The 71,417-nt window shown below is 47.3% G+C and overlaps 2 protein-coding genes across 10 annotated transcripts in view; one reads left to right on the forward strand and one right to left on the reverse strand.

Moving 5' to 3' along the window:
* Positions 1–7,309: 7,309 nt before the first annotated feature.
* Ttf1 (transcription termination factor 1) lies at positions 7,310–36,857 on the reverse strand. Of its 8 annotated transcripts, XM_036184619.1 has the most exons (13): positions 36,805–36,857; positions 30,443–30,675; positions 29,204–29,998; positions 27,806–28,032; positions 25,658–25,843; positions 24,311–24,389; positions 21,875–22,005; positions 20,750–20,984; positions 16,625–16,714; positions 15,555–15,620; positions 13,153–13,238; positions 10,975–11,152; positions 8,614–8,727 (listed from the first exon to the last, which is right to left on the reverse strand). In XM_036184619.1, the coding sequence occupies exons 2-13, from the start codon at positions 30,667–30,669 to the stop codon at positions 8,697–8,699; spliced, it is 2,331 nt and encodes a 776-aa protein (XP_036040512.1). In that variant the 5' UTR covers positions 30,670–30,675; positions 36,805–36,857; the 3' UTR covers positions 8,614–8,696. The 8 variants fall into 8 exon arrangements, with proteins under 8 accessions (XP_036040507.1, XP_036040512.1, XP_036040506.1 ...); XM_036184614.1 differs by lacking the exon at positions 8,614–8,727 and adding an exon at positions 7,310–8,606 and having other exon boundaries at positions 29,204–30,675; XM_036184613.1 differs by having other exon boundaries at positions 29,204–30,670.
* A 5,828-nt stretch (positions 36,858–42,685) lies between these two features.
* The window catches only part of Cfap77 (cilia and flagella associated protein 77), a 129,685-nt gene continuing 100,953 nt past the window's right edge, over positions 42,686–71,417 (forward strand). For both annotated transcript variants that reach the window (XM_036185281.1, XM_036185280.1), the window contains exon 1: positions 42,686–43,012. In XM_036185281.1, the coding sequence (XP_036041174.1) occupies positions 42,818–43,012 (195 nt within the window). In that variant the 5' untranslated portion in view covers positions 42,686–42,817. The remainder of the gene's footprint in view (positions 43,013–71,417) is intronic.

Raw genomic sequence — 71,417 nt, forward strand, 5'->3', positions numbered from 1 at the left:
CTGAAATCAATGAAATAGAAACCAAGGGAACAATACAAAAAATCAATGAAACAAAGAGTTGGTTCTTTGAAAAAAATCAACAAGATAGACAAACCCCTAGCCAAATTAACCAAAAGGCAAAGAGAGAGCACCCAAATTAACAAAATCAGAAATGAAAAGGGAGACATAACAAGAGACAAAGAGGAAATCCAGAGAGTCATCAGGTCATACTTCAAAAACCTGTACTCTACAAAATTGGAAAATCTGGAGGAAATGGACAATTCTCTGGATAGTTACCACATACCAAAGTTAAATCAAGACCAGAGAAACCATTTAAATAGACCAATAACCCCTAAAGAAATAGAAACAGTCATCAAAAGTCTCCCAACCAAAAAAAAGCCCAGGACCAGATGGTTTTAGTGCAGAATTCTACTATACTTTCAAAGAAGAACTAATATCAATACTCTTCTAATTATTCCACACAATGGAAACAGAAGGAACACGACCAAACTCTTTCTATGAAGCTACAATTACCCTGATACCCAAACCAAACAAAGATGCAACAAAGAAAGAGAATTATAGACCAATCTCCCTCATGAACATTGATGCAAAATACTCAACAAAATATTGGCAAACCGAATCCATGAATACATAAAAAAAAAAAAAACAGAAAAAAAAAAACCAAAAACTCCATCATGACCAAGTAGGTTTCATCCCAGGGATGCAAGGATGGTTCAACATATGAAAATCTGTCAATGTAATACACCATATAAACAAACTGAAAGAAAAAAAACCACATGATCATCTTATTAGATGCTGGAAAAGCCTTTGACAAAATCCAACACCCCTTTATGATAAAGGTCTTAGAGAGATCAGGAATACAAGGAACATTCCTAAACATAATAAAGGCAATTTACAGCAAGCCAACAGCCACTATCAAATTAAATGGAGAAACTCAAACCGATACCACTAAAATCAGGAACAAGACAAGGCTGTCCACTCTCCCATATTTATTCAATATAGTACTGAAGTTCTAGCTAGAGCAATAAGACAACAAAAAGAGATCAAAGGGATACAAATTGGAAAGGAAGAAGTCAAACTTTCACTATTTGCAGATGATATGATAGTATACATAAGTGACCCCAAAAATTCTACCAGGGAATTCCTACAGCTGATAAACTCCTTCAGTAAAGTGGCAGGATACAAGATCAACTCAAAAAATCAGTAGCCCTCCTATACACAAATGATAAAAGGGCTGAGAAAGAAGTCAGAGAAACATCACCCTTTACAATAGCCACAAATGTTATAAAATACCTTGGGATAACACTAACCAAACAAGTGAAGGACCTTTTTTGATGAGAACTTTAAATCTCTAAAGAAAGAAATTAAAGAGGATATCAGGAAATGGAAGGATATCCCATGCTCATGGATAGGTAGGATTAACATAGTAAAAATGGCAATCTTACCAAAAGCAATCTACAGATTCAATGCAATTCCCATCAAAATCCCAACACAATTCTTCACAGACTTGGAAAGAAAAATACTTAACTTCATATGGAAAAACAAAAGACCTAGGATAGCTAAAAGAATCCTGTATGATAAAGCAACCTCTGGAGGCATCACCATCCCTGACCTCAAGCTCTACTATAGAGCTATAGTAATAAAAACAGCTTGGTACTGGTGTAAAAACCAAAATATGGACCAATGGAATCGAATTGAAGACCCTGACATTAATCCACACACATATGAACACTTGATTTTTGACAAAGAAGCCAAAACTATACAATGGAAAAAAGAAAGTATCTTCAACAAATGGTGCTGGCATAACTGGATGTCAATATGTAAAAGATTACAAATAGATCCATATCTGTCAACATGCACAAAACTCAAGTCCACGTGGATCAAAGACCTCAAACATAATTCCTGTTACACTAAACTTAATAGAAGAGAAAGTAGGAAGTACTCTTGAATGCATTGGCACTGGAGATCACTTCCTAAATATAACACCAACAGCACAGACACTGAGCACAACAATTAATAAATGGGACCTCTTGAAATTGAGAAGCTTTTGTAGGGCAAAAGATACGGTCAATAAGACAAAAAGACAGCCCATAGAATGGGAAAAGACTTTCACCAACCCCACATCTGACAGAGGACTGATCTCCACAGTATATAAAGAATTCAAGAAATTAGACGTCAAAATACCGAACAATCCAATTAAAAAATGGGCTACAGAGCTAAATAGAGAATTCACAAAAGAAGAATCAAAAATGGCTGAAAGACATTTAAAGAAATGCTCAACATCCTTAATCATCAGAGAAATGCAAATCAAAATGACTCTGAGATACCACCTTACACCTGTCAGAATGGCTATGATCCAAAACACTAATGACAGTCAATGTTGGAGAGAATGTGGAGCAAAGGGAACACTCCTCCACTGTTGGTGGGAATGCAAACTTGTACAACCACTGTGGAAATCAGTATGGTGGTTTCTCAGAAAATTGGGAATCGAACTACCTCAAGACCCAGCCATACCACTCTTGGGCATATACCCAAGGAATGCTCAATCATACCACAAAGATACATGCTCAACTATGTTCATAGCAGCACTATTTGTAATAGCCAGAATCTGGAAACAACCTAGATACCCATCAACCGAAGAATGGATTAAGAAAATGTGGTACATATACACAATGGAGTACTACTCAGCAGAGAAAAACAATGACAGCATGAAATTCACAGGCAAATGGATGGAACTAGAAAAAAAAATCATCCTGAGTGACGTAACCCAAACCTGAAAGACAAACATGGTATGTACTCACTCACAAGTGGATTCTAGGTAGAAAGCAAAGAACAATCAGACTGCAACCCACAGAACCATAAGGCTATATATATGGCATGGAGGACCCTAGGATGACTGTTGCTTATAGTAAGATTTGGTTTTACTCAATTACTGAGCAACCCTCAATGAAACATTACACTATTAAGGAGACAATTTATACTGTATCAAGCTGATAATAGAAAAATAAATTAATTAATTAATCTAAAAAAAAGAAAAATTTGAACTATTTAAAACAAACAAACAAACATATTTTGCTACAGCAAAAAGGGGAAACTAGGGGCTCATCATTCCTCTCCACATTCTATTCTTTCCCTTGTATTATATATTTAAAATTTTTTATCAGTGGATTCTGCTGGAGTATCCACTACAGATAAGCACTGGAGGGCTCCTGTTGCAAATCACCCTCTGGAGCGATGGAAGGATCTTTCTACTGACACTTGGAGGGGAACCAATCTGGTGTTGGTGTGGGCCCGGAGTTCTGCTTATGTCTTTCCTCAGGACAACGAAATTCCTCATTGGGTTTCTGAGCACTGAGGGCACACTGTGGCTGCAGCTGAAGCCCAACATGGCAGACACCTATTGGGCCTTTGTGAAAAACTCTCCCATTCCAGTACCAACGGGGACTGAAAACCCAATATGACCAGCTTTGGCAAGTATTGACATAAACCTAGGAACTGCAGCCATGTGGTTGGATTCTCCAGAAGGTAATGTATGATAACTGCTTTTTCAAGTATGTTTGAGAACGTGTCACCCAGACACCTAGGAGATTAAGGATAACACTGAAGATCACTGACCTCCATTTATTATCAGTGGCATGCCAGCTAAGCATTTTGATTCTCACAATCCTATTCAAGCTGGAGCAGTACTTACTTCTCAGGAGTGGTTCTGTTGAACATTTTTTGGCCTCCTGAAATTCATTTAGCTCCCTTTGAAGATACCTTAAAATTTGTGAGTCTGAATGTAGCCATTTATGGAGACCATTAGTTCTGCTCCTTGTGAGCTGCCTGTTTTTCCTTTATGGTTCTTAGTTGTTCTTTTGTAGAGCTGCCAGCTTAAGACATGCTGGGATCAAGAATAATGGGCCTCGGCAGTTTGTGTTCTTGAAGTTGTGTCCATGCCAATGGATACCCACATGCTCCAGAAGAGAATTTGACATTGCTGCTGCTGTTGTTGCTGTTATAACAGTGACGACCACTGCTACTACTGTTTCTGGGATTGCCATTTCATAATTGGTTACTACAGCTAGCACAGTGGAGACCCTGGCAGCAAAAGTAGCTACCACAGTTAACTAATTTTTCATTCTTTTGGGCATGACAAATTTAAATCAATTGTTATATACATTTTGATTGGCTTTGAAAGTGATAAATTTACAAACTCAAGTTCCATTTGCTCTCAGGATACCATCTTACAAGGACTCCAAACGCCCCCAAGTGGATGCTATTGTTGGCCTGAACTAGAAAAACCACCTCACTGTCTAGAGTACAGCCCTGGTTGATTGAGGACCTTGTTAAGGGCACTCTAGATGCTGTGTGGGAAGCTTGGCTCCTTTTGGGGATGTGACCTGTCTTTCTCTGGCCATTCCCTTGATTGCCCACTTCATTACTAACTCCCCCAGTCCTGGCTAATCAGAAAGCTAGCTGAGCACTGGCTTGTGAGTGATGTAGCAAGCAGCATTGCTCCACAATTTCTGCTTTGAGTTCCTTCCCTGCATTCCTTCAATGAGAGACTGTAACCTGGAAGTGAAATCCAAAGAGACCCTTCCCTCCCCTGAGTTGCTTTTTTCCTCTTTGAGACAAGGTCTCATTATGTAGCCCTTGCTGGCCTGGACTTCTCAGATCCACCTGCCTCTGCCTTCTGAGTATGAGATCAAAGATGTGCACCGTGGTGGCTGGCTCCAAGTTGCTTTTGGTCAGAGTGTTTTATCATCACCACAGAAAAAGGGCAGCCACAAGGACAGCTGGAAGAAAAGGGGTAGGCTCCAGGGATGTGCTCACTGATGGCCTGAGGTAGGACTCGGGGACAATGAAACAGAGATGACTTCCAGGCTTTTGACCCAGACAGGAACCGGATCACTGGCAAAAATGAGGAAGCTTGGGGATGGGACATGAAGGGGATGTATGCATCAGGTCTGCAATGTTAGGCTCGAGAATCCAAAATGGCTGGGCGGTGGTGGCGCATGCCTGTAATCCCAGCACTTGGGAGGCAGAGGCAGGCAGATCTCTGTGAGTTGGAGGCCAGCCTGGCTACAGAGCTAGTCCAGGCCAGGCTCCAAAGCGACAGAGAAACCCTGTCTCGAAAAACCAAAAAAAAAAAAGAATCCAAAGTGGAGGAGGGCTCATGAGACGGCAGTGGGTAGAGGGGCCTGCCACCAATCCTGATGACCTGAATTGGATTTCTGGGATCCAGCCCCTTCAAGTTTTTTTTGACCTCCACCTGTGAGCTGCATACTCACATACACAATAGATGGGAAGCACTGGGTGGGGGTTGGGAGAGACTCTTGAATGGAGACAGCAAGCAGATGAACTGAGGTTGAGAGGCAAATCCAACCATGAGGATACAGTGCTATTCAGAGGTGTGGGGAGACCCAAGGGAGACCCGAAGAACATCACAGTTCATAACTGAATGTAGCCAGAGAGGGGTAGTAGACACTGCCAGCTGATTCCATGCAGAGTTGACTCTGTGTGTGTGTGTGTGTGTGTGTGTGTGTGTGTGTGTGTGTGTGTATGCATGCATGCACATTAACTGATAATAGAGCTTGTTTACAGTGTGACCATGGTCAGTTTTCTGAGAATTTAGGAGATATGTCAGCATAGGGTCAAAATCTGAGACTGTGAGGCTGCAGGACTTGGGTATAGAGATCCGCCTAGGCTTAGGTGGAGATCATCTTGGTCCCTGGAGGAAAGTGGGAGTCAGTGGCTGATGGCTTCACTCAGCACAACAGATGATGTGGAAGGGCTAGGTCTATGAAGTGACGCTAACTGTGAAAGCAGAGGCAGGCTCCCCAGAGTCATAGCAAGAGCCTTTAGGAATGTCTCTATCTGGTGGAGACTTGCTGGTACCACTGCAGTGAAACCAGCAGCTGCAGTACGGATCCTTCCAGAATACCCAGCTCTTGGGGTATAGGAAGGAGGAAGACAGAAGGGCTCTCAACAGTGAAGAACACTGGGAGAGGATGTAGGACATGTACAGGAAGGGGAGACCAGCCACAGGTTACCCACAGCTGTTTAGGCTGGGAGCAGGCAAAGGGACTTGAAGGGTTGAATGAAGAGAGGCTGGGAAGTATTTCAGGAATAAACAATGTGGCGTACATGTCTCCCTCCACGTTAAGTGGGCACCACACATACCCAAGTCCTTCGACTTCTGCTGGTGTCCGTGTGGTGTGGCATCCAGGTGTCCCGGGCTCACTGGCCTGGTTCTGCAGTCTGTAGGTTCATGGAAGCTATGTGGACAAAAGCTGAGAGGCAGAGTGAGGAAGATGACCCAGCAGGCTTTGAGCCTGTGCTACTCGGGCTTCTGGGGGTGGTCCTTGATCTGCACCACGGCTCACTTCAGCTTACTCTTCACTTCTGAACTTGACATCTCCTCCTCTGCACTTTGACACTGGGGCTGTCAAAAAATCTTCATGGACCGAGCAACTAAACCAGCTCTTGGGGTGAGACTCCCTTCCTTTCTGTCCTCTCTATCAGACAAGGGTCTGCTCAAACCTGCCCCTGTCCTAACGCACACACTCTGGCCGATTTTTTCCCAAACCCCTTGACTGGTGGGTGGATAGGGCAGGGGCAGGGGCAGGGTGGTGGTAACGGTAAGATCTATGTAGCTTCCTTTGCGGGGGGGGGGGGGGGGGGGGGGGGGGGGGGGTTGGTAGTATTGGAGAAAGGCAAAGAAAAGGTTATAAAAAGCAAACATTTACAGAGCACACAAGCTTCCTGGGCAATACCACTGTTCCAGCCATTACCCATTCTGTGAATCACTTCTTCAGAGCCCATCAGCCCATTCTGCTCCTGATGCCCGACTCTACTGGGGCACTGCCTTCTCAGCTACACCCAGCTTCAGAGCTGAGCCAATCTTATCTTGTTGGCCATGCTGACAGCTCTGTCCAACATGAACCCTCATTTGGACCTGAGGAACAGCAGCCAGGGCCACTGCAGGAGCAGAAGAGACCACTGCTGCTTCCTCAGAGGCAGAGCTATGGAAGTGAGGCCATCCTGTTGGGCAAAAAGGCCCCCAAAGAAAGCCAGAAAGCCAGGCCAGAAGCCCACCCTTGGAGACCGAGGAGCAGGGATAACCTTCATGCAAAGAGCTGCAGACCCCAGGTGGGAGCTGTGGTCCTGGGCCGAGTCCTACAGCTAGTTTTGGGAGCGCCCTGAGGCTTTCAGAGTGCCAGGAGTCTCTGGGCTTTAGTGTGTGAGCTGTGCAGTGTGCCATAGTCTTCAGGTCATTCCACACACAACTGTATAAACAACCAATTTTATTTTTACGTTTACATAATGAAGAAAATATATATTCCTTTGAAATATTTCACAAAAATAAACTTTCATGTCAATTAAATCTATTGTTATCATTTTAATTTACCATATGATATTCCATTCTAGGATCATACCATAACTTAACATAGTTCTTAAAGAATAATCTTTTTCTCTTCTCTATTACAAACAGCATTGGTTTATACATTAATACTATTATTTCTATAGGAATAAGTTAGTCCTGTCAGCTCTGAGATTCGAAGGTCTGAGGGATAGAGGAGACTAGGTAGAGAAGCATGTACTAAGACAGCATCATGTTTGTGTGTTTGTTCGAGACAGGGTCTTCTGTAGCCCAGGCTGGCCTAGAACCTGCTATTGAACTCCCAATCCTCTCCCCGCACCTGAGTGCTGGATACATGCATGCGCACCACCAGACTACTCAATGTTATCTGCATGTCTATGCAGTGCTGGGCTACCGTGGCAAGCAGAAGCCTGTGGCTGCTCTAGCCCACCTTCTAATGGTGCCATAGAAATGACATCTGAGAGCTGTGGAGGGCAGTAGATAGCTGAGAGGCACCATTGGGAGCAGAGTATAGGGTATAATTGGCCACACTTTCCTTCCTCTGCGCTCCCCAGCATAGACAGGACAGAAGTCTGAACACTTGGTGTCCTAGACTCCCTTGCAGCAGAGTTCTGCTAAGGTCACACATAGACACATGTCTCTGCAGAGAGATGTGCTGTTGAAGGGACACAGGCCACTGCAGGAAAGCAGCAGCAGACAGCCTGAGGTATGGGAGCAGCTGGTGGGAACACAGGGAAACTGGGGTGGTCTGCGGGGCTACACACGTCTCTGCAGTGCCTGCCTGCTCTCTGGGCAATGCATGCCCCCTGTTGGCATTGGCATCCCATTTAACATCCTGTGTGTATATGCTTGAGACCAGGTCTCACTATGTGACCCAGGGCAGCCTCAATCTTGTGACCCCCCTGCCTGTCTCCACAGCGCAGTGTGCACCACCATGCACAGATCTTGAACACTTTTTGTTACCTAAACCCCTGTAGAAAGTTCTCTCTGAAATGCCTATGCTGGTTTTGCTTTCCTGATTGATAGAAGAGCCCCCTTTCACCTTGTCCTGAGAGGGAGAGTGGAGTTGTGCCCAGCTGGACAGACTCTTCTAAGACTGACAGCTGAGCTTCTACAGAGAACACAGGTGTGCCAGCAGATAGGGCCACCAGCAGTCCAGAAGAGGGATGCACAGCAAGAGGTCCAAGGGGACAGCGACCAGTCTGCGAAGAGGAGATCCAGTCACTGCACACCAGGGGCACTGGAAGACAGCAGAGTGACACCATCAGCAAAGGACAGCTTGCTCATTTTTCTGGGCACAGAGCATTCTCTGCAACTGCAGGGCCAGGGGCTACTCTGGTTCAATGGGAGCAGCGGTGGACCTGTTCCAAGACAACGGTACAGAGGGATTCAATTAGTCACACTTCTCACAGTCACACAGGAGCGGGTCCCTGCAGGTGGCACATGGGGAAGTGAAACCCAGAGCAGACTGACTTCGTCAACCTTAACCAGACTTCGGGGAGTCTAATGCCAGGCAGTTCAATGTCAGTATATTTAAAACACAGTACAATTTGGGAAAAGGTTTCCAGGCAACAGTCAGTTCAATTCCATGTGCACAACAAAGCTTAAGGTGTGACAACACAGAGACTCTTCTACAGAGTACATGTGACCATGAGGGTGGGTTCCATGTCTGAAAGTCCTAGAATCTAGTATTGTCTCTGACCCATAGCATTGAGGTCAGCAGGCCACAGAGAACATGTGACATCTCCCTAAGGATGGGTAAGGGTCTAGGGAGGGAAGAGTCTGGGAGAATGAGGTCTGCCTCCACAGACAGCAAAAAGGTCACCAGGTCATTAACAAAATCCACTCTTTTTTTTTTTTTTTTTTTTTGTGGAGCTGAGGATCAAACCCAGGGCTGAGTGCTTGAGCGCTCTACCACTGAGCTAAATCCCTAACCCCCAAAATCCATTCTTAGGCTAGAGAGATGGCTCAGAGGTTAAGAGCACTGACTGCTCTTCCAGAGGTCCTGAGTTCAATTCCCAGCAGCCACATGGTGACTCACAACCATCTGTAATGGGATCTGAAGCTCTCTTCAGGCATACCTGCAGGCAGAACACTGTACACATAATAAATACATTTTTAAAAATCCACTCTCAGCTTTCTGGATGGAATGTGGGTATGTGGTTTTATCTCCTCCACTGAGGAGACAGCCCCGTGTGATTAACATTCCCAGATCTCTTAGCGCTTGCTTCTCTGTGAGTACAAGGACCTCTGTGCAGCCCCCACTTTAATGTGAATACCAGCACTTCTTTTTTTCCTCCCTCTTCCCCAAGCTGAGGATCGAACCCAGGACCTTGTACTTACTAGACAAGCACTCTACCACTGAGCAAAATCCCTAACCCCGAATACCAGCACCTTTAAAGATGTGCATGTGTGCATGGGTGTTCGTTCACACATGTATGTCATATGGAGGTCAGAGAGCGATCCCTGGTGTTAGTCCTCAGCTGTGCTGTCCACCTCATTTCTTCAGGTATGCTCGCTCTCTCACTGGGCCCCGTGACTTGCTGACTAGACTAAGCTGGCCACCTACTCCCTGAGGTCCTCCTGTTCCCATAGTCCAAGTGTAGGTGACAGGCATATGCCACCATTGCCTGGGCTCAGCTTTTTATGTGAGTGCTGGGGATCCAACACAGGTTCTCATACTTGTGAACTTGTGAGTAAGCACTCCACTGGCCAAGTCTTCTTCCCAATGTGTTCTTTTGTTTTTTTTTTCTTTCTGAGACAGAGTTTCTCTATGTAGCTTTGGAGGCTGTCCTAGATCTCACTCTGTAGACCAGGCTAGCCTCGAACTCACAGAGATCCACCTGGCTCTGCCTCCTGAGTGCTGGGATTAAAGGCATGCGCCACCACCGCCCAGCATGTTTTTAAAGTGATTTATTTATTTTTTTATTTTATGTACATTGGTGTTTTTTTCTACATGAATGTCTGCTTGTATGTGAGGGTGTCGGATCCCCTGGAACAGGAGTTACAGACAGTTGTGAGCTGCCACGTGGGTGCCGGGAATTGAACACCAGTTCTCTGGAAGAGCAGCCAGTACTTTTAACTGCTAAGCCATCTCTTCTCTCCAGCCCCTCCCCAATGTGTTTTAATGCGCATCTATCCATCATACCATTTTTGCCCCCATGCCCAGGATTTCTCTGTGTACCCTTGGCTGTCCTCAAACTCAGAGATCCATCTGTCTTTGCCTCCTGAATGCTGGAATTAAAGGTGTGCGCCACCACACCTGGCTCACACCATTTTTAACAGACATCAGGACTGAAGATCTTCCTGCCTGGTCAGATCTGGACCCCACCCTAACCCCAAGGCTTACATATTAAAGGCAAGGTCCCTAGGGCAGTGTCAGTGAGAGACGGCGGTTCCTCCTGGGAGTTCTTTAGGGAATGGGGTGATCCTTGAAAGTGACTGTGGGATCCCCTTTGTTCTCTTTTGCTTCCTGGCTATGAGGCAAATGACTTTTCTGTCACGTTAGCCACAATGCGCAGCCTCCACAGGCGCAGAGTAACAGCACCAATGGGGCACGGACTGCATACATCAGCAGACTAAAGGAACGGGACGAGAGCTGCGCTTACCCGGGCTCCTCTGGGCCCTCCCCGTCGCTGTTATCCTCACAATAGAAGATGTCTTTGAATAGGAAGTCTTGTTTGGGAGCTGAGGGCGTCTGGGTCTGGCTGCTGTTCTTCGCCATCTTCTTGTCTAACTTTTCCTTCAGCAAAGGCAAACTGGTCTCATATAAGTAGTCAATGATCTCTGCAGAAGAAGGCATTTTGGAATTATTTGTACAAGGCTCCAGTTAAGGTTAAAGGACATAGGACCTTAACAATACCCATTACCACATGTAAGATCCAATTTATTATTATTAGTTTTTTACTTTTTGGTTTTTCGAGACAGGGTTTCTCTGTGTAGCTTTGGAGCCTGTCCTGGAACTCACTCTGTAGCCCAGGCTGGCCTCGAACTCACAGAGATCCGCCTGTCTCTGCCTCCTGAGTGCTGGGATTAAAGGCGTGCACCACCACCACCTGGCTTAAGATCCAATTTAGACACAGTCTCTTATGAAGCTTTGAAATAATCCTATGAGGCAGACATTATTCTATCCTTATTGATTTTTTTGGCACAGGGCACTTCTCTCTGGTGTACACATGTGTACGTGTCACTGTGAGTACATGTATACAGATATACACACAAGGACACATATGTGTAGTGGCCAGAGGTTGATGTCAAGCGCTTCCTCAATTCTCTCTACCTCATTTCTTTTTTTTATTTTTATTTTTTTTCATAGCGCTCTACCACTGGGCTGAATCCCCAAGCCCTCTACCTCATTTCTTGATACAGGGTCTCACTGAACCTGTAGCTTTGGCTAGAGTGGCTGGCCAGGGAGCTCTAGGGATCCTCCTGTCTCTGGGTCTCCAGAACTGGGACTCTAGGTGTGCACTGCCACTGCCCAGCTTCATCTGTGCTTGCTGGTGTCCAAACCCAGGTGCACAAACGGCTGCACAGCAGACATCTTACTGAGACAATCCCCCAACTCCCTCTCATCGTCTTTCTGATGAGGAAACAGACTGAAGGCATTAAGAAAGTGGCTGAAGTCACGGACTCAACAAGGAGGTGCGCTGGGCAGTCATGTCTGCAGAATGCAGGGCAGTGTTTTAATCCATTCTTCAGTTGATGGGCATCTAGATTGTTTCCAGGTTCTGGCTATTACAAATAATGCTGCTATGAACTTGGTTGAGCATGTATCTTTGTGGTATGGTTGAGCATTCCTTGGGTATATGCCCAAGAGTGGTATGGCTGGGTCTTGAGGTAGTTCGATTCCCAATTTTCTGAGAAACCGCCATACTGACTTCCACAGTGGTTGTACAAGTTTGCATTCCCACCAACAGTGGAGGAGTGTTCCCTTTGCTCCGCATCCTTTCCAGCATTGACTGTCATTAGTGTTTCTGATCATAGCCATTCTGACAGGTGTAAGGTGGTATCTCAGAGTCATTTTGATTTGCATTTCTCTGATGATTAGGATGTTGAGCATTTCTTTAAATGTCTTTCAGCCATTTATGATTCTTCTTTTGTGAATTTGCTGTTTAGCTCTGTAGCCCTTTTTTTACTTGGATTGTTCAGTATTTTGATGTCTAGTTTCTTGAGTTCTTTATATACTGTGGAGATCAGTCCTCTGTCAGATGTGGGGTTGGTGAAGATCTTTTCCCATTCTATGGGCTGTCTTTTTGTCTTATTGACTGTGTCTTTGCCCTGCAAACGCTTCTCAGTTTCAAGAGGTCCCATTTATTAATTGTGCTCAGTGTCTGTGCTGCTGGTGTTATATTTAGGAAGTGATCTCTGGTGCCAATGCGTTCAAGAGTACTTCCTACTTTCTCTTCTATTAAGTTTAGTGTAACTGGATTTATGTTGAGGTCTTTGATCCACTTGGACTTGAGTTTAGGGCAGTGTTTTAGAATACTCTTCAGGACAGTGTCCCTGCCCTGCGGCTCCAGGCACAATACTACTGAGAGGTGGCAGAGCACACACCGCCCTGTGAGCTGGTCAGAGCTCCTCAACTCAGCCTGAAGGGAAGGGAGGAGACTCAGGAACCTACCTTTTCTGTTTGAGACAGGGTCTCATGTGGCCCGTGTAACCCTGCTGTGTAGCAGAGGCTGGCCTCTAACTCACAGGGATTCCCTTGCCTCTGCTTCCCGAGTGCTAGGATCACCACTCCCGGATACCACCATACTCTCAACTAGACAAGGATTTGTAATACTGACCTGGAAAAGTCTTTTTCTGCCAAAAAGGAACACAGGCAGCTTTCAGCTTATAAAACTTTGCCTGAACAAAAGGTGGAGGGACATCCCTTTAGAAAGGAAAGGTGGGAAAAAGTCAGTGCAAATGTCATCAGTTCTCTTTCTGTGACAGGGTTTCATGTATCCCACACAGGCCTGGAACGCACTAGATAGTCAAGGCCGACTCCCGAGCCTCATGTCTTCCCCGAGTGCTGGCATTACAGGTGTGCAGCACACCTGAGTTCACCAGGTGCTAAGGACAGAACCCAGGGCTTTGTGCATGTTAGGCAGCACCAGCCCAGCCCAGCTGCACCTCAGCTGCACCTCAGCCCAGCTCCTATCAGTGGGCCCACTACCCAGGGGCTTATTCTGCATATAACCAGTGCCATACACATTGAGGGTTGATTCTATAGAATATACTTCTAGAAACAGAATTACTGATTTCCAAATGGAAATACTCAAAGGGACTTTTCAAATGCTGAAGGATACCAAGGCTATATAGCAGATATAATTTACTAAAAAAAAAAAAAAAAAAAAAAAAAAAAGACAATAATCAGAGGAGGCGGACAAAGAAGTTTAGTTAAGCTGGCCACACACGGCCAGTTTCTGAAGAGAGTGGTGGGTATATAGAGGTCCATTTGTTCTGTTATCTGTCTAAACTGATAAAAGGTTAAAAACTACTAGGCGTTATTGGTAAAGCAGTGCTTAGGAAAAGAGCTTATTAGAAAAGAAGAATTCTCAAGAAGCTGAAAAACAAACTCAGAAGAACAGCAGAGGTGGAGGAAGGAAGGTCATCTCAAGGTCAAGGCCAGCCTGAGCTATAAGGTAAGACCAGGAGAGGGAGGGAGGGAGGGAGGGAGGGAGAGAGAGAGAGAGAGAGAGAGAGAGAGAGAGAGAGAGAGTTGGATGTATAGATGGATGGACGGAAGGATGGATGGGTGGACAGCAAGCAAAGGAGAGGAAGGAGGAACAACCGTAAAGGGCTGACAGTCAAGGGTGGCTCTCTGAAAGGCAGTCCTTGGTGACCCTTTAGGTGGAGAGAAAGTGCACTACCAACATGAGCTCTGATGGTAGGCCATGGTCCAGATCCTGCAGGCCTCTTGCACGAATGCTCTGGGAAGGGACCTGGATGGTTGCTTCCTGTGAGCAGGGGCCTACTCACTGCTTCTTTTCATGCCTCCCTTACTCTGGACAATGTAATCTATTTTCTATTAAAAAAATAAAACAAAGTTGCATTTCCTGGGAACCTGGGTATGGACCTGATGAGAACCCATCCACCTGGCCAGTATTTAATTAAAGCTTGCTTCAAAATTGGTTTTAAAAAATAAATAAATAAAACAAAGCCAAACAGTGCTGGCTAGTTTCTGTCAACTTGACAAGAACCAGAAACATTTAGGGAGAGACAACCCCCATTGAGAAATATCCCCTCCAGATTGGCCTGTGTGCAAGCCTGTGGAGCAGTTAGTTTCTTGAATGTGGGAGAACCTGGCCCACCGTGGGTGGCACCACCCCCGGGCTGATGGCTCTGGGTGCTACAAGAAAGCAGGCTGAGAAAGCATGGGAAGCAAGCAATGTTCCTGCACTCTGCATCAGTTCCTGTTCCGACTCCCCTCAGTGGCTCAGGTGAGAATTACCAGGGAATGTGTAAAACTGGACAACCAGGCCCCCTATTCTACTGCTTCTGGATGTGGCACTGCTAGCCCTCAAAAGCTCTCCAGTTCTTGGAATTGAAGGCAGGAAGATGGTGAGTTTGAGGCCAATCTGGCTACACAGCAGATCCTGCCCCAGAACACAGCAGAAGTAAAGCAGTGTGAAGCGCAGGCCCAGAAATGATCCAGCAGGAGCTGGTGCTGTGTGGAGGAGGCTGGAGGTCGAAGTCTCATGCATTCCTCTGTCACTGTCCATCTTAGCTTCTGAGACAGCCTGGGGCTCGGGAAGCCACCCTCCCAACACTGGGGTTACAGGTGCCAACACCGTTTCCAGCTGTGACATGCGGTGAGGCTGGCCTCAGATCCTTGTGCTGCAGTGGCAAGCACTTCATGACTGAGCTATCTGTCCACCCACCTCTCTGCACTCATACATGAGTCCACACATAACATGAATTTTAGGCCTTCAAAAATGTGACAGGCAGTCAAGTATTAAAGCCATCTCTTGGTGCCTGCCACAAAGCCTGATAATCTGAGGCTGGTCTCCACAACCCACGTGGTGAAAGGAGAGAACTATGTCTTATGAGTCTTTAGATCACCATGTGTGCACCACACACACACACACACACACACACACACACACACACACACACACTCATACACATGCACACACAATAAAGAAAAATTATTTTAAAAGCTTTCTATCATTGAATTAGCTTACTGTTCAGTAACCAGTCTTACCCTATGGCACTAGCAAGATCTTCCCAATCTATTTCATTAGCATCATTCACATTTAGTTCATACAACCTGTAAGAAAAAATAAAAATCTCAAGTAAAATCCACCTCCATAGACTCACAGACTACCAAGAGCTGAAAGGCCAAGGGCTTCCATCTTATTCCAGTCCCCCAGGCCAAGGTTATTCCAAGGTCAGAGAGTAGGCTATGGAGATGAGCTGAAAAGCATCTTTCCATTCAACACAGCCACTCAGGAACAGTACACTGTACTCAAGCCTACTACTCAAGACACTGTTAGCACCACAAGTGCACTACTCATGCAAGGTAACCCTCAGCACCACGGTACGGGTGCCACGGTACGGGTGCGGTGTCAGCCCCATTTTACAGACAAGTGAATGGAGCTTAGGGACCAGGCCACTGACTCACTGACGCAATTTGTCATGACTACCAAGTGGTGAGACCCAGAAGCCCGGTCCTGCCGGACCCGAGATGTCTCCTCAGATCTGCTAACCTGTCTCTTAGCCAGCCAGTGTAACACAGGAAACATGGCAGAGTGCTGGGGACAAAGAAGTTGGACAGGATGGTCACAACCACGGCCTCTGCTGCTCTTGCTGCTACTCCAACATAAGCCTACATCTGCCAGACTCATAGGTGTCACAGAGATCCTCAGGCCTCCACTTCCCTTGGGATACCGTGGGGAGGACTCTGCACAGACGAGGGCCTCAGGACAAAACCAATCAACAGCTGCACCAACAGTGTCACTGCGGTGTAGGGGGCTGTCTGACTTTCCCATCACCAATCCCAGTGGCCGGGAACAGCACACCCATAGGGACAGCTCTGTGACTAAACTCACGATCTTAACTGAGTACACAGTATGGCTACCACGTATTGTCCCCCACACTTCCAAGAACACTGGGAAATAGGTAACTTTTCTTTATCACCCTCATTCACAACAGAGACTCAGAAAGGCAGGCCACACAGCCACTGTACCACACATGGAAGGTGGGTCTAAGCAACAGCACTGTCTTTGGATTAACAATTAGTGGTTTATACAGCACCCATCCCTAGTTTGGTACCTTTTAATAAGGGTGATTTTGGCCTGCAGAGCTTTGACCCCACGATACACGAACCCACCATGGGTCATCCTTTTGGTGAGAATCTCTGTCCTGTTAGGAAGAGGAAGAATGGAGTTGACTTTTAGTCTAAAAAGTAGTACATATTTCCTACATTTTTAGTGTAGAGAGCAAAAAGCCTTGTGCACAGAGAAGCACTGGAGAAGCAAGGGAAGGTAAACACACAGCTCACCCCTTCAGCTGCCTTTCCTGGAATGCTAGGAATGATGTCATTTTATAACCTGGTGACCCTTTGCTGTCTGTTGAGACAGGCTCTGCCCCTATCTTCCAGAATTTATGTTTTTACTTATCCCAGACTTATGCCCTAAATCTTGAGCATTGCTTTAAGACCATAAAACCCACTCTTAGGAGTGAGGTCACTTGTGCTTTATAACAGCCTACGTGACTTCTGTGTTATCTTAGGACCAGGCCAATCCCGACACTCACCGGCACTCCCTAAACCCTAAATCTTGGGCACTATCTCTGAGTCAACAGTATCCATTCTTGTAAAAGGAGCCAGATGTACTTTGTAAGGAATCTCAATGTAAACATGTCGTGAATTTGTTGTACCCTTGGGACTGAATTAATTGTTACCTCAATACTTTTTCCAAAACTGGGCTGTACTTGGCTAAAGTAAAATGATCTGGGCCAGACTCTAGAAGTGCCGGTTACATTAAAATTGAGCTGAGCCGAGTTTCTTTTTCTTTCTTGTCTCCTTGTGGACCGTTTTTTCCCTGCCTGCTGTAAAGCCTGCAGGGGAGTCACCACATTTCAGCACATAAAGTACTCTCATTCACTGGGCAGAAATAAATAAATGGACAGGGGGTCATGACTGTTTAATGTGGATAATGGGGATGAGGGTCTATTTTGTGATATAAAATCTGTGTAGGGGAAATTTTTTTCAAATTGATAAATGACAATTTTTGGTTTTATATATACAGGTTGATGAAAAACCCTTCTATAAAAGTGGTACGTTCTAGAAACCATCTATGTAAACGTTCACCGTTCTATAAAAGTAGAAATGCTTCAATAGAGAAGCGCAGTATCTTATGAATACTGTTTTCTTGAGGCAGCAGCACGCTGGCTTAACTGTGCACAACAGAGTCCACATCAAGTGTCCGCTATACAGGCAGAGCTGGACCATGAGCCCTCATCACCTTCATGTTTCCTCTTCAGTTCCTCAGCTGACTCACTGGCTCTACTTTGTGATATCATATTAATGGAAATAAGACTGTTTTAGATTATTTAATTGACCCACAATTAATCGTGGATTAATCAGAACATTGCAGACTGCTGGTGTTGCAGGAAGTGAAGCTTTTACGGCAGGGACCTGAAGAGGGCACCTGTGCTATAAGCCTGTGCACCAGGAGGGATATTGGGAGCTCACATTAGTGCAGACAGACCTGGTCTGTGGAGTCAGCAGGCCTGCTGTGGCTGTACTGTCTGCTAGTAACAGAGCCAACATACACCCTGGAGCTTATTCTTCCCATAGAGTAGATGACTTTCTTTGTGAAGACTTAAGCCTATATTTGGAATTGCTAAGAGTATCCATTAGGTAGCAATCTAGGAGATGACCATGGTTTGATTAATCTGCTCTGGGAATTTTTTTTTTTTTTTTTTTGCCAGAGCTGAGGACCAAACCCAGGGCCTTTACCACTGAGCTAAATCCCCAACCCCCGCTCTGGGAAATTTTGTTGAGTGTGTGCCACATATGTGGAGGCCAGACGTTACCATTGGCTGTGCTCCGCTACTGCTCTTACCTTATTGTTTGACACAGGGGACCTGAACTCGGGTTCTAATGCTTTGCCCACTGGGCCATCTCCTGAGTCCCATAAAGGAAATTTTTGAAAGAAAAGGAATAAGCCTATTTACAGGTGCTGAAGTATACTATTCAAATGCCTTTTTTTTCCTTCTTCTTCTTGAGACAGGGTTTCTCTGTATAACAGTCCTGGTTGTTTGTCCTGGAACTCACTCTGTAGCCCAGACTGGCCTTGAACTCACAGAGCTCTGCCTGCCTCTGCCTCATGAATGCTGGGATTAAAGGCCTGCACCACCACTGCCCAGCTGCAAATGCTCTTTGTGGTTGTTTATAAGTAGGTGGCTATTGGGACTGGACAGTGGGGCTATAGATGGCTCAGCAGTTAAGAACACTGGCTGCTCTTCCAGACCTGGGCTCAATTTCCAGCACCCACATGGTGGCTCACAACTCTTCCGAACTTTAGTTTCAGCAGATACAACACCCTCTTCTGACCTCAGAGGGTACCAAGCATGCATGTGGTACAGACATATATGTAGGCCAAACACCCAAACATGTAAAATACAAAGACCAAACAGGCAGCTTTCTTGTTCCCATCATAGATAGCCTCTGAACACCTAATGCCAAACTTAGAGCTGATGTGCTGACTCCAGGTGCCTGCAGCTAGTGGTTGGAGGAAGGGCAGCCTGTGTACCAGTGAGAGCATTGGCAGTGAGAACACAAAACACGACTGCTCTCAAAGGGCACGATTCAGCAGCAGCAGCAGCAGCCTGACAGATCACTTCTTCCATGTGCATGCTTTCCCTCGCTTCCCTTGTTCCCCCCTCCCATCCTTTTCTTTCGGTTTTTCAAACAGTGTCCTGCTACATAGCTGGCTGGCTTTGAACTTTTAAATCCCTGCCTTCAGCCTCTGGGATGACAAGCTTGTACTGCCAAGTATAACACACACATAGCTAATCCACACTGTTCTTTCCAAGCACTAGTTATAGATGAAACACTGTTTGATTTCATTTCAAGTTACAACTTGCCCAGAGGTTGAGGCTATTTTTCTATTCACATTAAATACCTCTTATCCATATGAAGCAGCACAGCCCTCAATCACCCCCTTCCAACACTGATATAGCACACTTCAGCTGAGGCTCAAAACCTACTCTCCTCTGTACCCTAAAATGTAAGAGTAGAAAGGGTACCACCTCCTCCATACGCTATACACTCCCAACATTATCTACCTGTGCTCTGGAGTTTCTTTTCCCGAGCAGAGATATCTCTTAAACAGACACTGGGTTGGGGAACTTAGCTCAGTGGTGGAGCGCTTACGTAGCATGTGTTTGGTGCTAGGTCTAAATCCTACAACAAAACCAAAACAAAGCACCCAAATATCCCAAGTTGAATGGTATTGAAAGACCAGTGTAATTCAGGAGTCTATACTCTTTTTTTTTTTTTTACGGTTGACTCATTTGTTAAAATCTTTTTTTTTTTTTTTTTTTTTTTTAAATTTCTTTTTTCTCCTCTGGGTAGCAAGAGTCTACTTTTTTGTTTTGAGACAGGGTTTCTCTGGGAAGCAGGGGTCTACTTTTTGTAAAGCACTCCTGTGGATCTTCCTCATGTGGAAGGGGAGGGTCCCCTCGTGCCTTGGACATAGCGTGGGTCCAGCCCAGGAGGAATCACTGCTCCAGGGCTTGGGGAGGCGAGGACAGGCAGAGGACATGCAGGCCAGGGAAACAAACTGTGGTCATCAGGAACCTAAGTGAGAGCATGACAGTGACGATGGCGCTGCAGAGGAGCCCAGAGCAGCCGCTGGCCTGGAACTCAGCAAGCAAGGCCAAGCTACACTACCACAGGTGACATCCCCGGGCACTCATCTCTATCATTTGTTTCAGTGTTGCAGACACGTAACTTCCAGGGTTACACGGTACAATATGGGGTATGGAGAGTACTTCCTTAAAGCTGTTTTAATTTAAATAAAAAAAAATGTTCTTCCTGCCTAATAAAGACAGAAAGATATAGTTAAGAGTCAAAGTCCATCCTACTCAGGCTGGCCCCAAACATGAGGATCCTCCTGCCTCAACCTCCTGAGTACTGGATTCACAGGTGCACACCACCCAGAGCCTGTCTTTAAGTTCTGTGTAAGGAAGAAATAACCCTGCACAGAAGCTGCTCCACTCCTGCACGCTGTCAATCGAGACACACGCAGGTGCTGGCAGAAGCCGGGGCAGCAGGGCCGGAGCACTCATGACACTGTGTGTTAGACACAGCCAGTGTGTGAGCTCACCTCTCCCCCAGGCCAGACAAATGAGAAACCTATGGAAACACACGGGAAGCCTCACACTTACCACTTACTTTTGCACTGCATCCAGTTCCTGGTCTCCACTCTAGCCTCTACTTCCACCCAGGATATGCCTTTGTACAGTTTCTCCCGGACGATTGACAGGCGACCCTCAGGATCTTCCTGGAGTCTAGAGTCCAGTTCTCTTAACTCCTGGGGAGACATTTTCTTTAGGATCACATCCTCCACAGCCTTGATTAGTCTCTGGGTTTCCGTCTTACTCCAAGCACCATGGTTTCTATCTGTGGTCAAAAAATTAAAAAAAGGCCTCGTAGTTGCTCATCTATTTGCTTTTAAGCACACTGAAAAGCAGATGATAGCTGGGTTAGGAGGATCTCTGTGAGTTTGAGGCCAGCCTGGTCTACAGAGCTAGTTCTACAATAGCTAGGGTTGTTACACATCGAGAAACCCTGTCTCAAAAAACCACACACACACACACACACACACACACACACACACACACACACACACACACGCACACACACACGCACACGCACACACGCACGCACGCACACACACACACGCGCACACACGCACACGTGCGCGCACACGCACACACACACACACACACACGCACACGCACACACGCACACACGCACACACACACGATAGATAAGATAGATAAATAGGAGATGATGAGATGATGATAAATTAGGCCCTTTCCAGAAAACAATGGACAACAGCTCAATCAAACCAACCTAAAATAGTTGACAAGTTATTTTATTTTGTCTTTTTGAGACAGTTTCTCCATGTAGCCCCAACTGTCCTGGATCTCGCTCTGTAGACCAGGCTGGCCTCAAACTTATAGAGATCAGCCTGCCTCTGTCTCTTAAGTACTAGGATTAAAGGGATGCACCACTCTACCTGGTTTAAGCTCCAACATTCTGGAGCAAAATCTCCCTCCCAGAGGCTCCTTCCTGGACAGCCTCTGGAGTATCAGCATAAGCAAATGGATTAATGCTACTGGGCATGGAACTGAGGCACAGTCAGTAGGTCCAGGGAGTAAGAGCTATTCACTGCACACAAAGAAGTCAAATGAACTACAGAGAGCATATACTAAGAATGGGCCCACAGAGACCTCTGCACACTGGCTCAGTCATCGGCTTATTTTGTAGCGAGACAGGCCACTTACGACCACCAATCTGAGAGTACTTCAGAGCAACAGAGAGACTGCTTCGGGCCACCATTGCCCCGATCTTTTTCCAGTCGTTTCCATGGAGGGAATGGTACGCCTTCAGCTTCTTAGTATCTTCTTCATTGTACCTGACAGAAGAGAGGGTACCTCATGGCGCTACTCTGGAAAAGTGGCAGGCAGCACAGACAGGAAGCCATGCCCCTAATACCAAAGGCTGGGGCCCCTCACTGCCTGTCATAACATTCGATGGTCATGCCCTTAGTCACAGCTGGGCCAGAGGCTTGGATTAATCTCTCAGTGGCAAGAGACAACCAGCTGAACCTTTTCTTACCCCACAGTCTCTGTGCTGGCTTGGACACGGCTCTCTCCACCCACTGGCCAGCCCCATGGATGGGACCCTACAGGGAGCTGCACTGGCCAGCTGGCTGAGTCCCACTCTGAGCATCTTTTCCTGCACTCTCTAGGCCTGTTGTTAGCATCTCTAGACCCCTGGATCACACTACTTCCTCTAGACCAGTGCTGACTGCTGTCAACCAAAACATCATGGAAGCTACTCAGCCACATTTCACTCCCCCACAAAAAAGAATTAATTTCACTTAGTATTATTAAGATTGACATGAGTACAAGCTTCCTTTCAGCTGGGCATGTGACTCCCTGATTCAACACGTATGGCAAGCACAAGGCCCATGATCCACCTAAGTGCATGACACAACACTTCTAGGAGTCAGTGTCGAGGGCATTCACGACTTCTAGTCTAACCCAGCACAACATCTGCTCTCACCATATATGGCAATATGGCTAATTCCATGTGGCTGGTAGCCCTCCAGGAGATGGCACAGCTGGGAGGCAAGGCCCATGAGGAAGGGGCCTTGTCAGATTGTTCTCTCTGGGCTTAAAATAAATATGCACCTACATTCATCCCATTAAACATCTAAGCAGTATAAGCTATTATAAATTTTGAGGTTAAACACCATAAATACTTAAGCAAAGAAATAGCAATTTTTATAACCTTAGATTTTTAAATCTTTTTTGGTCTTGTTTGTTTTGTTTTGAGACAGAATTTCTTGGCTTTCACGTTGTAGACCAGGCTGGCCTTGAACTCACAGAGATCCATTCCCCTCTGTCTCCGGAGTGCTGGGGTTAAAGGTGTGTGCCATTGTGCCCAGCAGGTTTCTAAATCTTAACCCGGGTGCGGGGGGGGGGGGGGGGGGGGGGGGGGGGGTGGGGAGATCAGTGTCTGTCATTACTGTGGCCAGACAAAGGTCTGGTGGAATGGTGACAACCTTTGACCTGGAACTTCTCTAGCACAATAGTGTTCCAGTGTCTGCAGGAAATGCACCACAAACAGGGACTGTGAGGAACACAGACACAGATGTCTCCATAGTAAAAGGACAAGAACTGTGGGTAAAGGCTGGACAGATAGCTCCGTGGCTAAGAGTACTTACTATTCTTGTTTTTTGAGACAAGGTCTCTCTATGTAGCTCTGGTTGTCCTAGAACTTGCTATGTAGACCAGGATGACCTCGAACTGCTTCTCCTCTCCTGCCCCTGCCTCTGCTTCCCAAGTGCTGGGATTAAAGACATGTACCATCACGCCTGGCTACACTTACTGCTTTTGCAGAAATCCCAGGTTCAGACCCCAGCACCCACATGGTGGCTCAAGGCAGTATGAAACCCCAGTGCTAGGTAACCGGACACCTCCTCTGACCTTCGAGGATTCTGCATGTATGTGGTGTGCACACATACATACCAAATACATTTTGTAGATTAAAATCTAACTTTTAATACTAGAGTATAAGCTCCAGTGGGCAATGGGAGTGGAAGAGAGGGAGTAGGAGGGCTGACCCAGCAGGTACGATGTCTGCCACGTCAGAATGACTGCCACTCAGTTCCATTCCTCACTCACTTAAAAAGCACGCACACAAAACAAAATTAAAATGTAATTCAAAAGTAATTTAGAATGTTGGACACAATTGAAAGCTAGAAACTTTATTTGAGAAGGAGAAAAGAGAGTGTGAACCATGTCAAGCATTCTGCATGCACCACAGAACTGCACTGTGTGATCTAACCTGCATCTTCAAACATTTACAGAAAACCCAACTGAATGTGCCAAGGCAGAAGAGGACGCTGTGGTGAGCGAAAGGCTTCAGCACTTGGAGATAACTCTGCAGCAGAGAGCAGAGCAGGCAGGAGCCACAGCCAGAGGCAGGAGATGCCCAGTGCTGAATACCAGGTAAAAGAAAGAGTACACTGAGTACAGACCATTCCCCAGGGCTTACTAAAGGAGGAATGAGATGAACTATAAAGGCCTATATCTAATCAATCTCTGGCTAAGTTTCAATGCAGAGATCTTCGTGATTTTCACCTCTCACCATGGCTGTTTTGTTTCTTGATATCAGGACCAATTCTGGCCCAAGCAGTGAGACTTTCTTACCTGCCTTTGTAATTATTCACATCAAACATCTTCTTTGCTCGATAGTACACAGGCTTCCAGGGCCGCGCGATGCCTTTCCCTACAGACAATTAGAAGACAGAGTCAGAGAGGTGGCAGGTAGCAATGTGAGACATGGTCACAGATGCCAAAGTAACCCCATGGAGCCCTTTATGACACAGTTAACTTATGTGCAGCAGTATGCAGAGGCTGAGACTTCACACCCTGCACTGTCAGAGCGGATGCACAGTTAACAGTGCCTTGAGGCACGATGCACACTGGGTTTGAGGGTCCACTCAAGACCCTCATTGGATGGCCATTTCAGGGGATTTTAGGGGAGCACTATTGAGAAACAGACCTCTCCCCAGCCAAGCCTTCCCTGTCTCCCACTCTCCAGGGGCCATCACCCTGCTTCCCTGTGTAGTCTAGAAACACATGTGAAATTACTGTCTTCAATTCAAAAAGGTTATTTCATGAGGGACCTGATGTCACTTACTGATTTTTTTTTTTAAATTTATTTTTTTCACGGTGGTGCATGCCTTTACTCCTAGCACTGGGGAGGCAGAGGGTGGTGGATCTCTGAGTTCGAGGTCAGCCTGGTCTACAGAGTGAGTACTAGGACAGCCAGGGTACACAGAGAAACCTTTTCTTGAAAAAATGAAGAAGGGGCTGGAGAGATGGCTCAGTGGTTAAGAGCACTGGCTGTTCTTCCAGAAGTCCTGAGTTCAATTCCCAGTAACCACATGGTGGCTCACAACCATCTGTAATGAGATCTGGTGCCCTCTTCTGGCCTGCAGGGATGCAGGCAGAACACTGTATGCATAATAAATAAATAAAATCTTTAAAAAAAAAAAAGAAAAGATGAAGAAAAAAACCCCAAAAATATAGACAATATTCTAAATTGATTGGTTGAGAATTTCATACAGTGTATTTTGATCATATTCACCCCCAACCCCTTTCCCTACGTCCTCCAAGACTCACCTCCTCCTCTCTACTCTCCTAACTTTGTGTCTTTGTTTTTAGCAACTGTGTCCAATCTGCACCATTCACAAGCTTCTGGGGTCTTTCTCGGAGGACTTACTAACCTAACTTTCTCAGCAGTACCCAACAGCAGGGATTCAGCTCAAAGCACTTAGCAGACCATGCTGCATGGAAGGCTGATAGACCTGACAAAAAACTAAATCATAATTACTGCCAAGTAGACAAGATAGAAGATCATTTACTTTTTCACAAAATCCATAGAGGCATGACTCTTGAGAAACATGGGTACATTGTAAATCCCACAGGATTCAAAATAAGTGTTCCTCACCACAGTGGGCTGAGGGTGCTTGAGTCTACTTCTCTACTTACCAATGTGCAGTCTGAATGCATGCTTTCGTTTTAAGTTGGTAATCAGAGACTTTTCCTCTGGATATCTGTCTGTGTATAGCAGCTTGTCTGCACTCTCAATTCCAGTCAGGGACAGGAATTCTTGCACATTTTTCTCTATTTGTTCATTTTCTTTAACAGAAAATTTGCCAAATCGAATAGCAACACCTAGGGGGTGGGGGAGGGAGAGAAAGCATGTACTGTCAATAGAGAATAAAAGCAAACCCGCCACACTCATTTCTTCTCTCTGGTGGTGTGTGTGTGTGTGTGTGTGTGTGTGTGTGTGTGTGTGTGTGTGTACATGTGTGGAGACTACATATAGGTCATCCTCAGCTGTTGATCCTCAGATCTACATTTTCTTAGTGATAGGTTCTCCTGCTGACCAAGTAGGCCAAGCTGGCTGGCCAGCAAGCCCCCAGGAGCTTTCTGTCTCTGCATCCCCAGTGTTAGGGCTCCAAGCAGAGGCCACCACGGTCAGCTTTTTTTACACTGATTCTGGGAACTGAACTCAAGTCTTCATGTTTGTGCAAAAAGCACTTTATTGACTGAGCCTCTCCTGGGCCCAGAATACTAGAGGCAGCAGGACCAGCCTGCAGAAGCAGCCCACTGGGATCTTTGGCACCGAGTAGCTCCCTATCCTCAATTCTAGTCTACAACACAGCTCTCCCCAAGTCTTCCCAGACATCCTCTTCCACAGTGACTTGCTTGCTTCCTCAATCTCTTTAAAAGTTATATTAAGGGCTGGAGAGATGGCTCAGAGGTTAAGAGCACTGATTGCTCTTCCAGAGATCCTGAGTTCAATTCCCAGCAAACACATAGTGGCTCATGACCATCTGTAATGAGATCTGGCGCCCTCTTCTGTATACATAATAAATAAACAGATCTCTAAAAAAAAAAAAAAAAAAGTTATATTAAAAACAACAGACATTCATTAAAAATCCAGCCAATATTGAAGAAGAATCTAAAAGAAGCCCACTCCACCTCCATGCCACTGAACTCCCTGAAAGTGGTATTCACAAGGGCTAGCAGGAGCCTGCTGAACAAACACAAGTCACGGCCAGGGTTGATAAGACAAAGACAGTTTACACGAACTCCTGGTCCTCATCCAATCACTAAAGATCAACTGTGTGAACAGTCCGTTGTTCTTCTTTTTGCAGAGCTGGAGACTCCAAGAGTTTACTTGTCCGGTTTTAGATGTTTTGTTGTGACAGAGTCTCATGTAGCTCAGGCAAGCCTCAACCCCCTATGGATTTCTGACTCTCCTGCCTTCACCTCCTGAGTGTTGGGGTGACAGACATGCACCAGCATACTCAATTTACATGGGTGGCTGGGAATCAGACCTAGGACTGGGTGCATGCAAGGCAAGCACTCTACCAACTGAGCCATATCCTCAGACCTGGTTTTAGGTTTATTATACATATATACATACATACAACAAAATTAAATAAATAACCCAGCACTTCAGATGTGGAGCCAGGCATGGTGATTCACACTTGTTAATTGTAGCACTTGGAGAGCTGAGGCAAGAGGATTGAGTTTGAGCTCAGCCTAATCTACCTCATGATTCAACACAGAATACAGTAAAGGGGGGCCTAACATTGCTCTGCTCTGTAACCGTGTCCACATGAGGTACTTGGGACCCATTTGTTCCTGCTCTCTTCTCTTCAAATGCCTTGGCTCCCAAAGTCAAAAGCCCCTCACTCAATGTATACTGCACACCTGTATGAAAGAGTCCTGTGTCACACATTATCATGTATAATAAATACATGCAATGAAGAAACATTTTAAAAGGCGACTTTTAACATTCCTCAGTGAGCAACTGTTCAGTAACTAATGTTCAGATGTGACACACAGACTCAGGTCTATAGCATCTCTCCACCACCACATGCACGCAATAGGGTTTCTCTGTATAACAGCCCTGGCTGTCCTGGAATTCACTCTGTAAAGCAGGCTGGCCTTGAACCCACTGAGATCCACCTGCCTCTGCCTCTTGAGTGCTGGGATTAAAGACATGCATCACCACCGCCCAGCAACTTCTTAGATCTTCTTAAAGGAAGCATCTCCTGGACCCATCAATCCAAGTCACTCACAAAAGCAGCTGCCACCTGCTCTGCACATTGGAAAGCTTACCTTGAGCCTTAAATTCTTTGAAGCGCCCCAGGTCATCCCGATACATGCGTCTGATTGTGGTGGCTGCCCTTTCCTGTATATCAGGAATGAACTCTTGGAGCTGCCTCACTGCAGAGCCCAAATCCACATCCGATTCTTCAGAATCCCTCCCATCTTCAGACAGGTATCTTGTTGCAGAATTGCTGGCTGATTCCAAATTGCTTTCTTCTTCATGGGTAGATTCTAACCTAAGGGGAAACCGGGTTACCAGCAGTCATCTCTTCAGCTAAACACCTTTTCAGCTCTTCCTGAATGCTAGTCTAGAAGAGTACTGAAGTTAGACTGCCCCTTGGAGTCATTCAGTCCCTAACTTTCAAACTCTTTATGCAACCTGATTACACTAGATGGGTACATGTAGACAGAAGGTAATTCCATCCCACCAATTAGTATTTGTTTATGTGCTATTTCTCACCCTTGGTTCTAGTAAGTAAAGCCCTCTTTTCTCTCTACTGAGAACCAGATACTTCTCCCAGCCCTTCCAATGAACTGAGTTATAGAATACAGTGGCTCCTAACCAGTTAACTCAGTGTTCAGGATTACCCAGCTGTAGCTGTTCCTGATGCACAGGCTAGGGGCCTCATTTCTTCCTTAGTTTTTTATGTATCCACCCAGTTGCTTTCGCCAGTTCTTCACCAAATGCCAGACTCTGTCTGTTCTTTATGTTCAGGCGTATCAGTGTATCTGTCGGACTGGGAACTAAACCATCTTGTGTACCTGTTAGCAAGTTAGTGACTTTCACAGGGCCTGTGGTCCAAGGAAAGCTAGAGCTACAGCCCTGCATATTCCTGCCTCATGATCAGTGTTTTGACAATGTCTTAGTAAGAGAGTACACAGGACAATGTGAAGGACCCATACCTGTTATCATTACCATCCCATGTGGTGTTTAACAACACTCCCATTTAACACACATATGAAACTATTCTAAGTCAGACTACTAAACAAACATAAAGTTACTGAGTGAAATGGGAAGAGAAAATCTGTTCCAAGTCTAGGATCTGTAAGAACTCCCTATGAGTACTTTACACAGTATACCTGCATAGCATCAGATAAGTTAACAGTACCTACATTCCTTGTGTGAGATTCAATGTGAGAGATTGAAGCTTTTGCTGCTTTGCAGAATCCTCAGTATAATCTTACACTATGCATACTCCCAGGCAAGCTACATGGCTGGTAAGTCTTAAAATCGCTCAAATTTACAGCATCAGGTAGACTAGATCTCTGTGAAAATCTAATTTAACTACCTTCTTTTGCACATGAAGATAGGAGCTGTCTGCTGAGATGGTTCAATTAAATGTGCACATTATTATGATTTCTGTCATTTCGAATGCACACAGAAGACACACCCCATTCCCAGCTCACCCCTGCATCTCTTCTGCATGCTTCTCCCTGGAACAAGCCTGGGTTTCTGCCTTCCTTGGTCTGCAGTCCACATCCTCTTCCCTCAAAGCATCAGTGCCTTCTAATGAATCCATGGAGGCATTCTCAGCGTTGCTGTCAAACAGCGTGATGTTGTCCTTAGAAGCGGCGATAGCAACAGATGCATCCTTCCTTTTCTTAGACTTCTTCCTGGTACTGTGGGGTCCTCTGACCCTCTCACCTTCTTCAGTCCCAACCTCTCCTCCAGGGTGTGTGCTATCAAGACTCTCAGGCGTGGCCCCCAATTCCTGGTTCCCAAACACTTTTTCCTTAGATGTTTTTTTATGAGACACTGCTAGTTCTGTGCTTTTGCCTTCTAGATCCACAGAAGACAAGGATTCTGAGTGGGGCAGGGTGATGCTCTCAGGCTGGCTTCCGTGTACAGCATCCCAGGATGCAGCTTTCTCTGGATGCTTTCGATTCTTTTTGCTCCGAACGTCACTGTGCAGCTCTTGACAGTCATGTTTTTGGGGCTCAACAACAGGCAGCTCCTCTGCTTTGTCCACTTCTGCTAACTTCTGTTCCTGGCTCACATCTACATAAACAATATCCACATCTTTTCTAGAACTCTCTAGCAGGTTCTCGATGTTTTCTTTATTTACAAGGATGATACCTGTTTCCACATCCACCTCCCAAACACTACTCTTTTTCTTTTTATGGGTAGAAGTGGTCTTTTTGGCTTTATGGAAGACTTCTGATTTTTTCAGAAGGGAAGAAGTAAGTTGCTGGGACTCCTTCCTCCTCTTCTTCCTCTTGGCTAGGTGAGGATGCTCACTCTCCAAGCTCTCAGGGGCTGGTGTCTGGGACTCCTTCCTCTTCTTTCCTAGCTTGGACACCTGAGGATGCTCACTCTCCAAGCTCTCAGGGGCTGGTGTCTGGGACTCCTTCCTCTTCTTCCCTAGCCTGGACACCGGAGGATGTTCACTTTCCAAGCTCTCAGGGGCTGGTGTCTGGGACTCCTTCCTCTTCTTCCTCTTGGCTAGGTGAGGATGCTCACTTTCCAAGCTCTCAGGGGCTGGTGTGTGGGACTCCTTCCTCTTCTTCCCTAGCCTGGACACCGGAGGATGCTCACTTTCCAAGCTCTCAGGGGCTGGTGTCTGGGACTCCTTCCTCTTCTTCCTCTTGGCTAGGTGAGGATGCTCACTCTCCAAGCTCTCAGGGGCTGGTGTGTGGGACTCCTTCCTCCTCTTCTTCCTCTTGGCTAGGTGAGGATGCTCACTCTCCAAGCTCTCAGGGGCTGGTGTCTGGGATTCCTTCCTCTTCTTCTTCCTCTTGGCTAGGTGAGGATGCTCACTCTCCAAGCTCTTAGGGGCTGGTGTCTGGGGTCTTTCCTCAGATGCAGAAGACTGTTTCTTTTTCTTGCAAAAAGCTGCAGTGTGGATCTTAAATCTGCTTGAGTCTCCTTCCATCCTGTTCTTTTAGAGGAATGTGACAATAATGGTTTATTTTGGCATTTTAAACGTAAGTCTGGGGGCAGGGGTGACAGCATAGTCCAACAAAACTGTATAACAAAATACATACCCACACACACACCTCCTCCCAGTTCACAGGAAATAACATTGCCCTGCACACCCTAGACCACATGCCACTCACAGACTCATCTTTGGTGATGTGTACTTGCTGTGGTTCTCCCAACATGTCTGAGTCCTTCCTGACTCTTCCTGGGATCTGTGCTGCCTCCCAATTTCCTGGGTGCTGTTGCTGCTCCCTGGCCTGCCTGTGAGCTTGGCTGGAAGGCTGCTTTGCTTTGAGATAAGGTCTTGCTATGTTGCCCCCCCCCCCCGCACCCCCTCACTTGCTGCAGTTCCCCCATTTTAGTCTCTTCTGTCCCAGGACTATAGGCATACATCACAATACCCAGCTGGAAGGTGACTTCTTTAAGAAAGCCTCCTCTTGTATCAAGTTGGTACTGACCAGGAAGCTTCCTCTCTACTGGCTGGCTCTCAGAGTGCCAGCGGTGCTGTGTGGTTTCTGGGTGGAAAATCACAACCTTGCCAGCCGTGGCAGGGTGAGTTGTGCCTATGGGTGCAACAGTGGCATGAATGTTCTGAGGGTAGCCAACTGCTGTCTAAGTGGATTGAAGGCCTGCTCCAACAGGCTTGGTTCTGCAAATCTGGCCAAGAGCCCATGGTTAGGGAGCTCAAAGGCCCAGGGTGACTTACTACTATTTTTCTTTCCTTTCAGTTTTTGGAGACAGAGTTTCTCTGGGGAGTCCTGGCTGTCCTGGAACTCACAGAGATCTGCCTGCTTCTGCCTCCTGAGTGCTGAGATTAAAGGTGTGTCTCTACATTTGTATCTACCCCTCTACCCATAGATCAATGCTCTCGGAACTCATCAGAGAAGTTTTTTTGTGCTGTGGACAGCAGTTAATGCAGAAACTTACAACCAGTCAAAGTACAGATATTGAAGCCAGGCGGTGGTGGCACACGCCTTCAATCCCAGCACTCCGGAGGTAGAGGCTGTGGGTCTCTGTGAGTTCAAGGACAGCCTGATCAACAAAGTGAGTTCCAGGCCAGCCAGGGCTACACAGAGAAAGCCTCCCACGAAAAACACAAACAACAAAAAGAGTAGAGAGAGTAAGTGTTAGCGGAGTAATGGGACACCTACATCCCTTGCCCACGTTCCAAACGCCTGTAATCCCAGCACTCGGGAGGCAGAGCCAGGCGGATCTCTGTGAGTTCGAGACCTGCCTGGGCTACAGAGTGAGTTCCAGGAAAGGCGCAAAGCTGCACAGAGAAACCCTGTCTCAGAAAAAAAACGTGGGGGGGGGGGTCCTGAGAGTCTAGGATGGGAGAACTAGAGCAAAACAGTGTCTTCTGGGCAGGACCGGACCACTGCATTCCTAACTCAGGGCAGCGGCTGTATGCAGCTGCCTGCACAAGATCAAGCCAGTCAACATGCAAACGCAGAGGGGGTGGTGGTGGTTAATTAGCTCCCACTCCTACCTGAGGAGATAGATTTCTGAGGAAGGGAGAGGCGGTTTTCTCTGAGGGTGTGGTTGGTCCCTGATAAGCTGACATGACTCCAGTGGATGGCCCACACCAGAGTGTATGGCAGCAAACTTGACTGGAAGGGTTATTTTTAAAAAGAAAACAAAAGAGGGGGGTTGGGGATTTAGGTCAGTGGTAGAGCGCTTGCCTAGCAAGTGCAAGGCCCTGGGTTCGATCCTCAGCTCCACATTAAAAAAAAAAGAGAAAAAGAAAACAAAAGAGGACATGAAACTGGGGGAGGGGAGTGGGTAGATCTAAGAGCTGGGGAAGTAGTGGGGATGAAATGATCAAACTGAGTTTCTCAAAGAATTACAAAATTCTCCGAGAAGTATATTTAAGGCCAGGAGCTGGTGGTACACGCCTTTAATCCCAGCACTGGAGGCAGAGGCAGGCCTGGTCTACAGAGCAAGTGAATTCAAGACAGTCAGGGCTGTTACCCAGAGAAACCTTGCCTTGAAAACAAAACAAAACAAAAAAAGTATTATGTTAAAAAAAGGACAGTTTCCTTTTCTCATTCTTTTACAGCAATCTGTGCTTCTTTTGAAGCACTCGTAATTTTAAAGATTAGCAATTAGCCACTCAGTCACTTAACACCTATCTCCTCTGCTAGTACACTTAGATCCCACAGAAGAAGACAGCTTGTGTGGGTTGCTCCTTTTATTTCCACTACCTGGAAGCCATGACCCGGCCCTTCACTAGAGTGAAGTGAGCTTCATGTTGGCATCACTAAGATCCACAGACCTCAGGCAGGATCACTGGCCTTTGACAAAGAGAGTAGATGAGCCTTGTTAGTGACCAGCAAAACAAGGAAAGTCCACAGCATATAAGGGTAAAAATTTTGAGTCAATACTGACTTACAGGGTGTATGAATTTTGAGATAAATATACTAGCACAAACCGAGTGGTGGGTTCAATCCCTAGCATCTCAGAAATCTGCTGTAGTTGGAGGTACATGTAACCTAGCACTGAGAAGTGGAGGCAGGAGGATCCGCAGTTCAAGGTTCTTCACAGTTACACAGTAAGTTTGAGGCCAGCCTGGGATACTGAGACCCTGCTGAAGCATGATCCTAATTAGTCTTATCAATTAAAGCCCAGAGTCAGATATCGAGGGTGAAAAGCTGAAAGATCAGAGAAGCAGTCACTAGAAACTCTTTATCTCTACAAATTCTCAAAGCAAATGGGCCACTGAGATTCTGTCTCTATCTGCTTTATATTCCTGTCTCCACCTCCCAATTGTGCTGGAATTAAAGGCATGAGCCACACCACTGCCTGGCCTCTATGGTTAACTAGTGGCTAGCTCCGCCCTCTGATTTCCAGGCAAGCTTTATTTGTCAGAACACAAACAAAATGTCACACAACACCCTGCCTCAGACCCTCCCCTCTAGTGCATAAAGAATTACATGCATGGCTAGAGATGGCTCAGAGGTTAAGAGCACTGGCTGCTCTTCCAGAGGTCCCAAGTTCAATTCCCAGCACCCACATGGCACCTCACAACTGTCCTTAACTCTAGTTCCAGGGGATCTGATACCCTTACATCAATGCACATAAAATATTTATTTTATCTTTGACAACTAGGTAATATACTTACATGGTTCAAAATAGTGCACTTTTTTTTCTTCTTAAAGACAGGGTCTCTCTACATAGCCCTGTACTGAATTCACTCTGTAGACAGGCCGCCTGCCTCTGCCTGTGGAGTGCTGGGATTAAAGGTGTGCACCAACACACCCGGCCTAAAACTGGGTGCTCTTATTTGTTGTGGTCATCTCCACGTTCAGACTTGTAGCTTGTTTTACTAGCAGGCCCTAGTCTCTCTATCTGCAGTAAGTTGTCTGCACCCCATCTCTATAGACAGGCTTTCCTGGCTCTCCTGGAACTCACTCTGTAGCCCAGGCTGCCCTCGAACTCAGAGATCCACTTACCTCTGCCTCCTGAGTGCTGGGATTAAAGGCGTGCGCCACCACTAACCGTCCAGCTGCAGGGGTTTTAACCAACCTGGATGCTAACCATCTTTCCTACAGAAGGCACCTAACTTATCCTGGGTAGTAAATGGCAGCTGTAAAGACTGTTTTAGAGGGAAGAGGCCATGAAAGAACAGTTGAATTCTCACCTACAAGGCAGGTCCTTTAGGTTGGGGTGGGTATGAGTGCTCTGCTTTAGACCTTTCCTCCCCATGTCACCCAGCTGGGGAAGTACCACCTAGAGATGCAGGGGACCCTTTCAAAGACTTTTCAAAGTCTCAGCTGACACACAGCAGGAGTGCACAAGTGCTATTAGGGTTTAGCAGGCAGTCTTACATAACCACTGTAGGCTCAGCACCTCACACGCTATCTGGTTCTGCAGAGCAAGTTTTATTCATTCATTCATTCATTCATTCATTCATTTGTCAGAGCCGAGGACCAAACCCAGGGCCTTGTGCTTGCTAGACAAGCACTCTACAACTGAGCTAAATCCCCAACCCCATTTTTTTTTAGATTTTATATATATAGTTTTTTTTTTTTTTGTTTTTTGTTTTTGTTTTTTTTAATCTGCATGCACCAGATCTCATTACAGATGGTTTTGAGCCACCATGTGGGTGCTGGGAATTGAACTCAGGACCTCTGGAGAACAGCCAGTGCCCTTAACCTCTGAGCCATCTCTCCAGTCCCAAGCTTTATTTTTTTGGCTCTGAGTTGATGCTTTCTCTTTGGCTGCCCTAGTGTTACTGAGAACAGAGGAAATGGGCTGTATTCGAATCACAGGCCACCAGTCTGCAGCCAGGACCTGAATACTGTCCAGAATTGATTCTGTTTCTCTAGATCTGGGCTGTCCCCATGGTAGCTACTAGCCACAGGAAGCTATTAAGCACCTGAAATGGGGTATGGCTGAACTGTGAAACAGATGTGGTAGGCAAACACTCTAACCACTGGGCAACATCGCCAGTGCTCCCCTGGTTCCTACCCTTTCAGGAGTTGTCTTTAGGAGCCAGTTTCCCTATTAATTCCACATCTGGCTTGTTACAGCACATGTAGTTACTGGTTTTTGCGGCTGTTGAGCTTTTTCTCAGTCTCAGTTGAATTTTTGCCAAGGGCTGAGTCCCTTCAATAACAACTACAGCTACCCTTCCTGAACCTTGCTTTTATTAAAGAAAAAAAAAAAAAAAAAAGCAGGCAGTGGTGACCCACATCTTTAATCCCAGCACATGGGAGACAGAGGCAGGCGGATCTCTGCGATTGAGGCCAGCTTGGTCTATAAAGCGAGATCCAGGACAGCCAGGGCTACACAACAAAACAACAAAATTATATTTCATGTGTATGAGTGTTTTGCCTGCGTGCATGTATGTGCAGCCTGTGTCTGCTGGGTGCTCGTGGAGGTCCCTGGAACTGGATTTATAGATGGTTATAAACCACTATGTAGACCTGGATGCTAGGAATCAGACCCAGATCTGCACAAGCAACAAGCCGGTCGGTGCTTTAAGTTCAGTGCTCTTAGCTGCCGAACCATCTCTCCACACCCTCACCCTCTCTTAAGGAATAGGAGCGTTTTATGCAGAAGTGCTTAATATTTTTTTAAAGATTTATTTATTTTTTATGTATACAGTGTTCTGCCTGCATGTGTCCTTGCAAGCCAGAAGAGGCCACCAGATCTCATTACAGGAAGCCGCGAACCACCATGTGGTTGCTGGGAATTGAACTCAGGACCTCTGGAAGAGCAGTCAGTGCTCTCTTAACTGCTGAGCCATCTCTCCCACCCCTGAGCTTAATTATTTATCCTCACTAAATGCGCAGGACAAAGGGTAAGTAGGAAGCTGGGAATTCGAACTCGGGTCCTCATGCTGTGCAGCAAGTTTTCTTATTTGCGGAGCCATCTACTCATACTGAGCGTGCGTGCGTGCGTGCGTGTGCGTGTGCGTGTGTGTGTGTGTGCGCGTGTGTGTGTGTTATTCTTCAGATAAAATTAACATTCTTTTGTTTTGTTTGGGGTTGGGGATTTAGCTCAGTGGTAGAGCACTTGCCTTGCAAGCGCAAGGCCCTGGGTTCGGTCCTCAGCTCTGGAAAAATAAAAAATAAAAATTAAAAAATTAACATTCTTCCAGATCTCAGTTCCTCATGATGTGGTCTAGCCCCATTCCTCTCATTTCTGTCTCGGTTTCAGACCCCGTGGCAATCCTCTGTCCTTGGAAGGCACTATGCCTTCACTGATTACAAGCTGGGTCCCACGTTCCCTTCTGCACACAGACTTCCCCAACAGCTGGGCACATTCCTGAAGCGTATTATCCACAGCCGAGACGTTCTCCCGCTCATCTAACGAACGGAAATGCACTCGCTCCCACTTCCAGCCCCACGCGCACTACCCTCACCACCCTCCGCACCGACCCGGCTCTGCCCCGGGGCGGCGACCCGAGGAACACATTGGGAAGATCCCGCCGGCCGCGGCCTGGGTCCCGGGGCACCCCCCGGCGGCGAGGAACCGGCAGATCCGCCTCAGGCCGCGGCCTGGCACAAAACGAGACCGTAGCGCCGCCACCCGCCACTCTCGCGAATCAGAAGCTCAAACAACGAAAGTTCGTTCAACCTACCCGGTGATAATGTAGCCCCTCGTCTTCCAACCAGGAAGTGTATGGAGGCGGAAGTACTGTAGTGACTTCCGGTTCGTTCCTTATCCGGCTGCCATAGTAACATGGCGGCATACAAGCGTTGGACGCATGCGTAGTTGCCTGGCTGTAGTCCTGCCGCATGGAATTGAGTTAAAAGCGTGCCCCTCTAATTAAACGGGCCAGGAAATCCCAGCTCCCAGAAGCGGAGGCAGATGAGTTCGAAGCAAGCCTGATCTACCTAGCGTGTTTGAGGCCAGATGACACAGTGAGATCATGTCTCAAAAAGCAAAACAAAACCCAAAAAACTTAGTTTATAGGAAAAAGCAAATTGCGGGGGCCAGGGGAAGCCAAAAAATTTAGACACAGGAAAGTAGCGGTATTTTCATTCTCAAAGACAGCCTTTTACACATTTTGCAAAGACCTTAGAACAAGTCCAGAACAGACTAAGCTGCCCCCACAGAATATAAAACAAAGACTAATTCCCAGATGTTGTTTATTGCTAAATCAAGGGCAGGCTGTTTACATCAAGACAGAGTCCTTGCAGTAGCTCCCTTTCTGTACGTACCCTGATCGCTCAAGGTTCAGCCAATTGTTTACTGTCTGGTATTCCTCACCAACTTAGAGCTACATGCGTGGATCAACGTGACATTACCAGCCTAAGTGAAACTATGACTTATCTTGTGTTTTGAGAATAGGTAGGGCTCTGAAAATGTAACATAATTGTCCCGAGTTTGACAGTGAGGGAGCAGCAGCGGCAGCAGTTTGGAGAAAATGGCTGTGTAGAGCTATATGAGAGCTTGTGGCTGCATTCCTGCTGAGCTACTCCTGGCCTGGGCTCTGGAGAGTAGCACCTAACCCTAATCCATCCTTTGTTTAACTGGAATCTTTGTTTCTATTGTCATCCTACTAAATCTTGTCTCAGAGTCTCCTAAGGATACAAAAGCCCGTGCAAAACTTGGTTCAGGAAACCCAGCAAACTGTGGTAGCCGATAAATGGAGAAATTCGCACTCGGTATTGTATCTTTGGCAGCTCCTTTCAGGTTGTTTTGAGCGACTGGAAATCAACTGGCTAAACTGTAAATATCGAGAAAAATAAAAACGCCCTGGGCTAAGGGAAAGGGTTCAGTCCTTAGACCCTTCAGTCCTTAGAGGCTGGATCCCCCTGGAGCCTCGAAGGCTACATTCATTCTTAAGGTACCTCTGAGTCTTCTTTCCACAGATCCGTGTGAACCCACACACCTGTGCTTTGACACTTCATGACAAGAGCTGCTGTAGAATGTGAGTGAAGTGTTTGTGTATGGGGGTGGGGGGTGGGGGGTGGGGGGATGGGTGAGAGATGAAGAAGAACCTGAGAGAAGTGTGAGGAAGTGAATGAGTGAAAGAATGAGTGAGTGAAGTGTGATAGATAGACTAAAACTTGTTCCTAATTACCCTTAGATAAAAAAGTTCCCTACCCCTTGCCACTCTGAGGCATTCCCTTCATTACCCCGAGTAGACTGTGGGAGCTGGTCTCTCCCAGTCCATGATAAATTCATAGCAGGCAAAACACACACATAAATAAAGTTTTAAGAAGTTTTTATAAATGAGCAGTGGACATGCTAAGCATCATTACATCATTACAAATGCCTTTAATTCCAACAATCAGGTGCCAGAGGCAACTGCATCTTTCTGAGTTCCAGGTCAGCCAGGGCTACATAGTGGTACCCTCTATTAGTCAGGGGTTCTCTAGAGTCACAGAACTTATGGAAAGAATCTCCCTGGGGGCTGGAGAGATGGCTCAGCGATTTAGAGCACTAGCAGCTCTTACAGAGGACCTGGGTTCAATTCCCAGCACCCACAAGGCAGCTAACAACTGTCTGTGACTCTAAGATCTAACACCCTCACACAGAAACATGCAGGCAAAACCACCAATACACATAAAATAAATAAATTAAAAAATCTCTCTCTCTCTCTCTCTCTCTCTCTCTCTATATATATATATATATATATATATATATATATATATATTGGAACTTATTGTGATGACTTACAGGCTCAGCCCCACAAAGCTGGTCTTCTGTTTATGCTGTCAATGCCAGTGAAGGACAGATATGCTAGCAAGGCTAGGACAAGTAGGCAAAGAGCGAACTCTTCTTTCTCCCATTGCCCTTACATAGGCTTCCAGGAGAAGGTGTAGCCCAGACTAAAGGTGTGTCTTCCAGCCTCAAGGTCCCGATCACAAGTGTGCCCTCCACTTCTGGACTGTAGTTCATTCCAGACATAGTCAAGTTGACAACCAAGAACAGCCACCACGCCCTCTCATTATCCGTAGACATTATAAGGACATGGTCATGTATGAAAGTGCCCTTGACAGTTAATGGTTGTTGGGGGGAGGAGGGGCCCTATGCCTTACTGTACAGCCATGGACAACAGCTCTTAATCAAACCTCACCTGTGCTCAAGCAAGCAACCCTAATTAAATTCAGTGGGGCACAAAATAAGACATGAGAGCAGAAGAGGGTTTTGTTGGCAAGGAGAAAGGGTTCAGCAGATGGAGAGAGGGACAGAAGGACAATATGATCGAAGTGTCTTATATGTATGTATGTATGAAATCGTGAAATAAGTTTTTAAAAATACCCCCAAAAGAAAATGCCCTTGATACAGGATGAGGGCTTTAGGATCTGCAGTTGTTTGAATGAGACTAGCCACGTCTATTTGAACACTTGGTTTCTAGTTGGTGGCACTGTTTGGGGGGGTCTAGAAGGTGTGGCCTTAGTGGAGGAAGTTGCTTTCTGGGGTTTCAAAGCCTCCTACCATTCCTAGTGCTCTCTCTCTCTCTCTCTCTCTCTCTCTCTCTCTCTCTCTCTTTCTCCCTCCTTTCGCCCCTCTCTCCTGCATGATTGGGGTTCAGGATGTGAGGTCTCAGCAGCTTCTTCCAACCACCATGCCTGTCTACCACAATGGACCCTTATCCCTTTAGAACCATAAGCATAAATAAACTCTTCCTTCTATAAGTCGCTCCTTGTCATGGTGTTTTATCACATCAGCAGAACAGCAACTAATATATATTATTGTTTGAGGTAGTTTCAAGCAACTCAGCAGTGTGTGTGTGTACACTTGTGTGTTCATGTGCATGTATATGAGCCTACTCAAATGCGTGGCAATGTGACAGAGAGAAGGATTGTCAATCCAGGTGAGGTCCTCAGGTTTTTATTTAACTCACTGTATTTCATTAAAAATATATGGGTATGAATGTTTTTCTTCATATGTGTTTGTATGCCATGTATGTGCTTGGTACATGAGGAGGCCAGAAGATGGCGTCAGATTCCTTAGTGTTTTGAGCCAATAAGTGAATACTTGGAATCGAATCCTGGTCCTCGGCAAGAACAGCAAGTCCTCCTGACCGCTGAGACATTTCTCCAGCTCCCTCCTCCACCCCCACCAATTTTTAATTTTGCAGCAGGCTTGCATTTCTTTTAAATAAAAAATTTCAGTTTGGGGGCTGGAGAGATGGCTCAGTGGTTAAGAGTACTGGCTGCTCATTCAAAGGACCTAGGTTCAATTCCCAGCACCCACATGGCAACTCACAACTGTCTATAACTCCAAGACTACTGGAAGTCAATTCTAGATGGGTCCGATGACCTGGGATGGATATGTGAAGTTAGTATGATAAAAAAAACTGTGACCACTTGTTTCAAACAAGTGGCCCCGGATAAACTGGGCCGTTTTTATTTATACAATTTCAATAGTTTTTATGAACAGTTTTATAGTCAAATTTGTTTTCTTATGCTTCTAATAATGGCTATCATAATTACCAGTTTGTTCCTTTACCTCTTGCCTCTCCATCCTTCAACTTTCCCACTGGTAACCATTACCTACTTGATTCACAGCTAATGTTAGAAGCATGCGCAGTGTTGCAAGCCACAAGGAACTTTTCTAACTAGGCACACCTACAGGTAGGACAGTGTGTCCAGTTGGCAGCATTTGTGGTTACAATATCATGAAGAGTGAGAGATAGTTTTGTCTTTAGTGGTTAATATTTACATCTGGTAAGGTGTAAGGTCTGAGTTCTTACAATCAACTAGCCAGCTGAAGCTGGATCAATTCATTCTACACTCTGTACCTGTCTGTCTCTTCCAGGAGTTCTCATCTATCCTATAGGCAACACAACTTGAAAGCCTACTCTCAGTAGTTGGCACTGCTCATCCCTGGTTCTCATGTCTCCTCAGCTTCCTACAGTATTGGCACAGCTATTAGAAATGATGGCACCCACAACCAAAACCAAAAACAAAAAACAAAAAACAAAAAAACCCGGGCGGTGGTGGCGCACATCTTTAATCCCAGCACTCAGGAGGCAGAGGCAGGAGGATCTCTGTGAGTTCGAGGCCAACCTGGGATACCAAGTGAGTTCCAGGAAAGGCGCAAAGCTACACAGAGAAACCCTGTCTCGGAGAAAGAAAGAAAAGAAAAGAAAAGAAAAGAAAAGAAAGAAAGAAAAGAAAGAAAGAAAGAAAGTGAAGTTAGAGGCAGCCAGTGATATGACTTTTATAAAGAAAGCCAGGAGAGCAGGTAGCACATATGCTCCTGGGGTCATGCCTAGAATTATGGAGAGAACTATTAATCGGCCTTGCCAAAATAGGTCAGGTTCTCCAGAGCCTTGCCACAAGGAGAATTTGTTTGTGCCTTGTTCCCCAAAGAAGTCACATGGCTCCTGGCACAAGACCTGACACCCTCACACACACATGCTGGCAAAACCACCAGTGCACATAAAATAAAATAAAATTTAACCCCCCCCCCCTTTAAATTTTTTTTTCAGGTTGTAGGGTTGTTAGACCTTTAAGAATAGTCTCAGATGCCATTTCCAGATAGTCTTTTTATGCTTTACAGTTATTTATTTATTTGGTGTGTGAGTGTCTGTAAACACATGTGCCACAGCATTTGTGGGGAAGTCAGAGAACAACTTGGAGGCATGCCCTTCCACTATATGGGCCCTGAGAGTCAAACTGGTTGTTAGGCTTGGGTGACCCCATTTTCAGATTTTTAAAAAAGATTTACTTATTTATTTATGTGTGTGTTCTGTCTTCCTGTACATCTTCATGACAGAAGAGGGCATCAGATCCCATTGTAAATGGTTCATGAACCACCATGCGGGTGCTGGGAATTGAACTCAGGGCCTCTGGAAAAACAACCTATGCTCTTAACCACTGAGCCATCTCCCCAGCCCAGTGTCTTCAGATGTTCTTACTCAGTGAATCAAGCCTGAGTTTTTCAGCTTCCCCCAATTTAGTTGTAGAGTTGGACACTATTGGTCTAATTCAGAGATTTTTTTTTTCTTCTTCTTTCCACCCATTTCACAGATAGGGGAAGAAGAATCCAACAGAGAAACTGGCTTGGGACCAGCCGGTGGGTTAACATTGACATCAAGCCTAGAATGCTTATTTCTATTGCAACATCATCACATTAGTGCAATATCCGGGGGAGTGTGTGTGTGTGTGTGTGTGTGTGTGTGTGTGTGTGTGCAATCTTGGGAGGGAACTGCAAGTAGAGGAGGATGGGTAGAAAGAGGGCGGAAGCCAAGAATAAATGTCTCTCTAGAACGTCTTAGCTTTTAACGCAACTTAGATTTGATTCTTGGGTTTTCCTGTGTCGTCTTGAGAAAATTCTAAAAGGTCTCTGTGGGTTACGGAGAATTTCAAGAAAGGAAGCTCCTGAGCCGTTGGCGTCCCGTCGCCAAGGAGACGGGCCATTCCATTTCTTCGCAAGGGGTAGTATAAATATTCTTCCCTATCTCAGTCTGCAGCAAAGGTGCCCAAATCACTCCAAAGAACTGACAAGGTTTACTTTCTCGGAGGGCTCTGCAGGTGGGCGCCCTCCACTTTGGAGCTTGCCTGGCCTCTGCGGAGTGCACTCCGAGTCCGTGTGGTGCAGCCCGGAGCGACACGCACGGGACGAGGGTCCCCAGACTGGGCAGAACTCTGTGGGCTTGCATCCAGGGTCTGATCTCGAAGGTCTCCAGGATGCCTGGTCCGGGGAAGCCCCGGAAAGACCTCACGCGATGGAAGAAGAAGAAGCAGCCTGTGCGCCGCACGGTCAGCCAGATCTGCCCGCCGCCCCGACGGCCGCTGACGGTGGCCGATATCCGCCCGGGCATGGAGAACGAGAGGCTGGGGGTCGTGCGTGACTCCATGTTTCAGAATCCGCTCATCGTCAAGGTGAGCGCTCGGGCGCGCTTGTCCCCTCCCCGGTCACCGATGCTGCCTATGGGTTCCAGTTGCTGAGCCCTTTGGCCTCAGGGCCCGGGGTCCAGGCGCGGTGTCGGAAACCAGCTCTAGGTGGGACAGTCCTGGACAGTCGGCAGTCACGGCCAGTCCCTAAGCATATGTGTCCTTAAGTGGGACACATTAGCGGAAGAGACTGGGAAAGACTACAGATAGGGCAATCCCTGCGGGGCTCGATGAACCCATGAGGTGACATGACAGACAGGTCGCAGGCCCCCTTTCATGCCCTTGCCACCCCCCCCCAAGATCCACTTTTCCCAGCACCTTTGGTCTACTGTGCAGCAGGTGCTCCGGGGCTCTCATGGAGACCCTAAATGGGTGGGAGGAGCAAATACTCTCTATGAGGCCTGGCCTGCACTCACATGAGAGCAGCGTTTGTACTTAGAACTCCTTCCATTTCAGTGCCGGCCCTTTGTACTTTAGTCTGTTTTCTTTCCTGGCTGAAAACTCCACGTGGGCGTGGCTCTGCTCCTAAGTATGCCGGGAGACCGGAAAAGTCGAGTTTAAGGTAGTCATGGAGCGAATTTACCTTGCGCCACTAGAGGGCAGTGTGCTTCTAGGAATGCAAGAATGATTTCAGTTTCCCAGGTTGGGGTGTGGAGGGTGATGGGCGAGCTGTTGTTATCCATGGATTCAGCAACATGATTTCTCTGACTTCAGGCACTGATTAGAACCCAGAGTGGTGGTGTTTGATTCATTCATTCATTCATTCATTCATTCATTCTCTGTCTCTCTGTCTCTCTGTCTCTCTGTCTCGCTCTCTCTCTTCTCCTCCCTCTTCTCCCTCCCTCCCTCCCCTCTTTTCTTTTCTTTTTTTCTGAAACAGGGTTTCTCTGTGTAGTTTTGGTGCCTGTCCTGGAACTCGCTCTGTAGACCAGGATGGCCTCGAACTCACAGAGACCCACATGGGAGTGCTGGGATTGAAGGCGTGCGCCATTGCCGCTATCGCAGCCGCCTGGCTCCTTTTCTTTCTTCTTCCTTTCTCTCTTCTTTCCCTCCCTCCCCCCAACTCCCTCCCTTCTTTCCCTCTTTCGAGAACGGAACCTGGGTTTTCTTGACTGTGCTAGAGCTGCATTCTTTGACTCCTGGGAAAACATTGACCCTCCTGGACCTTTCTGGGCGAATTAATGTTCCCAGGAGGACAGAAGTTAGGTACTGTATGGGTGCAGCGGCATCCTTAGCTCTGGCCCCTCTGAGCTATCTCCACAGTGGGACAGATCCTTTGCTTACTTCTTGGAGAGCTGATCTCAGCAGGCTGGAGGGACAGAGAGATGGAATTCACTGTCCTAGGCCAAGGACAGAGTCAAATAGCACCTATCAGTGGCTGCTCTGATGATCTGACTTTGCTTTAATCAGGTGTCACTAGTGTGCAGCTCCTTCCCACTTAAATATGAGAGGGCATTATAGAGTCACTTCCACAGTGAATTCTTGTGTAATGTTCACTCCAAGTGATACATTATAATGTATATTTGCGTATGCATGCATTATACATGTATATATATATATCACTATATGTCTAGCATTTGTACATAGGTGTGTAAACTACAATTACATGCATGTAAATATGATACATGAAACACTCCTCTCTCCTCCCCTTTGCTTTCTCCCCTGGCTATGTCAAGGACAGCATTTGGCCTGTAGGTGGCACCAGCTTACCAGCCTTCAGGATGAATTCCATCCTTGTTTCTGGAGCTGGAGTTTAGGAATGATCATTTTTTAAAAAGTATTGGTGATGATTGATCCAGCAATGGGGTTCTGTTTTCAGGCTGTCCTGGTCCCTGGTCACCGGCTGCAGGGGCCATGTCCTGGTGCGCGTTGGTGACAGAGCCTGGGATGCTTTCCTACAAGTGACAGCAGGGGGCAGTCTTTCCCTTCAACTCTGTCCTTGGTTTTTGAAGCACTGGTGGTTAGGATGATGATGTCCACATTCAATATTTACCCATCCCTGTAAGATCTTCCGTCAAAACCCAGCCTGCATAAAAGTTGGCAGAGAGAGAACATGAAAGGAAGCTGGGCCGCTCCTTGTTGCAAAAGCTCCCTATAAACCATCATGGGGAAATGTCTGCAAGGCTTTTGGTTTGAGGTTCTGCCTGAGCTGGCTTAAAAACCACGCCACTGAGTCCCAGCCCAGTTTTCTCTACATAAAGAATATCTAAATCCTGAAACATTAGGATTTTGAGTTTTAAAGAAAATGTAAATATTAAAAGTAGTTAGGGTTCAGAACATTAAAAAAAAATACAGTTCTATCATTTCTACTGGACTTGACTTGTAGGTCCTTTATGGGGGATTGCTAGTTTTGCTGGCCCCAGTGTAGGGGTGAATGCCTCCTCATCGTGTGTGCTTGGCTCCGGTGTCTTTGGGATCATGGGAACTGAGTTGTCTTTTAGCTTGGTCTCTCCCTGAGCCTGAAGAAGTGCATCTGTATCAGAGGAATACAGCACCCTGGAAACATTTATTTCACCACACGGGGAGGCTGTCACTCACGTTGTTTCCCCTCATGGATAATAGGTTCAGCATTTTTTGTTTGTTTGTTTCTTTTCTTCTTCTTTTTTTCTTTTTCCCACTTCAAATGCAGCTGAACAAATACAACCCTGGAATTTCCCACCCATGGAATTTACCAGAACATATATGCATCAGTTATTCAAAAACATGCCTTCACGATGCCGCAGCAATCAGAGGAAATGGGAAAAACCTCATATTTGCAAGCAGGTGTTTTTTTTTTTTTATCTACAAACACTCACCAACTGGTCACCTCGCTGAAACCCAAGCAAACTGCTTGTTTAGTGGCAGTTAATGGCGTCAGAATGGTGTTTCATGCAACCACAAAAATAATGTAAGTAGTTCCCATTGGCAAGGGCTTCTCCATTGTCGAGCGATGTGCAGCCAGCCAGCTTTCCTTTCAATGTGACTCTGTGGGAAGCATAAAATTAAATTGAGAAAGAACCCAGCTTTGCCCGGCTTGATTCTCCTTTCCCTAGAATCCGGAGACTGAACACAGAACCCTGCCTCAGTAGCCTTCCAGGCTCCCTCACAAAACCTGTCAGGGTGTACCCTTCCCAACACAGCGACTTGGCTGATATCCTGTCAATACAATGACGGGGAGAGACTGCACCCTTTGCTCCCCTGACAGCTCTGAGTCTTCTGTCACCCCTGAGAGGCAGGTTGCTGTACAGAGGTGGGATTGATTGAATCCAGCACCCTCAGAAAGTACAAGTGATCAGGGCACCTGATGTTTTTTTCATAATTTATTACTGACTTTGTTTTTTTTTTTTCCTGTGGGGGTTTATGTCACAAATAAGAAGAGCACACATTTGTAAAATAAAGTAATAGAATCAAGCATTTGAGGCTAAAAGGAAGTTCGCTGGCATTGAATGCGTCTCCTGTAGGGAGGCTTAGGGAGGTCTCCAACCAGGAGGAGACAGCTCACCCTGGGATGCTACTGTGTGACCTGGAAGTGGGAGGAGGCTCCAGGCTCCTGAATTACAACCTCGTGTTGTTTTGGCCACAAGCCATGACTAATTAATCAAGGACAATCCAGGTGTGGCACATCCTGTATAACAGGCAGTGGGAAGTGCTCACAATGAGTCTGACCCAGCATCATTCACTCCTGCAAAAGCCAGCAATACAAGACTTCTTACGTGTTTATTTGGTGCTGAGGGCCATCCTAAGCTGGAGTGGGGGGCATAAAAACAAGTTCGGAACTCAGCCTCTACCCACAGGGACTTGGCCATTTAGGGTTTATCTGGAAAAATGAGATACACGGGCACACACAGAATCTTATGTACAGGCACATAGGCACACACAAATACAAACATGGACATACACACACAGAGACACGAAAACACAGGCACACATACAAAATAAGTAAGGCAGTGTCACGGGGTACCTCCTCTTGAGTTTTCCAGTGAGCTACAAGCCCAGGGCATTCAGTTTGGGGCCCTAAGTAGGTCCATGTCAGGGGTGAGGAGACTGGAAAAGCCAAGCCTCTGTAGGAGGTGATTCCACTCTTCCTCAGATTCCAAGCCTTAGGGGCTGTTCACGCCAACTCAAGTTCTAGTTCATAAGGCTCAGTGCTGCGCTGAGTTGTTATCATTACCAGCACGAGGAAGTGTTTATCTGGAGCAAGTGTGTTCAAATTGGATGCTCTACAAAGCCAGGCAAGCACACCATGCCCACTAATAGTCTAACGTCTCTAATAAATATTAATGCTGGCAAACATAAACACAGAGACAGAGATGGGCATTAGGAAGGCAGCCTGTCCAGAGCCCAGTTGCACAGAGATACCAATGTTTTCATTACATGGTGGGAAAATATTGTGTGCGGTTTGTCTGCTGAAGAGAATATGGCTGTGATCGCTCAGGGCCTTTACATTCAATTACAGTGTAATAGGGGGAAATGAAATGTTAGTGAGGAATTAAAAACCATCCTGTGGCACAGTCTGGGCTGGATGCACTGCTGTGGGTTTATCCATCCTTGTTCTCTCAGCTCCTTCCTCCCCCTTCCCCTCCTCTCCTCATCCCTTCTCCCTCCTCTCTTCCTCTCCTCTTCCTCCCCCTCCCTTCTCCTCTCCCTCTTCCTCATTCTTCTTGTGTGTGTGCCTGTGTGCATGTTTGTTTGTGTATGTGTGTAGAGGTCAGAGGTCAACGTTAGGTGGTGTTTTTCAGAAGCCATCTACCTTGTTTTTTGAGACAGGATCTCACTAACCTGGAACTCATCAAGTAGTCTGGCTGGCCACAGAGCTCCAGGGCCCCACACACCTCTACTTCCTAAGAGCTGGGATTACAAGCAAGAGCCACCCTGTCCTGCATTTCTTTTTTTAATGGCTGTTCCCTTTCTTCCTTTAAATCAAAGCCTCCATGTGGCTGTTGCCCAGCTCCTCCTTCATGGGGCAGCTGATGAAGTGGTGAACAAATCCCACTGCCTAGATCTGTGGCCATTGTGGAGAGAAGAGCTGCCCCCTCCACTGGCTCCTCCCTGCAGTCCCTGGGCAGCTGCCCCCTCCACTGGCTCTTCCCTGCAGTCCCTGGGCAGCTGCCCCCTCCACTGGCTCCTCCCTGCAGTCCCTGGGCAGCTGCCCCCTCCACTGGCTCCTCCCTGCAGTCCCTGGGCAGCTGCCCCTCCACTGGCTCCTCCCTGCAGTCCCTGGGCAGCTGCCCCCTCCACTGGCTCCTCCCTGCAGTCCCTGGGCAGCTGCCCCCTCCACTGGCTCTTCACTACAGTCCCTGGGCAGCTGCCCCTCCACTGGCTCCTCCCTGCAGTCCCTGGGCAGCTGCCCCCTCCACTGGCTCCTCCCTGCAGTCCCTGGGCAGCTGCCCCCTCCACTGGCTCCTCCCTGCAGTCCCTGGGCAGCTGCCCCCTCCACTGGCTCTCCCTGCAGTCCCTGGGCAGCTGCCCCCTCCACTGGCTCCTCCCTGCAGTCCCTGGGCAGCTGCCCCCTCCACTGGCTCTTCACTGCAGTCCCTGGGCAGCTGCCCCCTCCACTGGCTCCTCACTACAGTCCCTGGGCAGCTGCCCCTCCACTGGCTCCTCCCTGCAGTCCCTGGGCAGCTGCCCCTTCCACTGGCTCCTCCCTGCAGTCCCTGGGCAGCTGCCCCCTCCACTGGCTCCTCCCTGCAGTCCCTGGGCAGCTGCCCCTCCACTGGCTCCTCCCTGCAGTCCCTGGGCAGCTGCCCCCTCCACTGGCTCTTCCCTGCAGTCCCTGGGCAGCTGCCCCCTCCACTGGCTCTTCCCTGCAGTCCCTGGGCAGCTGCCCCCTCCACTGGCTCTTCACTGCAGTCCCTGGGCAGCTGCCCCTCCACTGGCTCCTCACTACAGTCCCTGGGCAGCTGCCCCTCCACTGGCTCCTCCCTGCAGTCCCTGGGCAGCTGCCCCTTCCACTGGCTCCTCCCTGCAGTCCCTGGGCAGCTGCCCCCTCCACTGGCTCTTCCCTGCAGTCCCTGGGCAGCTGCCCCCTCCACTGGCTCCTCCCTGCAGTCCCTGGGCAGCTGCCCCCTCCACTGGCTCCTCCCTGCAGTCCCTGGGCAGCTGCCCCCTCCACTGGCTCCTCACTACCAGTCCCTGGGCAGCTGCCCCCTCCACTGGCTCCTCCCTGCAGTCCCTGGGCAGCTGCCCCCTCCACTGGCTCCTCCTGCAGTCCCTGGGCAGCTGCCCCCTCCACTGGCTCTTCCCTGCAGTCCCCTGGCAGCTGCCCCTCCACTGGCTCTCCCTGCAGTCCTGGGCAGCTGCCCCCTCCACTGGCTCTTCACTGCAGTCCCTGGGCAGCTGCCCCTCCACTGGCTCTCACTACAGTCCCTGGGCAGCTGCCTCCTCCACTGGCTCCTCCCTGCAGTCCCTGGGCAGCTGCCCCCTCCACTGGCTCCTCCCTGCAGTCCCTGGGCAGCTGCCCCCTCCACTGGCTCTCCCTGCAGTCCCTGGGCAGCTGCCCCCTCCACTGGCTCCTCACTACAGTCCCTGGGCAGCTGCCCCTCCACTGGCTCCTCCTGCAGTCCCTGGGCAGCTGCCCCCTCCACTGGCTCCTCCCTGCAGTCCCTGGGCAGCTGCCCCTCCACTGGCTCCTCCCTGCAGTCCCTGGGCAGCTGCCCCTCCACTGGCTCCTCCCTGCAGTCCCTGGGCAGCTGCCCCCTCCACTGGCTCCTCCCTGCAGTCCCTGGGCAGCTGCCCCCTCCACTGGCTCCTCCCTGCAGTCCCTGGGCAGCTGCCCCCTCCACTGGCTCCTCCCTGCAGTCCCTGGGCAGCTGCCTCCTCCACTGGCTCCTCCCTGCAGTCCCTGGGCAGCTGCCCCCTCCACTGGCTCCTCCCTGCAGTCTCTGGGCAGCTGCCCCCTCCACTGGCTTCTCCCTGCCGTCCCTGGGCAGCTGCCCTGGCTTAGCTGCAGAGCCACCTTCCTCCTTTGTCTCTCAGCACAAGGGGGTGCATGAACGAAGGCAAGACCTCAGAACTGGGGTTCTTCCTACTGAACCCAGCCACCCTCTGATCATGTGACCCTCAGAACTCTGCTGGGCCTTGAAGGGAAGGCTGTTCCTTCAGGAAGAACTCTGAGACCTCGGTGGATGAGTTAGAGGTCATTCCCTATACTTTTCAGAACATTCTGGACACAAGTGTTGATTGCTATGTAAGTCAGGCTCTTTTGTCTTGTACTTATTTAAAATGTGGTGCTCAGAGGGCACCTTTCAGAGACAGTTCTCTCTTTCCCCTGTGTGGGTTTCAGGGATAGGACTCGGGTCAACATGTCTGCACAGTAAGTTCTTTAACCAGCTGGTCCATCTCTCTGGCTTGAAACCCTGTTTTCTATTGCAGTGATTTTCAAACCATTCTAGGGGATCCAGAAGCTTTGGAGATCTCATAAAGGATTGGCCCTATTTTTAAAAAATGCATCTAGACTGGGGTGTAGAGCTGTACCTAGTGTGTGTGAATCCCTACACGCCATCCCCACCCAGTGCCACAAAGTAATAGACACCAATCAATCACTTGAATCATCCTTACTGTATTTTATTTTAAAAAAATTTATTTTTATGTGCTCTAGCTGCATGTGTGACGTTATGCCAGCAGAGGGCATCAGATCCCACTAGAGATGTCTGTGATCCACGTGTGGTTGCTGGGATCTGAACTCAGGACCTCTGGAAGGGATCCTGACCAATGCTCTCAAACTCCTAGACATCTCTCCAGTCCCGCATTTTATTTTAGAAGCTTAAGAAGACAAATATCATTAAATGCATCCCACATGGAACACTCACCTGGGCTCTCCAATATTGGAGCTGTGTGTTGAGGTCTAGTTCTGGGCTATTGCCTTTGCATTCCTGTTTGGGAGACTTGTAAATGTGTCTCACCCAGGGAAGATTGGGCCTTTCCCGATCTGAGACTTTCCATTCTTGCAGGCAGCTGCCACAGAACTTTGAGCCCTTGAGACGGGGATGTGTGAAACCCAGCGATGGGCCTGCTAGACTCCCTCCCGTCTGGTAACCTTCAGGGGCTGGGCAGAATGAAAGGCAGCACAGCACCACAACTGTGTGGCCTCCGGCAGGCTTTAGAAAATACAACTGTGCTGAGTCTCTCTTTGTTTGCTGCAAACCAACAAATGCCATGGAAACTAACCTTCCCAGCAACTGCTCGTTGAGGTCGTTACAGCTCAACTTTAAATGCAGATGCCCCCTGGTTCCTTTTTCAAGTTCTTCCTTCAGTGTGAATGAGTTCACAGTTGCACCTTGGCTGGGCAGGCATGAAACTGTAGCTCCCTTATAGAGAGAAAGGCCAGCAGTGTGATTCTGGAGCCAACAGATCCCAGCCACTTGCTTGTTCTGCCACCCAGGGGTGTGTGTGGGGGTGTTATCTCCGAGACTCAGTTTCCTCTGTCAGTGAGGAGACCAGAGGTGGTCCCTGGCCATGGGAGAGTAAGAGAATTCTATGGGATCACTAGGCTGTGGCTAGCCATGGCTTCCCCCAGAGAGCACTTTAAAAGCGAGTGCTTTGGTTTTCTGTGTTCCTCACAGCAAATACTTTTGGTCCTTAAGGCAACCCTTGTGTTTTCAGCTGTCAATGTCAGGCAAATGTTAAGGGCTGGTGAGATAGCTTAGTGGTTAAGAGGCCTCACTGGGATCTCTCAGAGGACTGAGATTCAGTTCCCAGCACCCATGTGGGGTGGCTTACAACCACCTGTGGCTCAAGCTCCAAGAGATCTGACTCCCTTTTCTGATCTCCTCAGGCATCTGCACACATGGAGTACACATAAGCTTACACAGGAACACACACATACTTTTTCTTTAAATCTAAAAGTAACATTGAGTCTAAACACAGTGACTACTCTGAGACATGTTTACCAAGTGTTGTACTTAGCTCAGTGTGGGCTGTAATTGAGCAAATCTGTCACTCCACCCAGACCTTCTTACCCTAGCATCCTAGAGCTGACAGCGCACCCTGCTTAAGCCCACTGAAAACCACTGCTGGGATTTACCTCGCCCGTGTGTCCAGGCTCTAATGACGACTGGTTTAAATGGGGTGCTACGTCATAGAAAATATGAAAACACTTGAATGACATTGATGGTTCTAAACTGAGGGGGCCAGTTTTATTCAGTGATACAGACTTTGGAGATCAATGGACTCTAAGGAATGTACTTTTAGAGGCATTAGTGATGCTGAGGAGGAGGTGCTCCTGGCCCCTCCTTAGTGGGCACGGGTCATGGTTGCTGCTCAATTTGTCATAATGTGAAATCAGTCCCTCCCACCTGCAACAAGGAATCAGTCTCCAAATGTCAACAGTTTGGGGGCTGAGAGTCTCTGAACTAGAAGCCATAAGCAAAAGCGGCTTGTTCACCACAGCCTCTTAAAAACCTAATGTAAACTCACAAAAACCAAACCGTCTGAACTGCCTCTCCCATTTCTCCCTTCTGCCTCTCCTCCCTGATGGTCTATGCTCATTTGAATTGCTGCCTTTAATCTATTTTCTTCACCTTAGTGATGTTTGTCTGCAGCTTGTCTGCCTCAATCCCTGCCCGCATTGCAATTTAAGAAAAACAAATTTTTTTTCAGTCACCTTACCGTGGGGCTCAATAACTCATTAAATAAACTCATTAGCAGAGAGACTGGTTTGTTGAGCAATCACTGACTGGTGTATGAGCTTTGTGTCCCTGCCCTACAAACTTCTAGGGTCCTGTTTTACTCAGCGTGAACTAAGTTAAGATTTAAAATGTAGGATTGGTACAGTGTAGAAAAATTAAACTCATAGTGGCCCGGCACCCCACGGCAGAACTTGCGCTTTCCTTGCGGCACTAAATGCCTCATTTCAGGGAAGTAGGAATGAGCGTTAGGAGGAAAACAGCTGTAATGGTCCACCCAATGACTTGAAGGCACACCAGGGGTGGGTCACGAAACAGACATGGGTCAGTGAGCCCAAAGTTCAGCACAAGCAGCACCCAGAAGGGGGAAGGGTCTGTCAAAAGGATTGCAGAAAATACATAATGACCCCAAAAGAGGGAGTTTTGATCTTCTATAGGAGCCAAACAATACATATCTGGGAGGCCAGTGAACTGAGAAGCACGCAAGCTAAGTGTCTTTGTGTTGACCGGCAGTCTTTGTGTTTTTGTCTAGGAGAATAAAAGTATACCCTTAGAAGCTCTTTGATTTCATGGTATGGATGGCCACACTGCTGCCAGGTGGCTAGCCACTTGCATGTGACCTTAGAGCATCTAAACTGGACCATTGCACCCAGTTTGCCAATGCTCGGATGTCACAGCCTGTCACAAAGTTGGGATGCCCAAAGAGCATGCAGAGAGGTTGTGGCATTTCTGGTGAGTGAATAGGAAGTTTACCACTGGCTCCATCAGTTTGTTTTAGTGGACCAGAATGAATTAGGCCATGTCACACCTTAATATGCCACTGTTTGGATTTTGTAGAATTGCATTTATTTAAAAAATGATTTATTTAACTTTATTTTACATGTATGAAGGAATCCGATCCCTTGGAACTGGAGTTACAGACAGCTGTGAGCTGCCCAGCCCTATAATTGCATTTCTATTTTCCCTCTGCCTCCTAGCAGATCCTTTAAGAATACAGAAGCTGAGGGCTGGGGTATAGCTCAGGGTTTGAACTTGCCTAGCTGGTGAGATCCTGGATTTCATTCCTAGCACTGCAAAAATAAACAAAACAACCCAACGACAGAGGTTGGTTTTAGTCGCTGTTCAGTTTGGTTATGGTAGGCATTTGAAATTGCTAATGAGCACAGCAGTCAGTGCACAAATGTTTAACGTCCTATGATGTGGAGGCATGGCTGGAAACACAAGGGGTTTAAAAGTTTGTGTCAAGAAACAACAGCAAAGGCTTAGAAGATAGAGTAGTGGCAGTCAGGATTGGGTCCCTGCTCAGGGCTCTGGGCAGCAGGAAAGGAAGGCAAGGTCTTGCAGGAAGAGCAGATGGTGTGTGCAGGGAGCTGGAGAGGTGAGAACAGAATCGGATTCTGAAGCTTAGGCAGTTTTAGGATCCCTCTTTAAAAAAAAAATTCTTTTTTTTGAGATGGACTCGTGTTGCCAGGACTGGTCTTGAACTCACTATGTAGTTAAAGATGGTTTTGAATTCCTGATGCTCTTGTCTCTACCTCCTGAGTTCTGGATTACAGGCATGTGCTACAAAGCTTGGTTTTGATTGGGTGGGGATTGAACTTGGGGCATTGTGCATGCTAGGCAAGTACTCTACAAAGTGAGCCCCGTTGTTGGAATACAAGACGATAAAGAGTTGCAGAGATCATGCTCAGGAGTTTGGGAGAAGCTCTGTGCTAGTGAGTGAGCTTGAAGCTGTGGCTTCACTAGTCACCCGGTAAGCAGATTCAGGGATAATCTGGAGCCTGGGAGAAGAAGGAGGGAAAGGTGGACACCATGAGCCCCTGGGGACAGGAAGGGCTAAGATAAGGCTGTGTAGGAAGTCTGGCCTAGAAAGACTTGAAAAGCCCAAAGCTAAGGAAAAAAGAACACAGACTCCAAAGGCTCCAGAGCTAGGTCTAGAAATCAGCAAGAGTCTCGGCCACTGTGCTTTGCTCCTTGCTCCTGCACTGAGGGGAGCTGCTCAGCTAGGGACAGACAGGGGGCGTGTGCACACTTGCAGGCCACTGTGTGTGACTGCTGAAGTGGGCGCATGTGCACACTTGCAGGCCACTGTGTGTGACTGCTGAAGTGGGCGCATGTGCACACTTGCAGGCCACTGCTGAAGTGGGTGCGTTGGTTGCATCCTGATCTCTTTTCAGGCTGGATGTTGGGAGCTAGATGATGGCAGGATATGTGCCTCACTGATGGCTTTGGGTTAGAATCTTCGATTTGTTTCCTTTTTGCAAATTCAACAAGTCTGAAATGCTCCAAATGTCCCCAGCTGTTTGAGAGAAGCTTCAGGAGAGGTTCGGAAGGTCCCTTTGGGCTGAGCACTGTGCCTGCTTCCAAAAGCTTTATAAACTGTCACTGAAGATTTTGCCTGCTCTGGAGGCACCCAGTGGGCATGAATTTAGAGGCTTAGGTAAATCTTTTAGGAATTCCTCTTCCAAAAGGAAAGCAAGCGTCTGCCCCATGTTCCTAAGAGCCCCAGGCCTCCTTCAGCAGCCCTGGTGGCAGGGTGCTCCTGGGTTTGCCTTCTTCCAAGTGGGAATTCAAGGGAGAGGCTGAGCACAGAGCCTTGCGCTCTTGACTGGAGACCCATTGGACCTACCGACCTCTCAGGAGAACATCTGCGCTGAGCCAAATGGCCCTTCTGACACATCATGTCCCTTGTGCCTTTGCAGCAACCCTAAAAGGTGGCAGGACCTACTACTGTTCCCAGGTGACAGCTGTGAAGCTGAGTTCTAGAGCTCACACAGCTTGCCTGAGGTCAGCCAGAGGAACCAGCCAAGCCAAGTGGGGACTCCAAAGCACCAGGCCACACCAATGTACAAACCAAATCAGAAGAATTTAGGGGCATCAATGGCTGCCATGTATGAAGAGTCTCTCAAGTGTCAAGCCATCCCCTGCCTTGATCCCTCTCTTCCATCCTTCTTTTCTGCCATGCTGTGAAGACGGTGAGGGGTATCACCAAGGGTGTTGAGGTGGCGCAATGAGTAAAGGTGCTTGTCACCAAGCCTGACAGCTTTGAGTTCAATCCCTAGGTTGTACATGGTGGAAAGAGAGGACTGACTCCCTCAAGTTGTGTCTGACATTCATATGTGTGCATGTTCATGCACGTGTACATATGTACATATATGTACACACAGACACAGACACAGACACAGACACACACACACACACACACACACACACACACATTGCTATCAAAAGTAGACTACCAATATGATCCTTGCATCTTTTGCCCAGGTGGTCGGCCACTGTTGCTTTCTTTATATATGTTTCCCATCCAAATGTACCCAAATTCATGGCCTTCCCTCCCCCTTTCCTCTTCATACATGATGGGGATGGAGCTCAGGGTGTCCCTATGCTAGGTAAGTGCTCTACCACTGATCTGCACACTGACCCTCTCAGTACCATAGTTTTCATATACTTCATCTCAGCTCTGTGAGGTCTGTATTTTGAGCTCAGTCAGGGTAACACCCCCAAGGTCACACAGAGAGCAAATGGTGGGGGTGGCATTTGTGGCTAGGATGAGTTCACAGCTTGTCAGGTGATGTGTGTTACTGCCTGGTACCTGAGGAGATAACTGTCCTGATGGAGACAGAGGGATCCAGCAGGTCCATCTACATCATCTACATCTGGATCCGTCTACAGAGGCAGGCTCATCTATGGAGGCCTTATCTGCTTTCAGAAGAGTTCCATCTGGCTGGGCAGATAGGCAGTACTAGCACAGTTGAATGTGGGGGTGACTGCACAGAGATGCAAGAGGTAGGAAGAGAGATAAGGCTGCTACCCGGGGGTGGTCCAGAGGGACCAACAGGATGGCTGAGAGGAAGTCAAATAGCAAATGTGGCCAGACAAGAGGAGAAGCTGGGTTTCATGAGTGTGGATACCCTAGGAAGGGAAACATGCACGCCATAACAAAGGCACCAGAGGGCAGTCACCTGGGCAAAGGACATTGGGATCGGGTCAGGACTGCCTTCAGAATCTGCACAGGCAGTGACACCACTTATATTTAGAGGCATCACCAAAACCAGCATGGCTTTTTGGTTACCCAGCAAAGCCTGGACCTGGGGGTCATCTGAAGAGTGTGTATCTGCTGGCCCTGGAGCTGGGATGTCCCTAGCCGCAGCTCTATCCAAGCCTCTGGGAATGGCCTCCCCCTTTCAAAGAGAAGGTGCCCTCCTTGTCTTCTCCCACACACGGTCCGGTCCCTTCTTCCCTCTACCTCCCTAATCAGAGAAAGCAAATTGTTATCAGATTAGTCTCAGCAATGAAAAGCGGGTGCTGGCCCTGGCCGTTAGTTTCCATTTAGATAGACTGGGTCGGGCCACACAATAGGCATCAAAGCCTGTCTCCGGGCAGCGGGAGGGATTAATTTCTTTAACCAACAGGCCTGATCTGGTCTAACTCATTACCCTGCCTTGTCAGTGTGGATGTTCGATGCGATTGAAGATTATACCATTTAGGCCTCTCCCTTGTCTTCAGCACAAACCGTGGCTATTGAATTGCACATTCTTGCAAGGCTCCCCCGTCAATACTCGGCAGCCTGAGGTTCTAATTCTGCTTCATTTAAACTTCATCAACTTTTCCAATCAAGTGGAAGGATCCGAAATAGGTTCTGTACGCGGAAAGGCACGATCCCTTTGTCAGATAAATTTATTCCGGCTTCTCCCCTCCCTGGCCCTCTTTCTCTCTCCAGCCTTGCTCCCCAATCCCTTCTCAGCACCCCCCCTCCCCTTATCCCCAGGATGAAAATGAGATTACAGTATTTAAATGACTATGGTAATCAACCTGGGGACCCTGAGCTGAGATTGAGGTTAATTTTTCTTAGCAGAACAAAGAAGCGTGATGCCTTTGGGGACTTGGGGGTACAATCTGGGGTTCTTGCTTGTGGCTTTTTTTCCCTCTGAAACTGTAGTTTTAGGATTCTTTTCTTGTTACTAACTAGACACTGAATGTGATTTTTTTTTAAAGGCTACAGCCCCTAAGAGAACAGAAATGTAATTTTGGGTTGATAAACAGATAACAGCCTTCAATCAACAATTTTAATAGGGGGAGAAAGTCACTGACATGAGATGAGCACAAATCTAATGAAAGTGTGATGCTCTACCTTGTTTATTTTTAAATACTCTCAGAATAATCTCCCACTGTGTTAGAACTCATAATTACGGCCACTCTGGGCACCTGCAAACTTCTGAATGAAGAGCCTTGTCACTTGGGTGATCTTCTCTCTGGCAGCTTTTACTGCTGTAAAAGTTGAGATTTTTGTCATGTTTTGGCTAATTAGAAGCGGGGTCATTATACCATTGAAAAGTCTACATGAAAGTGGCTTTGCTCTGTTATTACGTGCAACTCGCAAGCTGGTCAGTCATTCTGCCAGGGACCCCTCCTCCTCTCAGCTTCTAAACCAGAATCCAAATCTGTGTTTCTTTGTCTCTCCTTGCCACCTTGTCATAGCTGTTTTACATGCTTGCCAGCCAATGTTATCCTTTATTTGTGTCAGGAGAGAGGATTGTGACAAGTTCCGTATACAATGTTCATTTGGCAAGGCAGATTCTTCATAGAGCTTTTGAGTTGGGAAATGAAACTATCTTTCAGTACAATGAGCTACATCGTTTCTGGACAGACTAAGAGAGAGTGTCTTGGAACTTTATATCCCAGAACAATCCTGAAAAGTCTTAACGAGTTTTTGTAAAAAGTAGGATTTGGTTTCAACGCAAGCCTAGTTGGGGGAAGTGGGAAACAGTCTTAACAGCTTCAAGTGCAGAATGTCTGAGATACGCCTTCCTCTCCACTCCCCACAAGTTATTAAAAGGATGGAATAAATTGTTGCTCTTCTGTATCGTAATGACTTAGTTTCAGACCCTTTAAACTGTGGTTGACTTCCCGACAGTCATCTACATTTGCAAAGCAAAATATTTAAGAACCACCACCCTTTCCACAACTCAGTTTGTTCAAGTGGTTCTCCCGCATCTCCACCCCACCCCCACTCCCAACCTCCTGCAGCTCTCCATCCCTGTTTGCTGAAGGAGGGAAAAAAAATCCGCTCACCCTTTGTGCTACCAAATTCATTGGGGGCAGTGGTTTATGGTGACATTTTTCTTTCTTAAAGTAAATATTGACTCACCACGGGGAAATTAAAACTCCATTAGGCATCGCTACACTGTACAGAGGGCTGCGTTGGAGCAGTCAAGCTGCTATTAATTGGTTTCTTCTTCGGAAATAATTCCAGGAGGGCAGAGGGAAAGGGGAAACAGGAGATGGATAGACCCATAATTTCTTAAAATGACACCATCTAAATCAGCAAAGGTGGTCATTACATGGTTATTAATCTAAACAGAAACAAGATGCTAGCTAATAATGGGAAAATCCACCGATATAAAAAGCCTGCTGCAGAGTTATTTCCAGGCTGCAGAGACTGTGTTGGGGAATGCAGGTGGGCCAGCCTCGCCCAGGCTTGGGCTCCTCAGAAGTGGCATCTTGAGCATCAGGGGCCCTGCTTCTGTCTGCTGCTGCAAGGATTTTTTTCTTTCCTGGGACGAGGTAGCAAGACCTCCTTTCACACTGTTTACTGTTCCTTAAAAAACAAAAAGTTGTCGTTGTATGTATTTGTGTGGTGTGTGTTCATGTGTGTGTGCCTGCTTGCATATGTGTGGGAGTGCTAGTGGAGGCTGGATGTTGACGTTGGGTGTCTTCCTCAATCACTCTCCACTGTATTTGCTGAGGTTCCTTGCTGGGTTCCTTGCTGAACCCAGAGCCTGTTTCTATCCAGCTAGACTCCTAGTGCAGTTAGCTTCCCAGGAGTGCTGGGATCACAGGCGGCTGCCATGGCAGCTCAGCATCTGTGTGGGTGCTGTGGATCAAACCCCAGCCCTCATCTCATGTTTGTGCAGCAAGTACTATGCCGACGGATGTCTCCCCAGCTCCCTTTGCAACAGGACCTCCCTGTGTTGGAGCCATTGCCCTCTCCCCTTCCCCACCTACTCTGTCTGCTGGTGCCAGCCTAGCCCCAAGCCCATCTGCACCATCAGACTCCCTGGGCACTCTGACTACCATTAAGAAAACAAACAGGAGCTGCGGATAGCTCAGCAGTTAAGAGCACTGGCTACTCTTCCAGAGTTCCCAGCACCTACATGCCTACTCAAAACATCCTGTAACTCCAGTTCCAGAGGATCTGATGCCTTTTATAGCTCCCTTGAGCACCTGGCATGCATGAAATACAGATGCATACATGCAGACAAAACACTCATACACATGAAATTAGAAAAAATTAAGAAAGAAAAATAAAACAAACAACAAATATTGAATGGGATGTGGGAAAAGGGACCCTTCTATGCTGTTGGTGGAAATGTAAACCACAGCAAATCATACTGAAAATCAGTATGGCGGTTCCTCAAAAAAATTAAGAATAGGATTATCACATGATCCAGCTACAACACTCCTGAGTATATACCCAAAGGAATCAAAGTCAGCACCCTGCTCCAGAGACACTGCACACCCATTTCTATTGGGCCAGTCACAACAGCGGACTGTTGTCACAGTCACAATAACAGCCCGGGTGTCCATCAGCAGATGAATAGAGGAAGAAATGGAGCATCACTCAGTTGTAAGGAAGTCACGTTATTGGCAGGAAAATGGATGAACTACAAGTCATTACGGCAGGCACAATGAGCTGGACTCAGCAGACGAATGTTGTTTCCTTTCACACATGGAACCTATATTTTAGAAAAAAGACACAAAAGTAGGGGGTCAAAAGGTCAATACAAACATTTTAAAAATAAAGTAGAAGAGGGACTGTATGAGAAGAGAAAGGGAACCAGTTAGGGATGGACAGGAACAAAGGAAAGCAATTGAGGTAGATAAGATCATGTCAAAAACATCGTAATAAAACCCAATATTTTGTTTAACTAATATATAATAATTTAAAAAAAAATTCTCCCACCGCTTTTATATCTAGCAATTTCCCCTCTCAGTTCCCAAAGCCCATAGCAAATTGTAAAGGAACAAGTGTCTTAAAGAGACATTTAGTAGGGTAGTGGGGGCACACACCCTTAATCCCAGTACTCATAATGGCAGAGGCAAGTGGATCTCTGTGAGTTCTAGGCTACCCAGGATTACTTGGAGGGCTTCAGACCAGCTGGGCAACATAGTGAGACCCTGTCTTTTAAAAAAATATAAGTAAATGAGAATTTAGGAGTCGGAGAGATGGCACAGTGGTTGAGAGTGTGTGCTGTCCTTGCAGAGGCTCTGGATTTCATGTGGGCACATGGCAGTTTAGAACTGTTAGCAAGTCCAGGGGGTCTGTTAACCTCTTCTGGCCTGTCTGAGTACTTCATGCATGTGGTGCACAGACACACATGCAGGCATACACTTATACAAATAAAATAAATAAATCTTCAGAAAAAAAAAAAAAAAAGAACAGACATTGGTTGCTTCATGGGTCAGGTGGCCAGAGTTGCAGGGCTCTCTCCTCAGCACATAGATGCCACACTTTTGTTCACAGGACATCCTCCTCTCGGGCGTGCTGGGTTAGGAGTCTTAAGGTAGTGGGAGTCTGGGCTTTAACGCACAGGCTTTGGAGATGCAGGTCAGCCCTGATACTCTCCATTGACTCCTTGCCCAGAGATGCTGAGTGTTAGACTAGAAAGAGAGGTAGGGAAGTGTGGATGACCCTGGTAGTGAGGTTCCTTTCAAGCATGGCAAGGAGAGGCAGAAACAGGGCCATCTCATGTCTTGCCATAGTTCTGGGTCCTGAGACTGAGGCACACCTGGCTCTGAGGCCTCTGGGGCCTGCCCCCGCTGTACCTGTCTGCATCTCCTGCCAAGGAGGCTGTGGGGTGGCTTGTCACTTCCACTTAGTTATTAAGACATAGTTCCGCCGGGCGGTGGTGGCGCACGCCTTTAATCCCAGTACTCGGGAGGCAGAGCCAGGCGAATCTCTGTGAGTTCGAGGCCAGCCTGGGCTACAGAGTGAGTTCCAGGAAAGGCGCAAAGCTACACAGAGAAACCCTGATTCGAAGAAAAAAAAGAAGAAAAAAAAAAAAAAAAAAAAAAAGACATAGTCCCATGTAGTTTAGGCTAGCTTTGGACTCCCTACGTAGCAGAGGATGACCTTGACCTTCTTATCCCCCTGCCACCATGCCTAGCTTATGTGGTGCTGAGAATGGAACCCAAGCTTAGTGCGTGCTAGGCAAATACTCTGCCAACTGAACTACATTGCCAGATCTTTCAAACACTTGAAATAAAATCTAGATTAACTATAATAGTTAATACAACGTAAGTGCTAAGTAGATAGTTGTTTAAGGCATGATGATAAGAAGAAAAATGTCTATGCGTGTCCACAACAGGCCCTAGTAGTTTCTATGAGTGAGTGGTTAAATCCGTGGCTACAGAACCTGTGGCTAGAAGAGGCAGAGTTCATGTTCTTTCCATCACTCCCCTGTTGCAAGACTTTAAACCTTGACACCACTATAAGGATGGATACCCAGTTGTCATGAACCAGTCACCTGCCAGTGAGCAGGCTGCTTCCCCACCTGATGTGGTTTCTCTGCTCACCACTGTGCCCCCTAGGGCTCGAGGTACCATTCTCCAGTCATCTGTAAAAACCATCTCAGAGTCCTCTCTTCTGGAAGTCTTTGGGCACTCCATCCCTGCTCTGACGTCTGCAGCCATAATGTTATTACATGGATTTCTTTTATTGCCCTCCCCGTCACATGGAAAGTTTGCTTTGGGGGTAGAAGCTGGGTCCTCTTAGTCTTTACACTCCCAGTGTCTACAGTGCTCGGCATAAAGTAGGTGCTCAATAAACGCAGAATGAGTGAATAAGCAAGCGGTTTAATGAGCACCTGGGAGACTGTTTCCTAGCAAACAGCAGCTTTGGCCTTCCTACAAATGTCTAGACTTATTTTCAGCTCAAACTTAAGGTCTTTTAAGACTTAAGGTAGGTTCTCTGTGAAGGAAGGCATAGCCATTTCTGCACACAGGTCGGGGGAAGCTATGCATTTCCATTTGGCCTCAATGATACACATATAATCCTGTGAGGCTAAGAGACACTGTGCTCTTAGCCACTCAGTGCCTGGGAGCAGTGGAGGTATGTACAGGAAGGGGCCACCGTGCTGGCTGAGCTTTTAGCAAAGAAATCCAAATGAGGACTTTGAAATCATGATCAGGGGCACTCATCAGATGTCTGCTTTGCCTAAACAGCCCAGGACACAGAAGGAGAATCAGAAGGACAGACAGCTGATCTCAAGCTAGAATGGGATCTTTAGTGGCGGGACATTGAGCTGTGTGATAAAGCCCAATATTGCGTGTTAATCAGACTTGAATGCCCAAAGGAAGAAGTGTTTGAAAGCGCTTGGCATGAACTGGGAGGACCCCCTTGCTTCTGTCGACTCCCAGGTGGTGTCCTGGGCTGCAATGCTCTGTCATTGTACTGATAAACCAACAGAATAATCCTGGAAACAGCAGGGGGGATGGCCACCAGCGCAGGACTTTTCAACCCCACTAATTAAAACAATCCTTTCTCTCCTGCTGAAGGCTCATGAGACAGAAAGTGAGTGGGCTAATGAAAACGTCTCTGCCATTCACCCACTTATCTATTCACTTAATGTCATAACTTCCATTTGGGGGGGTCTTGATTTACTACAAGCCTGGTCCCCTTCATCGCTGCTCTGCACAGCACCAGCCTCACACCAAGCTGATCACTAGTGACCCATGTTGTATCATCACTTGTCAATAACAGCAGTTGTGGGGGGTCTAGAAGAGCTCTTGTTCGTATTGAAGCAAATAAAAAGTCATCTGGGTCCTTTTCTGTTACCCACCTCACTAAATCCAAGCGGCCCAATTACTTGGGAAAGTTCTACTCTCCTCACCGGTTGCCCAGCTGATCGACATGTCTGCTTACTGGAAGGAGTCTGCTAAGATGGGAGACTCTCTTCAGCATTTGGTTCTGACAAGAAGGATGGAGAATTCAGTTAATACGGAGTTTAATGGCGTCTTGCATGTCCACCTCCGTCAATCCCGTGAATGGAATCCCAGAGTCTTCTGTGCTTATTTCCACCCCTCACCATGCCCTAAAATTCTGAATGACTTCAGCTAATGATGTCATCACCACCCACTATGCACTGGACAAGGTAAAGAAACAAGGGGTGGATTCGTTCACACAGGACAACAAACAACAGTCATGAAATTGAAAGGGAGTAGGGGGACACAGGAGGAGCTGGAAAGAGGGGCGGGGATGAAGGCACCCAGCAAACCATAACCTAATACACTTTATACCCTTGGTTGGACTTAGGGAAACACCTGCTGGCCCCAGTGCGCCCGTGATATAAATGGCCCCTAGTGAGGTTTGAGTGTGGACTGTCCCCACAGGCCTGTGTGTCTGAGCACATGGTCCCCAGCTGTTTTGAAAGATTGTGGAACATTTAGGAGGTGTGGCCTTGCTGAAGGAAATGAGTCACTGGGGGTGGGCCTTGAGTTTTGATAGCCACCCTCACATTCTGCCCCACTTCCTGTTACCCTCTGCTTCCTGACTGGAACTGGGACGGCATGAGCTCCTCCTGGTCCTGCTACCATGCCTGCTCCACCAGGAAGGACTGTGTCTTCCCAAACCGTGAGCCAAAATAAACTCCTTTCCTGAAGTGACCCGTTGTCGAAGGTTCAGTCACAGCAATGAGAAGCTAACACCCTCCAGCCCTGCGACACTCTGGCTCACCACAGAAGGGCGCCCCAGGGGCATCGACACAAACCCACCCTTCCTTCCTTTTCCCTGTGCATAGTGGGTGGTGATGACCTTTGCTGACGTTATCTGGGATTCCAGGGGGAGGTAAAGGATTGAAATGGACACAGAGGACCATGGAGAAAACTTAATCTCCCTCTCTCTTCATCCACCAGTGGGACTTTTGTGAGGACTCGGGAGGCAGAGGCAGGCAGATCTCTGTGAGTTCGAGGTCAGCCTGGTCCACAGAGCGAGTTCCAGGATAGCCAGAGCCACACAGGGAAACCCTGTCTTGGAAAAAAAAAAAAAAAAAGAACCCTTAGAAAAACTAACCGTGGAGTACCCCACCCTAATGGACGTATCTACAACACAATCCGCACACTCAAGGCTCGAAGACATTGCAGAAGAGAGCGTAGAAAGATTATAAGAGCCAGGGACCAGGACATCTGCTGTGAAGCAGTCTTGATATAGGAGGAAAGCTGTACCCAAGAAATCTCAACAGTGCATTCACCTCAACAAGACCTGCACAAGGAGAAGAGCCTATAGCAATTCTTAGACCTGCGTCTTGAGTCCTGCAGGTGTGTGGACTGCCTGTTTCATAAACACCTCCTGGGGTCTGGGCCATTCTTTTTTTTTTTTTTTTTTTTTAGCAAATATATCCCATGGCTCTTTTTCTTCCTCCCTCCCTCCCTCCCTTTTCCCCCCACAGCCCCTGCGTGTTGAATGAATAACAGAGATCGCTGTTACCCCTCCGCACTGCACCCAAAATACACAATACCAGGCAGGGGTGGTGGGACAGGCCACCTTTGTTTTCAAAGTGAACTGTTGAGAAGCAGGATCCCCCTCCATCTGTCATTTGCATATGGCTTCTTCGGGAGAATGGAGAAAGGTGGCTGTGGGCCTGGATATTTCCATGCAGTTCTGCTCATTATTTACGCAGTCAAGGAGATATTTCAGTAAAAATGCGCTGGGCTCTGAGTGACAAGGCATCTCTCTGCAGCGCAGGGTTCAGGGAAATTGTAGTGAAGTTGACAGCTTTTTAACGTACAGCCGCTATTCCACTGAAATACGGTATGTTTTTATTTTGAAAGTACAAGATGACCTATTTATTAGCTGTGATTCCAGCTGAGTTTACACGCTCAGAAACACAAAGGGAGACGAGGAGCGTGTTTCTTTGGGGGGCCACAGATCCCCTCTTCTCTCTTCTCCCGCCGCAGAGAAGAAAACATCGAAAAATGGGTGTTCTGAATTGGAGTGGACGGCTTCTCCTTGAAATGACAGCTTACCTTGGAATCACGGGAAAAAGTTGCCAATTACCTTAATCAGCCTTCTCCAAGAAACAACAAGAGCTTAGTCGGCCTCCGTGGGAGGAGGAGAGAGTGAGCAGGGACTTAGAGAGACAAACACCAGGTTCAAAAGCTCAGAGCACATTGGGAAGCTGCTGTTTGTTTTAAAAACAAGGCTGGGGCGGAGGTAGAGGGTTGGGAGTCTGTCATGCCTGGTGTTTGCTCCTTCAAGGGTAGACATTGGGACCAGGACAGTGGCTTACACACCCTGAGCCCTGTTAGAAACATGACATTAAGATGTCTCACATCTAGCAAAGCCTCAGGTATAATCAGGTGCAGAAGCTCAGGGCTGGCCCCAGACCCTCTGCCTCTGGCTCAGGCTTAATGATACTCAGTGGGTGGTAGCCGGTCACCTATCCACACCTGTTTAACTAAGTCCTGGGAATTTCCAGGTACCAGGAGCACAGGGACCAAGACCAACAAAGCCTGTGCTCTCTTCTGAGAGTCTGCAAACCTTCAGGGAAGCCACACAGTCAAGTGGGATCCTGGGGTGTGTGTGTGGTATTCCTCATCTGGACTGAGTGACATTAGTATCCTGGTGGCATTTATCCAAAGAGGAAACCATAGCTGTGCTGTTATAATCTATCCTGTATCACTTCTCAGTCACATAAACTTTTCTCATAGATTGTTTCTGGTTTTTTGTTTGTTTGTTTGTTTGTTTTAGACAGGATCTCACTGTAGAGCCCTGGCTGGCCTGGAGATCACAGAGATCCACTTGCTCCTGTCTTCTCAGTGCAGGGATTACAGGTGTGCACCACCGGGGCTGGCCTTCATAGTTAGTTTATAGAGAGGGGTAATCCTGCCCAGTTAGTAAATCGAAGTGGAATTTGCACACTACACATTAGCCATTTGGTTTGGCCTTCCTTGTCGATCATGGGCAGTGTGCATCAGTTCCTTCCTCCCCCACACTTCTCTCTTTCTTTTTAAAAAATATTTTTTTAGATTTGTTTATTTTATATGTATGAGTGTTTTACCTGCACATGTGTTTGAGCGCCTGTGTGTGCCTGGTGCCCTCCCAGGTCAGAAGTAGGGATCAGATTCTTTGGAGCTGGAGTTATGGATGGTTGTGAGCCACTGTGTGGGTGCTGGGAGCCAAACTCAGGTCCTCTGCAAGAGCAACAAGTGTTCAGAGGTGCTGAACCAGCTCTCCAGCCCCTTTAAAAGTTTTATTTTTACAATTTGAGGGGCTAATGAGATGGCTCAGCGTGTAAAGGGGCATGTCACCAAGTGTGATGACGTGAGTTCAATCTCTAGGACCTGTGTGGTGGGACGAGAGAAAGTGACTCCTGAAAGTTGTTCTCTGACCTCCACATGTGCACTGTGGCTTGTGCATGCGTGCGTGTGTGTGTGCAAAATAAACAGATGTCTAAAATTTAGATATCACACCATTTATTCATTATTTATCAATGCAATTCATACTCATTCAATTTTGTTTCAATTTAAAATAGCTGTGAGTTTCTCATGAAGCAGCAAGACTCAGCTTAGATTACTGAACTGTCAAGATGTCAGTTTTGTCATTTGGTTGTATGTGGGTAGCAGTTTTCCCATGTTCGCCACAAACTTGGTAAAACTGTTTCTGAGAAGGGAAAACAGTGTGGCTGGGAGGCTTTACTCAGAGAGTCACTGTGAAAACAGACCTCCAAGTGTCATGCATGAACTCCCAGGCACACTTGAATAGCAGATATTGGCACTTGAGAATGGCTCGTTTGGTTTGCAAAGCATGCGTTTTGTACCCATATTGCTTCGTGGAATCAGCATCAGCTCGGGGCTGATTGCCCATTTCATCCAATCATCCATTGAGTTCATTCACCAGCCATTTATTGTCAACTTTGCAGTGGGCTCTGGGGAGGTGGTAGTGGGTCTCTGGGGCCTTAGATGCAGGTGCTTGGATACCCCAAAGATGAGAGCTGAGCAGCCATGAGGGCAAAGGGCTCAGAGTGCCCCCTCCTTCATAAACAGCCTTCCCCTTGCTGCTTCCTACCCGGGGGACCTTCCAGAGCAGAGAAAAGCGAGTTTGCCAACGGAAGCCCTGGGCATTAGCAGATGCAATGGAGGGAGGTATTTGTGAGGATGAGGCATCAGATGGAGCTTCCCAGCCAAGCAAACCTAGAGCCACCTGCAGCATTGCCAGGGAGACAAATGCCACATCTGGAAAGATCTGCATAATCCACAGCTTGTCATTTGGGCAGGAAGTACTCTGCCTCCTCTGGGAGGCTGCCTAATTATGGGCTGGATCCTTGCCAGAAAAGAGATCGAGCGGAGTGAAGAAGCAGACAGGCTCTGGATTCATCCGTGTCACAGCAAGCATGGGTTCTGTTTCCAGGTTAGCATAGATTCCGGGAGGACCCAAGGTCAGGTTCAGGAGAGATCGCCAAGGTGAGATGGTGAGGGTGAGAAGCCCTGTGGGCTGGTTGAGGGCCTTGCCATGTTACCCCAAGTCTTGCAGGGTTCATGTCAGTGAGGTGTTACTGCTGTCACTGCAGGGGAAATACTAGCTTACTGACTCTACCCTCTTCTTAAAAATTGTCTCTGTGTGTTGCTTGTGCATGCCGATGAGCGTGTGTGTGTGTGTGTGTGTGTGTGTGTGTGTGTGTGTGTGTGAACACAACATTGGGCATCTTCTTTATTTTTTGAAACAGATCTCTCACTGAACCGGGAGCTCACTGATTTGACTAGGCTGGCTGGCCAGTGAGCCCCAGGGACCTCCGGCCTCTGCTCCCTAGTGCTGGGATTGCAGGTGTGAGCTACCTCATCTGCCTTTTACAAAACATTTATTTATTTGTTTGTTTGTTTGCTTTACTTGATCACTGGGAATCGGAACTCAGATCATCATGCTTATGGGGGAAGTACTTTACAGACAGAGCCAATGTCCCAGCTCCCTTTAATAAAAAAAAAAAAAAAAAAAAAAAAAAAAAAATTGCAGTAAAATGTCCTTGACATAGACTCTGCTGTCTTGTGGAACATGGTGATGCATGCTTGTGTTTCCAGCCCCAGGGAGATAGAGGCAGGAGAATCCACAGTTCAAGGCCAGCCTGGACTGGAAGCTTCCGTCAAAAGGAAATTAATTTGCATCTTACCCACTTTCTATGTACAGTTCAATGGCAGCAAATACATTTCTATGTTGTAGCTGTCTCCACTGCCAGCTACAGAACCTCTTTTCCATCTCACAAAAAATGGAGACGTGTCAGAGCATCCTCCATCCCCTGATGAACAGTTCCTCCTGCCTTCCTGCGCCTGTCAGTGATGGGTCCCTAGACATGAGTGTCCAGGTTACTGGTTTGTTTTGAAAACATAGCTAATAAGAGCCTTTCCAGGTTCATCCCTTTCACTCACCCTTGTGATTCTGGGGTGCTCTCAGGGGAGGAGGGGCTCTAGACACAGGGGTATCAGGCCTCATTCTCCACCTTCTGATCTGGATGCCCTGTTGGTTGTGTTGTGTTGACCTTTGGCCAGCATTCTCATTGTGTTACCCTCCACATGTGTGAGCAGGGCTCTCTTTAACCCCCTGCTGTGCTCTCAGATGCTGTGAACGCAGAAGGAAGGGGCCACCTGTTAGGTAGTCAGTAATGAAAAGCAGGCAGAGAAGAGATTCCTAAAAATTTAGTCACTTAGAGGGCTGGAGGCATGGCTCAGCAGTTAAAAGTATTAGCTGCTCTTCCAGAGGACCTAGGTTCAATTTCCAACACCCACATGGCAGCTCACAATTGTCTGTACCTCTCATTTCAGGGGACCTGATGCCCCCTTCGGCATTTACAGGCACCAGGCATGCAAGAGGTGAAAGACATACATATGAACAAAATACTCATACACACGTACACAAATTTTAGGCAGTCAGGAGCTGGTAAAGATGAGAGGTAGAAGGGCTGAAGAGATGGCTCAGTGGGTCAGAATTCTGCATACACGTGAGGATTTGAGGGTTTTGAGACAAGGTTTCTCTGTGTAGTCTTGGCTGTCCTGGAACTCATTCTGTAGACCAAACTGGCTTTGAACTCAAAGATCCTCCTGCTTTTACCTCCTGAGTGCTGGTTTTAAAGGCTGCACCACCAATGCCCAGCGAGGATCTGAGCTTAGCTCCCAGCACTCACATAAAAATCCAGGCATGGGGGCCTGGAGAGACAGCTCAGTGGTTAAGGTCACCAACTGCTCTTCCAGAGGTCCTGAGTTCAATTTCCAGCAACCACATGATGGCTCACAACCACTTGTAATGAGATCTGGCGCCCTCTTCTGGCTTGCAGGGACACATGCAGGCAGAATACTGTATACATAATAAATAAAAATAAATCTTAAAAAGAAAAAAAAATCCAGGCATGGCCACACATGTGCCTGTAACGCCAATGCTTGCTGCCAGCCTAACTCCAGGTTCACTGAGGGATCCTGTCACAAAGTTTTACAACAGGACACTGGACTTTACTGGCCATTGCCCACACACCTGCATGCATTGCATGTGCACGCACGTACACACATGTGTACACAACACACACATGTACCACACTCATGCACACACACACACACGCACATGCATGTACACACACCTGGTTTTCTTCACTCAATTACCTATTGACTGGCACTTACAGTGCCTCTGTATCTTGGTGATATCTTGTAACTAAGACTGGAAGAATCATGGAAGCACAGGTGTCTTTGAGCTACTGATTTTATCTTTGGAGAGATTCCGAAAAGGGGGGTTGCTATGTGTGGTGGTTTGAATGAAATGGCCCCCATAGGCTCATAGGGAGTGGCACTATTTGAAAGGATCGAGACCTATGTCCTTGTTGGAGGAGGTGTGCCACTGGGTGTGGGCTTTGGGCTTTCAGATGCTCAAGCCAGGCCCAGTGTTTCCCTCTCTTCCTGCTGCCTGTGATCTGGATGTAGAACTCTCAGCTACCTCTCCAGCACCATGTCTGCCTGCATGCCACCATGCCTCCTGGCATGATAATAGAAACTTCAGAAACTGTAAGGCAGCCCCAATGAAATGTTTTCCTTTATAAGAGTTGCTATAGTCATGGTGTCTCTTCATGGCAATAGAACATGGACTAAAATACTGAGTCATAAGGTAGGGTAACTCTATCTTTAAGTTTTGGGCAAACTCATACAGTGTTTTCCACAATGGCTACATCACAGTATCAGAACCAGTGAACATTTCCTCCCCTCTTTTGTCCCTGCCCACAGTCTGACTCTTTCTATGACATCCTTTGCATTAAAGGTTTGGATTCTAAAAACTCAGTGGGAGTTGGGCTTCACATTCTACAAGTTGTCCCATGTGTGTGGATGCATGAGCAAGTGTGTACATGTATATGCGGGGCCTAGAGGACAGTCTCAGGCACCATCCACCTTTTCAAATTTATTTTCATTTTTGAGAGAGAGGGTCGGGGGTCCTCTCACTGGCCTGGACCACATCAAACAACCTGGGAATCTACCTGTCTGTTTCCCAGCTTTGGGATTAGAAACATGTAGTACCATACCTAGCTTGAATTGTTATTATTAAATTATATGTAAGTGTGTGTGTATGTGTGTTTATGTGCATGTGAGTGCAGGTATCCACAGAGGCCAGAGGCAAAGGGTCCCCTGGAGTTGGAGTTATAGACGGTTGTAAGCCTCTAGACAGGGAGGCTGGGAACTGGATTCAGGTCCTCTGGAAGAGCAGCAAGTGCCCCTAACCATGGTGCCATCCTCCAGTCTCCCATGCCTGGATGTGTGGATTCTGGAGA

Source organism: Onychomys torridus, chromosome 4 (assembly GCF_903995425.1).
Source record: "Onychomys torridus chromosome 4, mOncTor1.1, whole genome shotgun sequence".
Classification (NCBI taxonomy): Eukaryota; Metazoa; Chordata; class Mammalia; order Rodentia; family Cricetidae; genus Onychomys; species Onychomys torridus.

Coding starts and splice junctions, on each gene's coding strand:
- Ttf1 (XM_036184613.1), bottom strand. CDS start 30,669: ATGGAAGGAGACTCAAGCAGATTTAAGATCCACACTGCAGCTTTTTGC. Junction 16,715..20,749: donor ATGCAGTGCAAAAGTAAGTG/GTAAGTGTGAGG, acceptor TCTTCCTAACAG/GACAGAGATTCTCACCAAAA. Junction 13,239..15,554: donor GATCTTGCTAGTGCCATAGG/GTAAGACTGGTT, acceptor TCCTTTCTAAAG/GGATGTCCCTCCACCTTTTG.